At 38.8% G+C, this 72,089-nt stretch overlaps 3 protein-coding genes, 2 long non-coding RNA genes and 1 pseudogene across 32 annotated transcripts in view; 2 read left to right on the forward strand and 4 right to left on the reverse strand.

The window, feature by feature from the left end:
- Nucleotides 1–4,776: 4,776 nt before the first annotated feature.
- Nucleotides 4,777–6,207, reverse strand: LOC148847734 (receptor-like protein 44 pseudogene; annotated as a pseudogene). Its single transcript, XR_016100416.1, has one exon. The product of XR_016100416.1 is annotated as a receptor-like protein 44 pseudogene (transcript).
- A 3,973-nt stretch (nucleotides 6,208–10,180) lies between these two features.
- On the forward strand, nucleotides 10,181–11,123 carry LOC148847735 (uncharacterized). Its single transcript, XR_016101039.1, has 2 exons — nucleotides 10,181–10,409; nucleotides 10,510–11,123. It is a non-coding gene; the product is annotated as an uncharacterized LOC148847735 (long non-coding RNA).
- Nucleotides 11,124–24,937: 13,814 nt separating this feature from the next.
- LOC148847736 (transcription factor bHLH74-like) lies at nucleotides 24,938–29,774 on the reverse strand. 27 transcript variants are annotated; one of them, XM_088950106.1, is made up of 11 exons: nucleotides 29,494–29,771; nucleotides 29,301–29,362; nucleotides 27,771–28,208; nucleotides 27,413–27,643; nucleotides 27,257–27,322; nucleotides 27,089–27,157; nucleotides 26,450–26,512; nucleotides 26,122–26,193; nucleotides 25,876–26,019; nucleotides 25,703–25,790; nucleotides 24,938–25,622 (listed from the first exon to the last, which is right to left on the reverse strand). In XM_088950106.1, exons 3-11 carry the CDS (start codon nucleotides 28,176–28,178, stop codon nucleotides 25,600–25,602), a joined length of 1,164 nt encoding a protein of 387 aa, XP_088806232.1. In that variant the 5' UTR covers nucleotides 28,179–28,208; nucleotides 29,301–29,362; nucleotides 29,494–29,771; the 3' UTR covers nucleotides 24,938–25,599. The 27 variants fall into 27 exon arrangements, 21 of the variants coding, with proteins under 21 accessions (XP_088806232.1, XP_088806230.1, XP_088806227.1 ...); XM_088950104.1 differs by having other exon boundaries at nucleotides 26,450–26,515; XM_088950101.1 differs by having other exon boundaries at nucleotides 26,107–26,193; nucleotides 26,450–26,515.
- Nucleotides 29,775–37,440: 7,666 nt separating this feature from the next.
- On the reverse strand, nucleotides 37,441–39,379 carry LOC148847737 (F-box protein SKIP22-like). The gene has a single exon (XM_088951207.1). It carries the CDS (start codon nucleotides 39,307–39,309, stop codon nucleotides 37,777–37,779), a length of 1,533 nt encoding a protein of 510 aa, XP_088807333.1. The 5' UTR covers nucleotides 39,310–39,379; the 3' UTR covers nucleotides 37,441–37,776.
- A 7,925-nt stretch (nucleotides 39,380–47,304) lies between these two features.
- On the forward strand, nucleotides 47,305–49,097 carry LOC148847738 (uncharacterized). The gene is made up of 2 exons (XR_016100175.1): nucleotides 47,305–48,312; nucleotides 48,414–49,097. It is a non-coding gene; the product is annotated as an uncharacterized LOC148847738 (long non-coding RNA).
- Nucleotides 49,098–71,511: 22,414 nt separating this feature from the next.
- Nucleotides 71,512–72,089, reverse strand: part of LOC148847739 (AP2-like ethylene-responsive transcription factor ANT) — a 4,532-nt gene continuing 3,954 nt past the window's right edge. Inside the window, exon 9 of the mRNA XM_088948355.1 lies at nucleotides 71,512–72,089. This exon is cut by the window's right edge and continues 549 nt beyond it. Coding sequence (XP_088804481.1) covers nucleotides 71,974–72,089 — 116 coding nt within the window. The 3' untranslated portion in view covers nucleotides 71,512–71,973.

The raw sequence follows: 72,089 nt of genomic DNA on the forward strand, positions 1-72,089 counted from the left end.
TCTTATATAATATATAAAATATTTAAAAGTAAAATACAAAAATCTCCCTTGAAATCTTTAACAATAATAAAAACCTCCCTTAAAATTTTTGACAATAGTAAAATCTTCCCTTCTTTTTTCAAATAAATCGACAAAAACCTCCCTACACAGAAAACATTTAAAATTACAATTTTATCCTTATACAAATCATGCACTTATTTGCAAAATACAATTTTTACCTTTACTCGAGCAAGCAGACATAGTGCTCGGAATATTCTAGTGACGATTCTTCACCGGACGACGGAATATTGCAGCAGTTGTATTCGGAGTATTCTTCACCGGGCGATTCTTAACCGGCCATAGTTCATCTTGCAGCGGTTGTGTTCGGAATATTCTTCACCGGACGGCATCTTTGGCTTTCCAAATTTTTCGGCGCCTACTTTTCACCAGACGACGGAATATTGCAGTGGTTGTGTTCGTTTTCATCTTGCAGCGGTTGTATCCGGAATATTCTTCACCGGACGATTCTTCACCAGACATAGTTTGTTTTCATCTTGCAGCGGTTGTATTCGGAATATTCTTCACCGGACGGCATCTGTAACTTTCCAAAATTTTCGGCGAATATTCTTCATCGGACGACGGAATATTGAAGCGGTTGTGTTCGTTTACATCTTGCAGCGGTTGCGTTCGAAATATTCTTCACCGAACGTTTTTGGAGAAACACTACTCTAGCCTTGCCTCTTCCGAAGCTCTACTCTAGCTGTAGTTTATCTTCTACAACTATCTTTCTACCACTTGCGGTTTGATAACAACCAAGTGGCAGAATAAGAATTGAATGATTTCTTTCAGTGCATAAAGTATTTTTTCATGGGTCATAGTTACACAGTTAAATCAGAACCAGACGTGCTGCCTGAGAAATTAAAGTCCAAAACTAAAATTGAAAACGAACCCCAATAAGGTGATCGGTCACCATCTCTCTATCTACTGGTAAACATAGGTACACAATAACTTGTATAAGGGCAAAATAGGTATTTTAAAAACATTATTAACGGAAGGGAGGTTTTTATCGATTTATTTGAAAATAAAAAGGAGGATTTTGCTGAAGTTAAACTAGAGGGGAGGTTTTTATTATTGTCAGAAATTTCAAGGAAAGTTTTTGTATTTTAGCCTATATTTAAATATTTTATATAATTTGTAATTATAAAAATAATTTATATATTTTATATAAATAAAATGTTTATTAGTTACATACAATAATTAATCTATCAAATCCAAATTGAATCAAATATTCAAATATTGATTTTCAATATTAGTCACGATAAAACACAGACTGTTTTCAAGACTGAAGACATTGATGAATTGATCATTCTCAAGACATTCTCAAAGCCTATTGGGCTTGAATCATATACAAGCACAAGCCCATACATATCCTTTGCTGAAATTTAGTTAAGCAGTGAGTATCCAATATTAAACTGCTTGACCGAGCGGCTTTGATCCCACCTCGAAAAACCATTCATCCTAAAAACCTAAACGCTTAGATGAGGTCTCTAAAAGGGACTATTGCTTGTGTGATTATAATAAGCGCTTATAACCTGATTAATCCCAATGACGGCCAAAATCAACTTCAACGATTATTACACGGTTTTAGCATAGTGGATGTACGTTTGAAAGAGTTATAGTTTGATCCTATTAAACTCTAATTCTGCAAACGCTGTACATGGTACCCCATTTAATGGGAGTCAAGATCCTTATGGCATGTACTTGAGTGGGATTTGACGCTTGCACCAATTACCATATTAAAAGAGTGCTAATTAGAGATGGTACGTTTTCACTGCCCATGTGACCAACACATAAAAGCAAAAGGTCATGAACATTTCTACTCTGCTTACTTATATTTAACTTTGTGACTGCCTAGCTACTCCATATCAGGCATTGAATTTTCCTTAGACATCTTAATTTTCTTTTTTGTTAGAATGAAAAATAGGACAGTTTAAAACTCAGAGAGCACAGGTTCCTTGTGATCGTAGTCCAGATATTGTAGAGTTAATGAAGCAGGGATGGCAATTTGGCGCCAAACAAGATCACTCAAATCCCTTGAACAGCTGCAATTGGCAGGGGTCCCCCCAGGCCCCATCTACTGTAACATGTAATGCTTGCAGGCTCCATTAATGGGTCTAAGCATATCAACTGTACCTTAGACTACACCCATTTTAGTTGGTGGAGTCACCAAACCTTAGCTCCTCTAATTAAAAACACTTACCCACCATTTGGCTTAGTTTAGAAAGAAGAAGACAAATACACAAATATGTAAAGGTTACAAGCATACTATAATACATTTGTGCTTTACTCTTCTCAATCTGACCCTAAAATGTCATTTCTTTTGTCACCTTATAAATAAATTACTGTGGTTGGCCTTTTGTCTGATTGTGTTTGAGTCAGAAAGATGAACCCAGTTGGTTTATTAATCTGGACCCAAAAAGACAACCGAGACCTTCTAGATGCCACAAGGGATGATGAGCAGGTAATAAGAAATGTTGATCTGGTAAGTTTTGTAGTGGATGGGAGACGGGAGACTGGAGAACCCTAAAGCTCGATCTCACTTCATCGATTAATCACGTAGGGTGTCAGTCATGGATCTCAACAAGAGAAGTAGCAGAAATAAGGGCTGGGTTTTGTGAATCATCTCAAGAACTGCCACCCCTGATAAAGATCATGATCAATGGTGAAAAATGTTCCCTTTTTGGTTATTAAGGCTAAGTTTGTATTTGTTCCCCTTCCAAACTGAACTTAATGCTGTATTTGATTGCAGCGCAATTTTATTTGCACTAATACAAATGTATGTGAGTGCAAATGAAAAAAAAATGCATATTCTCATTTCATTTTATTTGAGGGTTTTACTTTATTCTGTTTCATGTCTCAATTTGTTTTATTTGTATTACAATCAAATAAAATAAGTTAAAATTTAAAATAAAAATAGGCCAAAATTTGCACTCAAATTATTTGCACTGCCATAATTTTGCATCAATACAAATTTATTTGTATTGCAACCAAACATAGCCTAAGGCTCAGTGTGAAAAAGAGTACAAACATAAATATATAGAGTCCAAAAATCCCTAGAAAATAATATAAAATGCAAAGTTTTACACTATATATTTATATTTGTACTCCTTCCAAACTGAGCCAAACCCTTCGCCAGTTAAATTGTTGAATAAGGCAATCTACGCTAAAATTTTCCCCCACTGAACCAGAACACTAAAACCTATAATTGTGATCCCTCCAACAGTGATCCTTTCTGGATCCCCGGTTATTATAAGCAAAAGAAAAGTGAAATTGATTTTCTAATCAAGAAAGGAATAAAGTGAAAAAAGAGGTTTATTTTTTTTTTTCTTAGTCGAAGGTGAAAAAAAAGAGAAGAAAGAAAATTCAAAAGAACCTAGAAAAACGTACCCCACAAACCGCAATCATGGAAACCACTAATGCCCATTACCTAGACAACAGAGTCCTCCAATAACAAATTGATGCAAGAAAAGGGATGGCATTATTATGTGGAATATGCAAGTTGACTGTTTTCCTTTCAAATTAAGCTTAATTTCATTATTCCAGCCTTCCATTTCATTGAGTAGATCCAAAAGTCTTCGCACTAAACTGCGAATGCGTTGCATACAACAAAACTCAGTTCCTGGCAAGCTAAGGATTATCAATATCTAACATCAATGATATCGACCAAAAGAAAGAAAGAAAAAAAAAAAAAAAAAAAAAAAAAAAGGGCTAAGGGAATTATGTGGAGGCTGTTGGCTTTAAGGCCTACAGTATGAATTGCATGGCCACCTAGAAGGATAAATATACCGCAAGGTCCGCAAAAATGCGTATTGCACTTATTTTCCTCTCCTGTTATGAAAAAGCTTTTTAATATCTCTCTCTCTCCATTTAAACATGTCAGGTGGGAGGGAAGGGTGTAACCTGTAAGTGATCAAAACCAAACCATGCGTTCAGTGTTGTGTGCCGTGGAGTCGTGGATAAGAACTCTCTCAACCCCGTACTGCATCAGCCATGTGTTCGACTTGTTGTGTGAGAGAGGGGGAAAAGGCAACTTTGAGCTATCTATCAAACTCTACACACAAAATAGAACCTTCTCCTACTCAAAACAGCCTCAGCCTCTAAAGGGCCATTGATGCTCATAATAACATTAGAACTTATAACCCATCCATCAAATTAGATGGATCCGAAGCATTCCAAATTTAACTAAAAACCCCTCCCCCTCCAATCATATCTGAACCACGGGGGCCATGTGCATGCTATGGAACCCACCGTTGAACGGGTCCCACCAAGACAATCCATGGCAATACCAATCCCTCCTATCAATTATACCCCACCCATGAGCACAATCCAACAGAAAAAAAATAAACCCACAAATAGAAAAAGAAAAAACTTGTTTGTGGATCCATAATTCATCCATTCAACCAGCTTTCCCACCTCAACTCAACAAAGAATCACAGATTACAGATCAGACCCTTTATGTTGTGCTGCAGCTCCTGACTTCGGCTACAAGTTTACGTTTGCATAACAAGCAAGTCGAAAGTCACATTAATGTGCATATCCATTAATAAATGAACAACAGTATTCTGTTCTGTTTTTCAGTAGTGTACAAGGATAACTTAAAGCGAGCTTTGTAGAAACTTCACCACACAATGACACAATCCAAGGTCCCCCACCCCCTCTTTGCCATTCAAATCAAAACTGTAGAGTACAGAGACAGTGTTCATGGCAAGGAAAAATGGAGCCCATTGAAAAGAGATATACAGTCCTCCATAAGTGAAATAAAACACTAATGAAAATCAATAAATTACACTTGTTTGAATGAGAGATTGGTGAACGTATTCGCTTTAGCAATCCATATTTGAATTAGTTTACATTTTTTGAGTAAAATAAAATCAAGAAAAATAGAAATGGTTAAAGAGAGGGAAAAAAAAAAGGCTCCAAAGATCAGTGAAATCCCAACAATAAAAAGTCAATAACCCAGAAAAAGAAGGAACTCACATCCTCTGTCTTTCTAGTTACCAAACTCAACCGACAATGGGTTCATTCAATCATACCTGAAATTTCTCTTTTGCATCTTTCAACTAATGTATTTCAATAATCAGGCATTAGCTGACTGATCTTCCCCTCTTCACCGGCCATCCCCTGCTCTGTAACCCTCAACCAAATACAGACAGCAGTAAAACTAAGCACCAAGCTCAAGAACCCACTCCCCAAACCGATTCCGACGATCGCCATCACGGACAACCCTTTTGTCTTCAACGGCGGCAATGGGTAGCCATAAACGTCCTTGTTTCCTTCAAATGAACTGCCATTGAACTTGGGGAGATTCCCAGTTCGGTTCCCCAGCGAAGGAGGGATAGGCCCCGAAAGCCGATTATTAGAAACATCAAAAGCCGATAACCTTACCAACGAACCCAATTGCTGGGGAATCGGTCCGGTGAGCTGATTGTCATGGAGATCTATAACGTTGAGGTAGGCGCACATAGCGAGCTGAGGGGGTATTTCGCCGGAGAGGCGGTTGGAGGAGAGATTGAGGACGGCGAGGTTGAGGAGCAATTGGAGATCGGGAGGGATGGGTCCGGTGAGGAAGTTGGAGGAGAGGTCGAGAGCCTGAAGGTTGGTGCAGTTGGAGAGGAAGGGGGAGATGGAGCCCCTGAGAGAGAGGTTGGTGAGGGAGAGCTTGTAGATGCGACCGTTGTTACAGGTTGCGCCTTGAAGGTATGAGTTGAAGCCGCTACAAGGGTTAGCGAAGGTGGCTTTGGTCCAGTTCTTAAGGCTGTTTGTTGGGTCTACGAGGGATTGTTTTAGGTTTGTGAGGCAGGCTTCGTCGTATGGATCTGATGAACATGGTGGGAGGTAGGTGCAGGTTAGCAAGAACAGAAAGAAGGGAACATAGAACCCCATTTGAGAATTGAGATTGAGAGAGAATCAACGAGGGGATGTCGGTTTTTCCTTCCTTTTTGCACTTGGTGTAGATTTTTCTTTCTTTCTTTCTATTTTTTACTCGGAAGTCGAAAGAAAGAAAAAAACTTGTTCCACTTCTTTCTTCTCTTCTACTTTGATTTCTTCCTTCCCCCAGTCTGCTATCAAAATTTCTGGGGATTGGCGTACGTTAGCAGTGGCAGGGGGAGGGCAAGAGTGATGAGTGCCAGAACTCTGAAACTTTTCATTTATATTTCGTATTGGGTTTTAGTTTTAGTAAGGGGAGTGACGAGAGAGAGAGAGAATGGAGGTCAATACCCACTAACTTGGGCCTGCGGAGCATGGTAATTGAATATGCATCGTCTGCGCATATGTGGCGTAGGATAGTGACAGCAGTGTCTAAAAGAAGGATGTGCATTTATTTTATTTTACTTGTTTATTTCAATTTTCAAAGGCTGGTGGATGATGAGTTTTTAGTTTTTAGTTTATACCTCTATTTCTATTTTCTAAAGATTTGATCCGTCGATTCCGTTCGAAGGAACGGATTTTTTATTTTATAAATTTTTCTTTTGTTTTTTATCATTAACGTATTAAAAAAATAACGACCATTAGATCTTGTTTGACCTGCTTTCTGACCTATTTCTTGGAACAAATGGTATCGAGCATTGGGTGCGACCATGCGACTACGATGTTGGCATTTGGCAACTTCGTGTTGCCATTTTGCCTAGGATGGTTTTTGGCAGGGGTGTTCATGATTCATGAGTTGGGCTTAACACCCGTGAGAAGGGCCATAATCCCAGTCGGGCTGGTCTGGGTTATGGGTCAATAACTTTTATTTATAATATTAGATTTATAATCATATGCCATTTATATTTATATCTATATTATATATAATGGGTGGATAAGGCGATTTGAGATGCTTTTGGTAAGCTATGTTGTTGGCTTTATAGATGAAGCTGAATTCTGTTGTGTTTAAGTAGTCCAGCTTCAGTCAGGACAAAGCCTGTTCGAACATTCATGCCTTGAGAATGTCTTCACATTTATATGATTTATTTCATGGGAGATATTTCCAATACAAGATTGCAAGGGACTGTTCCAAGGGTGGGAATAGGATTTGCCCAAATAGAAGTTGAAGTTGAAGGAGATGTTAAGGTTGTCATCCAATATCTGACCGGATGAGGCGAATAAACACTATTCTTGCCGATTGTGAATAGATGTTATTGTCTTTCTCCAACTATTCGGTGGTTTTTTGTGCATAAGTTTTGTAAGGTGGCTCATAAACTAGTCAATTTCGCTTTATCTTTAGTTAAACCTTTTATTTGGGCGGTCCTCTCTTCCTTTCTTTTGGAGGCTTGAATTTTAATGTGTCCATTAAATAATGTTTAATGATATCCTTTGCCAGTTAAGACGTAAAAAAATAAAAAAGAAAGAAGTGGAAACTTGTTTTGAATTTATTATAAGTTATAAAAGTTGAATCTAAATTCTATATATCACATATGATTATTACTTATTTGCAGATATGTATATCATGTGCTATTACACTAATATAAAACAGTGGGTTGTTTACAAAAACACATTTGTCATGGATTTACAATATCTGACCTATCCATAGTTTAGATTTTATTAAAACACCCTATAGTTTGCAAACAATTCAACCTTCTATTAAGAATTCTTAGGATTTTTGTCTAGGGGTGTAAATAGATTGAATTTGAATCGAATCAAGCAATATCTAAACTCAATCCGATTAAAAAATTCGATATCCAACAAATATTGAAAATTAGTATTTTAATTCGAATTCAATTAAATATCTGAATACTCAATTCAATTTGATTTTGACCAATTAATTATTTTAGAAAGTTAATAAATATTTTATTTATATAATTTAATTATTATATATAAATTTTATATATTATATATAAAAATTAAATAATAAGTCAAATTCGGATATTTATCGAATCGAATCAAATCATGTCATATTTGAATTCGACTAATTAGATATTTGAATTATCCGAATTCAATTTGATTATGTCGAGTATTGATTTTGAAATCGGATTTTTGAATACCACTGACACCCCTATTTCTATCTAAAAATGGTAATGTAACCATACAAATAGAGAAGCAAAATGTTTGAAAGCATAAATCCATGATTTTTTATTCCAAAAGTACCCATAAAACTTGTGTCAAGCTTCTAGAAAGAAACAAGATTTGACTTTCAAATCTATCAAAAATTTTCTGCTTTAGCAAAATGAAGAAGAGAGAAAACTTGTAGTAAAAATTAAAAGATGAATATATAAAAATAGAAAATTTATAAAATCCCATAAATTAGAGAAAACTTATAATAAAAATTGAGCATGTCTCTGATATCATTTTTTATCACACTGAACAAAATGTGTATACTTTATCAACGATGAAAAGCTTTTTAAAAATACAAAACACAGACAAAGGAGATTTAATATTTGACCCATGACTTGTTGATTGGATTTAACTCTAAGATTTCACACTCCAACCGGATGAGTTAATCAAGTCAGTAGTTATTTTTTATATAAAAGCAGTTTGGTAGTGATATGGTTGCAGAATTCTTTAATTGTAGGCGATGGATCAACCAAATGGTTTAATCTTGGGTTGAAAATGTTGAAATGTTGGTCTTATAAATGGAGGTTGTTTCCTTTGGTTCCGGTTATATGGGTTTATGGGGGAGTGTACTGGATATAGACCTAACTTTAGATATGCTTTCTTTAAAAAAAAAGAAAAGAAAAGAAAAGAAAAAGAAAAGGAAGACGGTTGACATTTATTTTACACAAAGCCGCAACTCTCGTATGCAAAAGTCAAGCACTGTTTGTAGGCACTAGAACAATTAAAAAGAAAAAAAGTCAAGCACTGTTTGTCAAAGTCAAGCACTGATTAGGCATTTATTCTTATAATTTGCCTTCACAACATATGCAAGAAAATAAAAGAATATAAATATAAATATGTAGAATGCATAACCTTGTATTTTGTATATATTAATATTATATATATTTGTATTTGTATTCCTGCCCAATTTCAAAAAAATACAAATAAAATGTACAGTACAAATACAAGATTTATAATATGATTCATAGGTCAAATATGAAATCTTTCCTGTTTTATTTTTGTTTCCATTTAAGTATATTTTTCGTCATTCTATGTTTATAATGATAAGTATCACATTAATTTATCTCTCCTTCACCTGCCTTTGCAATCACTGGATAGTAGGGCAGTGTAGTGATGATGGTGTTGTAACATCATGATGTGATTTTACTTCATTTTTATACAAAACTTCCTCCTTTGAATAATTATGATATTAGGGGTTGATCCATATAACCTAAGTGGTTGAAAGATTAAATCCTTTGATCCGGTCTATGATTTATAGGTCAAATATGAACTCTCTTAAGTGTTTTATTTCTGTTTTCATTTAGTCTTTTTCGTCATTAACAAAAATTAGTTTTTATTCATCATACTTGTTTTATGTTTAATATAATAAATTGATTTATTTGACCTAAGCAATTGAATTGCTAACATACCAGTCTCTCATTTAGATAAAAATAGTTCCATTTTGGGTTGGCCTCAAAAATATTTATAAGGAATGTGCTTGTTTTTACGTGAAACTAGTTTCCTCCTCCTTCCCCACATTTTCACACTAAAAATTGTGTGGTTTCATTTTCCAAGAATTGAGAACTTTAACCCCAGCTTTTTCACATCCCATCTCCTCAGGATTCAATTTGGGTGGTTTGGTAGGATTGAGGGTAGACCTGTTCATGGGCTGAGTAAGGTTGGGTTCGGGTTGGCTTTCTTTCTTCATTAACAAAATTTTTTCAGGTTTAAGCCCGAACCCAGTTCGACCAACGGACCTACAACTTAGGCCCAAGTTTGGCCCTTATAAAAAGTCCAAAACTCGGGTCCGAGCCCGAAACCCAACCTAACAAAATGATTGCTTTTTCTTTGCCCGTTCCTGAGAGTCTAAGCTCGCCTCTAAGAGTGAACGGTGCCTGAATTCATCACCGATTCGGTTCCTGAGAGTCTAAGAGTGAGGAGAACTGAAGGTCTGTTTGGTTCTAGGGAATAAGACACCGGAATCAGAATCAGAATGGGTCATTCCAATTCCGGATGTTTGGTCAACCGGAATGGGAATGAATAGGCGGAATGTGATTCCCGACCCCCTCCCCCGGAATGTGATTTCCATTCCGCCTACAATCGAAATCAGAAGCATTGGTGGCCTCACAAGAGAAAGGTGGGTTTCACTTTCTATGTTTCGTTATTCGTTTTTTTCTTACTGATGATCTACTGTGGGGGATTCGATTTATCACCTTCCCTCCCCTGCTGCTACTGTTGGTGTTTCACTTTGGGTTTTTCGGACTGCCCTGCGGTCGACTTAGATGATCTTCTTTTTTCGGGTTTTCTTCTTGCTTTTGGTTTGGTTTGAACGATTTCAAATTGACCCATCCTCACCAGTGAGGCCTTTATTTCTGGGTTCCTTCTGATCGATTTATTCAATGGCATTGTTTGATTACACCGGAACGCCATCTTAACTGACATGCATTTTCTTCTCAGGTCGTAGACAAATATGTAAAAGACGCTCGACTACTAATCGCAACCCAGGAGCAGTAGGAGATCGCCTCGGCCCTCAACCTCCTCAATGCCGCTCTTGCCCTCTCTCCACGTCTTGAGTCGGCTCTGGAGCTCAAAGCTCGATCCCTCCCCTACCTCTGGCGCTTCAAGGAGGTCACCGACATGCTCCAAGAGTACATTCCGAGTTATAAGATGGTCTACGAGGAATCGTACCTCTCCTCCAATAACTCTTCTCAGCAGCTCTAAAGGGAGCGAGTTAATCTCCTCTCGTCTGACAACTCATCAGACTTTGCAGATCATAAACCTTCATTCAAATGCTTCACTGTGTCCGACTTGATGAAGAAAGTCATGGCCGGCCTCCAGAAAAACTGTGAAAAGGAAGGCCAGTGGAGGTAATTTCCTCGTTTATTTCTCCATCTATTACCATTTAGCTACTTCTTTTGTTTCGATTGTATCCTGATTTTTTGCTCGGTTCATTCAAAGTTCAAACTGAGACCATTAGAAATTTTGAGTTTTTTGCAAAATTATTGTAATTTCTACAATTTTCTGATTTTCTTGTAATTTCTGCAATATACAATTTTTTGCAATTTCTACAATTTTTGCATAATTTCAGGTATTTTCATGCATTTTCTGCTTTTTTATTTTTATTAGAGATAAAATTGGAAATCAAGACTGATTCCGATTCCAGCCTTTTGATGAGTCAAACAACATCAATCGGAATACGATTCCTATTCCTGTTTGAACCAAACAGGTGGGGAGTAGACCATTCCGATTTCGATTTTAAGGGATTCCCATTCCGATTCCGATCACGAACCAAACGGACCCTGAGAACAGTGCCTGAGTTCGTTGTCTTCGCCGAGAGTTTGAGCTCGCCTCTGAGAGTGAACAGTGCCTGAGTTCGTCACCATTTCGGTTCCTGAGAGTCTGAGAGTGAACGGTGCCTGAGTTCGTCACCATTTCGGTTCCTGAGAGTCTGAGAGTGAGGAGAACTGAGAACAGTGCCTGAGTTCGTCGTCTTTTCCTGAGCTCGCCTCTGAGAGTGAACAGTGCCTGAGTTCGCCGCCGGTTCGGTTCCTGAGAGCCTGAGAGTGAGGAAAACTGAGAGTGAGAATTGAGAACGGTGCCTGAGTCCGTCGTCGCTGGTTCCTGAGAGTTTGAGCTTGCCTCTGAGAGTGAATGGTGCCTGAGTTCATTGCCGGTTCGGCGGCTCCTGAGAGTCTAAGAGTGAGGAGAGCTAAGAACGGTGCCTGAGTTCGTCGTCGTCACCGGTTCCCAAGAGTTTGAGCTCGCCTTTAAGAATGAACGGTGCTTGAGTTCATCATCGGTTCTAAGAGTCTGAGAGTGAGAGTGAGGAGAACTGAGAAGATGATGAAAAGAGGGAAGTGGGAAAGGATTAGTCAATTTTAGGAAATTAGGGTTTAGAAGAAACTTTAAAAAGTCGGGCCGGGTCAGGCTTTTTTCACAAATCCCGAGCCCGACCCATAAAATAGTCAAGCCTGGCTTTTAGGCTCGAGGTAAAACCCATCGGTTAAAATTCATGTTCAAGCCCGTCTTGGGTCAGGTCGACTTGTCGGGCTACCCGCCCGACCCATGAACAGGTATAGTTGAGGGTTGGCCTAGGACTAAACCTAAGATACATGACCCAACCCAAGGTGAAGCTTGACTTTTCAAACCTAGGCCCAAATCAATTCAGACTTGAGTTGGGTTGGGTCAGCCCAGGGAAGGTTGGTCTGGTTTGAACAAATTTATAAATATATTTTTGTACAAACACCTTGCAAGTTTTAATTGGGTTGGGTCTAGGACATTAACCCAAACCCAACTCAAGTTAGCAGTCTTGAATTTTTTGACCAGGTCTAACCCAACTAGGAATGGCAATGGGGTGACTCCGGGGCAATGATCATATTCTCCATCCCCCACCCCAATTCTAATCCCCACCAGGGATAAAATTTATCCTCCATTCCCAATCCCTAACGGGGATGGATTCCCTGCGAGGGCCCGAATCCCTAAATTTTTTTTAGATAATAATATTTGAAAAATAAAAATAAAAATTTTAAATTATAAATAATTTTTTAAATTTATTTTAATATATATATATATAATATTATATATTTAATATAGATAATATTTAATATATATAAATGGGGTCGAAGCGGAGACCTCAATCCCATCCCCAATCCTTACCCCCAATCGAGAATTCCTATTAATACCCATTCTCTTTACAACCCCATTGGATCAGAAAAATCGAATCCCGTCGGGATAGGAAAAATTACCATCCCTAAACCCTAACACTCAAAAACTCGGTCAGGTCAGTCCAAACGTATGTAAAAAAGCTAGAATCGATTTCACCCAAATTCGAGTCATATTTGACACACACACATAAAAAACAACATTAGAGAATGTTCCTTTTCTTTTCCCCTTTTTATTCCACAAAAAAATGCAACCTTAGTGACGTGGAGCGGTGGAGGTCCGCTTGGCGTTATTTGCGTAATTCGCCACACTCATTTTGTTTGCAAGTAGCGAGTGCACCACTTTACAATATATTTTATTTTATTTTGGTGTTCCATCGGAAATATTTAAAAGGAAAGAGCATGCAGATTTATACAAATCATAGTTAGTGAGAGTTGTGAGTTGTCCCTTCCCTTTTTCTAAATTGTATCTTTTTCTCTTGCTGGTAACTTGTCAAACATTTATTCATACAAGTACCAGCTTTATGGCAAGGTGCCAACTGGCTAATTGGTAAAATTTCCTGTTAATTGTAGCGTAGATTTGGTATCAAATCTCACTAAAGGTTTGGAGAATGAACTATACCTGTTGAACAATTGATCCGTGACCTACAGATGAAAATGGTTCAGCTTTTAGGTTCATTTTCAACATAATGGTGTAGCCCCATGGAGCCCAAAAACCAGCTCCATGGAAGTTCTTTAAATGAGGAACTAACCGCCCCGCCACCTATCCAACTCACGCCAGACGCTGGCATGACCACCATATCAGCAGTACATAAAATTCAAAAGATGCGAATTGGGATCTGCTCACGATAGAACACATTCCAGCACGCTTCCAACAAGATATAATACCGCATATCTCAGGTTCAGTTCACACAAGACGGTTGCCAACAACTCCGGGCTGGCTTGGGTACATGGGTGTCTACTACTGCTTACTGCTACTGGGCTGAACATATATAAATGTGACCGACCCGACCCGACCCGACTCCTGGTGGTAGGCTTGTACCCAGTAGGCAGTACCCACCATCTTTGTCTCATCAGGTGCAATCTGGAGACACTACGCCAATAACGAGGAGGACTTTAGCCTTTAGGGGGTCGGTCCTTAACTTACGTAAAAGAAAAACAAAGGCCTAACATGAATGTCCGCAAACCAACATATTATTATTGTTTGGTCGTTCGTCCCCCAAAAGGGGTAACCTGAATTCTATTGAGACAAGCCCAACATCTCTTTATTGGACTTTTAACTTTATTTGGGTTTTTTTTCCTCAATTATTACTTTTAATAACTACTATTAGGTGAGGCCCTCCACCCCACATCTCCCTCTCACGGTCACGGATTCTCCTCCTCATCCTCACACAGCAGCCCACCAGTCATGGTCGTGGGCCATGACCCACAAAGCACCTTAACCCAAAAATTATGTCACTTCACTCGCAAACAAGCCTTACCAGTTAAATCAAACAGCTAAGCGTTGTAGTAAAGGAGTTGGAGGGATTATACTCGACAAGTGATGGATGATATGATCTCTCATATCTGTGGGATTTTATGTGGACACATCAATACATAAAATAATAAAGAAATTAAAAAAGAAAGAAAGAATTTTGTTGCCTGGGGCATGAGTAGCTAGGGAACAGTAGACACAATGGATAGGGAGAGATGGGACAAGGTCACGTTTGGAGTGGGAATTGGACGTGACCCATTAATTGTATCCACTTGACCACCTTACATGGAAAGGTACTCTTTACCGTTTTATTCTTCCAAAGGGCCCCTCAACACTAGAATTGGGCTCTGCTCCTCACACAGGGCGCTTCACAAAGATTGCACATGCATATCCCACCGTGCATTGGGAACATCTCCCATAAATAATAACACACAAGTAAGGGTAGGATGTGCCTGTAAGGTCGGTGTGAGACGCCATGAGTGAGGAGCAGATCCGGTCTCGCTTAAAGATGCTATTTCTTGTCTAGCTTTGTGCTTCAGTCTCTCTTCTGGACCTATCTGTGTTGCATTTTGCCGCTTCCTTGCTTCCTAATCCAATCAAAATTACGTACATAGCTCTTCCTACAATGCAACCTACCAAATTATACAGTGCAAAGGAATGAGTCACAGCTAGCGTATAGTAAATTTGCGTTTCAAACCACAAGCATGAACAACAACACGTGATCAGAAAGTCATACAAGATAACTACTGTGACTGTGTGGAGGTTAGCCCAAACTATACAAGGGTAGCATCCCAAAATTTATGGGCTCTTTCCTGTTGCAGGGTAATGTAAAATTAAAAGATGGCCCATCAACTTGGTGTGTGATACAGGGATGGGAGGAGCAAGTTGGAACCTTTCTGTTCTTCTCCTATCTTTTGCCAATTGGGATCTATTTCTCATAGACCTTTCCTTACACTGACCTCATGGCTATATCCCACTATGTATCGAGAACTTTCGGTGTAAGGAACAGATCCCAACTTCTTTTTTGGATGCATCGTTTATAGGGTTGCTGATTCAAGCTTTCATATTCTGTTTATTCTGTTGGAGAGAAAGCCTGGAATATATGGAGAAAAGGACATTATTAATGAATTTGTGACTCAACTCAACCTACAGTCTCACACTGAAACTCAAAGTAAGCAAGTAATTAGAAATCCAAAGCGAATGTGGTATGATATTTAGGACAAATTAACTAAAGATGCGGCAGACGGAGAAGTATTTAAATATATCAGACGCATGGAGGAAACACAATCCACAGGTTTGGTTGACCATAAAGCCATCAAGCATTTAACTACTAGTTTACATATTGTGAGAGTCTCACGAGTCACGAGAGCCTAGACAGAGAAGGCTTGGGTTCCCGTCAAGCTCCACTGCACTGAGCCAATTGGGTTTTAGGCCGTAGGTTAATGGTAATAACTAATAACGAGGATATATATCATTATTATACAAATACATTCAGAATATTTAGAGAGAGAGAGAGAGAGAAACAAGTGGTGCAGATGCAGCCCGTAGACTGCTGCATACTCAGCATACTATTATTTTGGCCATCGGCATGAATCCATGACCAAATAAGCCAAGCCCCGTTCTGTGTTGAGTTGGTTGGATCATTGGGTGGGTGTCAGATGTGTCGTCAATAAATACTAGTGGTACTAGTATAGGATGCGATCGGGAGTCCCGATTGTCAGATCAATTTGGACGTTTATTATATGGAACTAGTGTTATCTTGGTTGTTATGGGACCGGGAAAATACTACGGGCTGAGTCCTTCCGTATGATCCCACATGTCTAGGATCAGGGGCCAGGACCCACGCCCACGCCACACGCCACTGCTTTCAATTTCAATTTGAATACTTAATTTGGAAGTTGGAAGGTTCACCGCATCTATATATAAAGGAATCTGCATATATGATGCATGATCGCTCGGGCCTCAGAGTCTCAGAGATAATTGTCCCTTTGGGGGGTTGGGGCTGAGTAGGATGTAGGTTTGAACTTTGAACCGTTGAAGCCAGTATGTATAATGTATCAGTAGTAGAGAGATGAGAGATGAGATGAATAGACTTACTAGGTTGGAATGGACTATGGAGGCTTTATTATATAATTAATCTAAAAACAAGGAGAAGGAGACCTTTACACTAGCTAGGGTCGCTCGTGATTCACTGGTTTTGTCAGTGAATAATGAATGGGTCGCAATAATCAGCTCAGTTTTTATCAATGGAGTGCTTTGATCGTGTCTGCTTGCAATTTGCAAAGCGCATCCTGATTCCTTTACTAGCTTGGATGTCAGCCTTTCTCGATTTCTGAAACGCAATAATTGACCAGACGATCGTCTTTCTTTCTTTCTTTCAGCAATATAGGAGATCTCAGATCCTCCACCTCCAGCCTCCATCAACACTACAGTATAGCACCATTATATTAAACAATTAATATCGGGTTTGTCTAATTAGTAAGTGAATCTAAGTTCCTTCCTTCCCTCTTTCTGGGGCTTCTCCCCAACCTCTCCATCCTCTCACTCATCACTTCACAGGTAGAAATGGGTAGAGAGTCAGTCCTAGCTATTCGTCTTCCCTGTTCCTAGATTCCTTTTTTTATGACTATACTATACAAGGGGCACAAAAATCCATATTATACTCTGAGACCACACTTAAATTATTATTAGCTCTAACTAGTTAATGAAGAAAGACACTCAGAATCACTAGATCAATTGGCCTGTACTTCGGGTATTACTGCTGCTGCCGGTGGTGGTGGTGGTGTGGGCCATATCAATCGGACGTTACAGACTTGGCATGCTTGTGCATCACGTGGACAACAGATGGATGAAATTACATGGAATTTTCCTTGGCCATTCCCCCATAAATTATTGCTTCACAAGTATCTTTTATTCTAATTTCTCTTCATTCTCTATTTTCCTCTTTCTTTTCCATTTTCCAACCTCAGTCAGTCAGGCCTCGGCTTCCGTCCTTTGTCAAAATTCTACACTTGCATAGTTGCATGCTGGTATGAAGAATGCAAGGCACAAGTATGAAATCCGTGGCGAGTTAACAAATTAAAAAAGAAAAAAAAAAAAACAAAAACAAGATTCAATTAAATGGTGTTGGTGTCCCACCAAATCAGGGATTTAGGGAGAGCAGCTACTTTGATTTGACCTGAGCGCCTGAGCGGTGAATGAGTGAAAGTAGTGAGGCATAGCAGCACAGCACCACTCCCTTCTTAAGTCGGAGCTTTCGTTCTCAGGAAGGGAAACCGCACAATGGAGTTTGGGGTCCCAATCATACACATCAATCAAAAGCGCCAGTTAATTAGTACCGCCCGCTTTGTCTCTAACTTTACTTCTCTTTCCTGCCACCCACCCTATAACAGACAATCTATACAACCCTTCCTTTTAAGTGTAGAATGTAGATTCAGACTTCATGAAGCAATTCCTCGAATTTTATAACAACAGAATCTAGCCTGAGCCCCATGTTCCCAGAAATTCAATTGCTCCAATCCAGATAATTGAGGTACATGCTCGAACACACCCAGGAGGAAGCATGAAGCAACATTGCAGTCCAGACGTGAACCCTGCGCAGCCACTGGGATTCTCCAAACATGATGGAGATGGAGCTGGGCCGTAATTAACTCTTCTTTTACCTGCTTTAATCCCTTTTTTTTTTTTTTGAGGAATCAAAATCATCATAATAGAATTGGAATCAAATCACTAGCTCAGAACGTTTTTCCACACTTGGAATCGAGGGCCTATATATCACATTCTGCCCACATACCAACAACTTCGAGGGCCATTGCGTATGAGACGACCTTAAAGCTGTTTGTTGAATTGCACCACTAATAACTTCATCCCCCACTAGGCAGTAGTGTTTTGCTTTTACCTTCCTCGAAATCATCCAACCAAAATAGAGCTACTGAGCCAACTCCAAGCCTATCTATATTTTTTGTCCTTTTCTTTTCGACTGTTGTTTCCTGATTTGCATGCAAGCCTATTGTCCTGTAAAGGGCCCTTTTCTCAAGCCCAAATGAGGTTCACACATGTTTTGGGGCTCTCAGAGGCCTCGTCTATTAAGTCATATTGTGGTCTTTTTGTTAGCTGTGGGCTGTGCTGGCCTACTACAATGCTCAAGATACTTGGTGTCAGCATCTACCAGCATCATCTTGCGAGTCCCGACCAATAAAAAGCCTCCACGCAGCAGCTCAGCCTCTCAATTGAAAAAGTAACGGGAGTCCAGACTAACGACAATCTTGGATTATGAGGAGGGGTAATTTGGTTTTTCAATCACATCATAACACGTGGCATCTTACAACACTTAATTGACACCATGGCATTATCTAAGTATACCGCTTCGTAAACTTCACAACTGCAACAGGGATCTCCGCACCACCCTATTACATCGAATTGCGAACTAGGTAGGAATTTAGGTCAGTGTAGGAGGTGACCTGCTTCTACCGAATTGCCCTAACCCCACCTGACAAGACATCAGGTCGGCATGAAAGGCAACCTGCTTCTGTCGACCTAAGTTTAAATAGTGACCTACCGATAGAGGTGTAAAATGATCTGTGTCAGGCAATCATGTTGTGCTGGCCCGCTGCCGTCCTGGAACATGCCTCCCCCCAAAGATAACTTGGGCGGTCAGCCCATTCATGGCCCAAGCCCATTTGGGCCCAAGCCGTGCCATGCCATGCCATGAGCATTGGTCGGGCTTGGGTCATGCCACAAGCCGGGCCTTGGACATGGGCTGAATCGGGCCACATTGTTTTTTTACCTTTTTTTTGTTTTTTTATTATTTTATTATTTTTTTGCTAAGTAAAAGTGTAAAACTAAAATATTTAACTTGCCTTTAGGCTTTGGGAAGTAAGAACTATTTGAAAAATAAGAAACGAGAAATCTAACAAATAAATGAAAAAATACTTTACCAAATAAGAATGGAATAACAAATTGGAATTTTATTTCATTTAAATTTGAATGATACAAATTGGAAGAAAAAAATGGAATAACAATTTTGAATTTGAATGATACATATACTTTACCAAAGCATACAATGGTTGGACACTTGGATGAATGAAATATGAAAATTGGAAATAAAATAAATTAATAAAATATAAAAAATATAATATAGTTACAAATTGAAAATACAAAATTACATTGTTGAAAAATAGCAAATAAATTAAATAAAATTAAACAAAATTTATAATAATTTGAAAAAATGCTATACAACTATTGTTCATGAATCATGACTTTCATCATCTGCTTGAGGTGAAATATTGGGCGTAGTGTCATGCCCTCCTTTGTCTTGTAATTCATCTTCGGCATCCAGCCAATCTTTAAAGCAGATGCATATCTCTATACGTTCATCATTCATACAACTTTTCTTGTCATCCAACACCCTAGTATCTGCACTAAAACAAGACTCTAATGGAACTGTAGACACCAGAGGAGTTAGTAGATCATGTGTGCCATGGCGACGAGAACTGAATAATTTTTTGAATGTTCATTCCACCATGCTAAAATATCAAAATTATTTGTTCCCTCACCTAAAGAAGAAAAGTTTGCTTGTAAATAAAAATTAAGTTCAATCAATGAACTTTTTGTTGAGGTAGTAGATTTCTGCCTTCTATTTATTAAATAAAAAAGTTTTTCTCTTCTACTACTAGGCTCAAGTTCAAATTTAGAAGTAGAAGATACAACGGCAAAAGTTGTAGAATTATTTCCCGTTACTTTAGATTCATATAAACTATACATTTCAAATAATAAATTATTAATTTCTTCTTTTTCATTTCCAAATTCCAAATTCAATATTCATACTTTCACAATATGTTTTAAGTAAAATATCTAAACCATCTTTCCTAATCCTAGGATCTAATATTGTAGCTAAGCAATAAAGGGAAGAAATGTTCTTCCAATATTTTTTAAATTTATTTTCCATTATTTCAACAATACTTTTAAATTGTGAATTACTTCTATATTTTGCAAAACAATCACTAATTGCCATTAATTGATAAGGTAAATTACAACTATTTGGATAATAAATACCCGATAATTCATTAGTTGCATCATAAAAATGTTTTTAAAATATCTCTTATACAAATTTCCATTTCCCAGTCTTCCTCAAATATAATATAATTAGGCATTTTTGCATTATAAAAATCACTAAGAATTTGTTTATGAGAAATACAACTTTCTAACATAGCATAGGTATAATTTCATCTATGTTTAACATCTAATATAAAATGTTTATATTTTAAACCATAATTATGAGATAAATATTTAAATTATTGTTTTCTTGCTCCATAAATTTTAAATATATATATATATATATGATACAACTTATAATTTTAAAAATATGAGTAGAAATAATATTAAAAGCATCATGAATACATAAATTTAAGATGTGGCATGCATATCTGATATGAAATAATTTACCATTTAAACATGATTTTAATTGAGATTTTGAAATATTTATTACGAAATCATTACTACTAGCATTATCAAAAATAATAGAAAATAATTTATTCTCAATTCCATAAGCATGTAAAATATTTAAAATGCTTGCAGCAATAGCTGGGCCAGTATGTGGCCATTCAATAAAACTTAAATTTCTTTTATTTAAAAGCCATTTTTCATCAATAAAATGACCGCTAACACTAATATAACTTATGTTAAATTTAGAAGTCCAAACATCAGAAATAATTGCAACTTTAGAATTAAGATTTGATAACATATAAATTAAATTTTGTTTATATGAACAAAAAATTTTTAAACCATATGATCTAATAGTATACTTAGAAACCTTGTCGAACAATTTCAGCCTCCCTGCAAAAATACCAATACATCTTTACTCGCCTAACAATTTCAGCCTCCCTGCAAAAATCTTCAACTTGTACATGTAAAACCTGAAGCCACTCTTCTAATGTTCTAACTTCACACTTCAATTAAATCAATCATCCTTGAATACCTTGTCGAACCACCCTTTTGGCCTTTGCATAATATGATCCGAGTCCTCAACCTCTCCACCAAATGTTATTGGGTTGCACCAAGAAATTCTTTGTATTTCTCTACAATTAACAAGATACTCAATATTCAGTCATAGTAAAGCCACCATATAAATTCCAAAGAAAAAATTGAATATATTCATACATTCTACTCCATGCTAGAATGTAAACATTTTTGTCTAAATCTTTTGGATTTTAGTAGATAGAACACTGGTTTCCAAATTTGAGCAAAATGACTTAGGGATCAAAAATATCATCATTATTTTAATACTCTCTAGAAGTAGTTAAAAAAAATAAGGAAAAGCAAAATAATTTATTTAAGAGAAAACTAAATGAAATGCCAAAACCAAGAAATAATATAATATAAAATATAAACAAGATGAAAGAACAGAGGCCACCATAAGTCGTTTATAATAAATTTACAAATTAAGAAATCGTTGACAAAATATTCCTCAACATATTCAAGATTCAAGATCTAGGTATCAAGGTAATACATACACATTCAACTCAGATTTTTAACAATAAATTTCATTCTAATCTAACAATGAATACCATCAGCAATAAAACAAACAGGCAAAAAAATCTCACAAACAAATGAGGAAACTGATTACCAAAAAAAAAAATGAGGAAACTAAGGCCATGTTTGGTTTACTGCTCTGTCCTCATTCTCTTAATTTTTGCTCATCTTATGCAAGAATGGGCAAGAATGAATAATATTAGAGTGTTTGGTTACAAAATTCTTGCCTATTACCAAAGAAAAAAAAACGAGGAAACTAAGGCCATGTTTGGTTCACTGCTCTACGCCTCATTCTCTTAATTCCTACTCATTTTAGGCAAGAATGGGCAAGAATGGGCCACATTCTTTTTAGAATGAAAAATCGGCCCCATGGCACAAAAATTGACTAATCTACAGCATGAAAAATAATCATGTCCCATCTTGCTCATTTCATTCTCTGAGGAAACTCTACCTATATAACTATTGTCATAGATGTTTACTTTTGCTAAAGTACTTTTACAAACTACTTTATAAAAGTATTTTTATATGAAAGCACTCTTACTAAAGCACTTTTACGAAGTACTTTTATGAAAGTACGAAAGCACTTTTAGGAAAGTATTTTTATAAAAACACTTTTATGAAAGTGCTTTTATAAAAGCATTTTTATGAAAGTACTTTTAGAAAAGAACTTTACGAAAGTAATTTCACAAAACATCTATGCCAATCGATAAACATTGACTATTGGAGACCTAGGTTGGTGGTTTGTGAATACCAACACAATTTTTTTTGAAGAATGGAAATATGCAACATAGGACACTTGTCAGTTTGAAAAGAATTCATTTTTACAAAAAAAATGTTTGGTTAATAGCAATATTTTCTTATTCTGCCTAATTTTACCCATTCTTTTTCATTTTAGTATTTCATGTTAAGTAAGAATAAGAAAGAATGAGAATTGAACCAAATATGGCCTAAAATTAATCTAGTTAGCTGCCCAAGCTTGCATTTGAACAAATGCACCTTAAACAGGGAGTATTTAGATGCCTACATGAAATCGAGACACGAAGAGAAAATAAGCAGCAATCTTTTCGCCCAAACAAAATTTGGGAGTAAGAAAGTAGACAAAGAAGAGAAGTTGAATATGTCGGAGAAAGCTTGTGTGTTTACTGTGAAAGAAGAATAAGAAGATGAGGAGAAGACTGGAGGGATATATACCTGGTTATGCCAGAGAAAATATCAACTCAACAACAGGTCTTAATAGAATTGAAATCTCATTTGGTTTGGAGTGCAAGACTGCCGTTAGTCTGGACTCCCGTTACCTTTTCAATTAAGAGGCTGGGCTGCTGCGTGGAGGTTTTTTATTGGTGGGGACTAGTAAGATGCTGGTCCAAGGGACAAGTGGATGGATTGGCTCTTAACAGTCATAGGCCCTGAACCTGGCCCGGCCCATGGTCACCCCTAAGTGGATGTGGTTTGTAAAGAAAGGTCTTATGATTTATGTTGGTAACCAGAAATGCAGATTCGAATGGCACCCAAAAAAATGAATGAAGAACAGTGATAAAAAGAAGCAAGAAAAGAAGACACACGGACTTACATCCCCTATGAGTGGATAGTCAATGTAGGTTTCAAGAGTTGTGAAAAAACCAATCCAATAATTGGGAGATTGAATCCTTATAATTCAGCTTAGATCTCCATTATTGATTCAGAAAACACCTTTCTAGCCAAACTTATAAGGGGGGTTTCATGGAATACAGAGACTGCCTACCTCAGAATCGTCTAGAATGGATTCCTATTCCTAAGGGATGGGGACATTTCCTCAAATGAAGGATTGATATTCCACCAAGAATAGAAACGAGCTTCAGATTCCATCCAATCAAAATTTGAACCTAATTCTAGACACCTTATTCTAACAAACCAAACGTATCTTAAGAGGCTAAGAAGCCTAAAAACACTTCCCACCGAATCAGATAAGTCCCCCCCCCCCCCTTTTTTAAGAAAGTTGGATGTCAAAATATATCTACACTTTCAGTTTCAGTTGTCAATGTTATTTGTTGAATACCTCGTAATCAGTGTAGCTCGGCAGCCCCAGTTTGGTTATGTCGCCTGAAGCTGAGCATAATTGTTTGATTCCTCTTATTAGCTTAAGACTAGTTTTCAACTCGTGATGCCTTCAGCCTTCCTAGCTCTAGGATCTTGTGTATTGTTTAACATTAACACTTCATCGAAGTATTAATTCCGATTTTCGATCTTTAGTTCTTCATAGCAGCATTACAACCTAAAGACTGTTGTTTCAAACTCAAATGTTGCCTTCTCATATGCATACATTCTCGTTTATACTTAAAAAATATTAACCTTCAAAACCTAATCCTGTTCCTTGATATCTAATTTTCTCTTTGTTCCCAACAAACTCGAACAAACATGCTGTAATGTGTGGTATGAGACTACATTTTGAATTTTCATCGTGGGCAAGATAACCGAGAGAGGAAAATTAAATTATTATTTTTTGGAATCCAAACTGTCATTAAATCTGGGTCTTCTGCAAAGTAAAAACACTGCACAAATATCATAAAGCCATACATTGGAAATATCCTTGATACATATATATCAAATTAATGGGAGATGTTGCCAATGTACAACTAAATTTACATTTTTTTCGAGTTTGTGGAGTTTTTTGCTTGTGGGGAATCCCATTAGGATGCCCCTACTTTCCGAATGCAGAGTTTTTGATTGTAGGGAATCCCGTTGTATATTCAATGTATAACAGGATGCTAGTATTACATTCAAACTGTACATTGATAATATCTTCAATACATGTTATTTAAATTCATGGGGAGATGACTTCGACTTCTTTTCCCCAATTATCCATGTCCAAATAAAATCTGGAGTCCAGCATACCAGACTATCAGATATGTTGGTTGCTTATGCTTAGAATAATAATAATAATAATAGAATCTCAAAGGAACACAGCCACAAAGCCCACAAAGCCGCACCGACGGATAATCAATACTTGAGAAAATGACAGCAGAAAAAGATCATCCGAGAGACACGGAATAAAGAACTGCAACTCTCAGCCTGTACCATGCATGTCGGATGTCGCTTATCAATGAATAATCTAAACCATCCAATGCTTAAACCATAACGTTAAGTTTTGCGCTCGTTGAAATGGATGGATCCCGATGAATCGCATGTGGGCTATGTTACGAATACAATGGGAAGAAAGCTAACAACTCGAAGCAAGCACAACTTTAATACTTGAAACCAAATCTCATTCATTAATCTTGACGTAAGCATCTTGTTTACCAGTACAAACACAACTTGCATTAGAGGTCTTTAAACACAAACAAACAAAGCTAGGCTTTCAACAGATGAAATGCACCCCAAATCAAGCTCACAATGGACCCATGAGCTTCAAACGCATTTCTTAACTTAGTGCACTCTATCAACAATCTTTTTGTTACAGATTCTGAAAACTCTAATAAAGCATATCAAATACAACCTCTATACTATAACACCCATGAAAACAATCACCTCTCACAATGGACCCATGAGCTTCAAACGCATTTTTTAACTTGGTGCACTCTATTAACAATCTTTTTGTTACAGATTCTGAAAACTCTAATAAAGCATATCAAATACAACCTCTATACTATAACATCCATGAAAACAATCACCTCTCCCGATCAAGTCATCTATGCTGTCTGACTATACACGGTTTGTGCCTATGAAGTCACCTTCTTCTGCTAAAACTCGAAGAACAAATTGTTAGGAGCAATGGACTATACAGCTCCGAAGAATTTCTTAATTTTTTTTTTTTCCTACTGATCTTGTAGTGAAAGTGTGTAATTAAATGAAGACTGGTTGAAGCTTCCTGTTAGAAGGGATGCAACTTCCCTTCAAAACTCACATTTATAGCTCCACCTTCATGCAGCCTGCAAAACGTAAAATACCTTCAGGATAAATCCAAGTTGTACTTAAAATAATCTAAAACCAACTGTTTCCCTTCTTTTACCATTCTGCTCAAGATTGTCCACAGTTGGATTAGGAACAAACCCCAATTGCATAACATTTTGAAGCTCATCTTCCCATGCACTAGGTGCCTGTAGTAAGAGGCCTTGAATCATTTTCTCTGACCAAGAAACAAGAGGAGTGGAGGAAAAAGGAAAAGGAGATCCTTCAGCTTACCTGAGACATGGTGGTTAACTGTGGATTTGAACACTGGACTAGAAAGGCTCCATCCGGCTGAGTGATGTGTTGTTGTGGAAGAGAAGAGCTCATTGCTGGAGCAAATCCAAGAATACCTGAACTGCCACCCCGCGAATGAAGAATCTACAGTGAAATGAACTTGATAAAATTCGTAACAAGCTCTAGAAAATTTATGCTTAACCTTTTATTTATAGAACATCTAGCATTTACCTCAGTCTTACTTACATCTTTTGAAAGAATCTGTTCTATATCAATGTTTATCTCGGGATTGACAGTGGCAAGTTTCATAGACAGAAACTGCATAAACAAAATATATAGTTCCCTTTAGATCACAACAATTGGGCAATAAAATTACGAAACAAACTTTCTTTTCTGGTAAACAACTTGATAAGCTAAATTATTGATTCCAGTCATTGAAAGGAAAACGTGAAGAAAATCCTAAGGATCAGCCTTTAATTTTGCATAGAATGACACGGAAAATATAACAATAGGTCCATCATAAAGAAATCATCTCCATACTTGGGCAAAGAGAGCTAAAACACTATTAACTGACCTTGCGGTGGTCCGCTTGTGTTTTAGCATCTGCTGCGACCATGGTCAGTGCATATTCTTGTGACTGCTGAACAAAACAAGGACAAACTGGTGATCTAATAAAAAAGCAGATCACCCGGTTCTTCGAATTTTAAAACAAATGGAATCATGTCTGTGTATTATTGGGCAATTGCAAGAATTTGTACAATGGTCGCAGCAGATATGAGCTCAGTCCACATCCAAATGGTCAGTAAATGCTGAGCAACAGAAGCTAAGTGATCAACTTATGGAAGATAGGATATCATTTCCCATTAAAGAAAAGCTTCATATTCTGTCAGGGAATTAACTCCCAAGGACTAGAACCAAAAGATCAAGTGGACGCCTTTCATTTTAGTGCTGAAACTTGGATGGCTCAGAAATTGGTTCAAGAGTTAGAATAAAAAAGAACGAAAATGACAGATAAAACAGCTATCAGTGGCATCTAGTGGAATTGATTTTCGGAATATGATCATTATGTGCTGAACAGTTAGTCTAGATGTCCATATTCTGTGGAGTTTTCCTTTTCTTCTTCCCTTCTTTCCTTGGTAAGGGTACAGAGGAGTTCATGGACTATACTTTTCTCATAATATATAAACCTCCTGGCTTTCAGAATGTAGCATACCTCAACCTGCCGTTGCAGTGACTGCACATAATTGATAATTTCATCGAGCATTACTGCCTTCCCGGTAATCTATAATTGTAGATGACAGCAATTTAATTAAAAAGTCAAAAGCAGCTAAATAGGAGCTTTCACAAGCACAAAAATACAGAATTTAAACCCTTAAAGTACCTTGTTGCATCCTGGAACAAGATCTTGAAGATATCTCATCCGCTCACTGATCCTTTCTCTTCGAACCTATATATTGAGACACACATGCTCAAAATCTGAAGAAAGACAAGGAAGATCCACCATGAGAAGCACGGATAACTCATAATAAAAACTCACCCTCTCTGCCAGGCTGTGACTATTGGTAGCTTGGCCTCTTCTGGCTCTTACATGGATGTAATCTTCCTTTGGACCTTCCCCATTCTGGGACTGGTCTTTAGCTTGCTTACCTGTTAACTTACAACGCGAATTAGTGCCTGCATTCTGCTCCGTTTTCTGTTTTTTGTCGTCCTGCTCCTTGGGACCAACTAGTATCTCCTGTGAAACTTCTCTTTGCGGTTCAATCTCACTCTGTTACCCATGAAAAATAAAATAAAAAATAAAAAATAAAAAACAAAAAAACTAGCATCTTAAATGACACAAGAGTAAACATCAATATCTTGAAAATAAAAGACCATAAAAATATAACATAGCTTACCTGTCTGGGATCAAGTTGAGAATGGCTCTCAGGCACTCTCTTCCTTTTCTTTCCATTAGGTGAAGGCCCCCCAGTTCCCTCGTCTAAAATATGGTGGTGGTCTTCTTGAAAGACCGTGGCATGAACACCATCCCTTGGACTTGTTGAGGTTATCTCAGTACCATTCTCCTTATTCGAGGAAGGGCAATCAGAAGGACACTCGGAATTAACAATTTGGCCACACGGAGGCAAACCAAAGGAACTAACCACATCAGAGAAGCTCCCACTGCCGAAGCATGGTAACTTGGGTACTAGGTTAACAAGGTTAGCATCAGATGGAAACTGAACAAGGTGAGGATCAGTGCTGATTCCTTGGTTTTCCAGCGAGCCAACACCATAGTGAGAAGTAACAATTTGACGAGATGCCATTGAAGAAGCTTGAAACTCCACGTTCTGTGCCTGTGAAACAAATGGATTCCAAGCAGAACCGAACGATGAGTCTACTAGATTGGAAGGTTTACACAAGGGCATCGTGCTCATTGTCATCCCAACAACCTTCTCAGGCATGTACATCCCTGAAGATGGATAATTTAAAAGACCTCCACCTCTCTGTTGGAACCCCAGATTCCCGTTATCACCAGCACCCATGTCCCCTAAACGAGACTAATAAGTTCAAAACAATCTACTTAGTTCAACCTATTCCACGAAAAAATAAAAAAAGAGACCCTAATTCAGAGTTTCTCCCAAAACCAGGAAATGCAATTGAAATAGCAAGTTAACTTAAAATAGAAGCTCTGTAAATAAAAGCCAAAGTGGGTTTGACTAAAAACAGCTGATAATAACTTGCAGGACTCAACAAGGAACAAGTAACCATGGCAGCTTTATAGAGCAAGGAAGAGATTAAAGCAAAGGATGGCCTCAGTTACAGCATCCTATATACACAAAGGAAAAGGCGAAATCCAGTGCACCAGGCATATAATCTACACAGCACCAGCAACTTACCTCTGCTTTCTGAAACCCTAAATCAGGTCTATACTAATGTTTCTTTAAAAAAAAAAAAAAAAAGCCCCACAGACAAGAAAGTGAACCTTTCAGAGCATAAAGGAGACAAACAAGAAAAGAATGGCATTAGTTAACAGCTCACCAAACTCACAAAAAAAGGGAAAGCAGATTCCCTTTTTCTTTTATTTTTGAAAGAAACGAAATATCAGCATCCCGTAATCAATTAACCATGGACTCAATCCAGATAGGCTTAAAACTCCGTTGTTCAACCCCAAGAGAGGAGCATATGAAACTTGAACCAAAGACAGATGCTGAAAGTAATATCCAACAGAAACCCTAGTAATGCTATAGGGTTGGTGAAGTTTCAGACTTCAAATTCAACAACAAATAAAAGGGCAGTATCAGAATTCAGGATGGCAGAAACCCTTTAGAGATTTTCCCAAAAAAGCTAATCTAAAAATAAATAAATAAAACCTACTCTACTTCAATTACAAAGGAAATGGAATAAGTAATTCAGTGGAGTTCCAAGCTTGCAGCGGAGATCATTACGTTACATATCCCCTAAATGGGTGTGTGATAGAACCCTCAGCGCATCAAATGCTAGTCCAAATCTAGTAATACAAAAATAAAAGACCCCAAATCACCAACCGGGTTATATGGAGAAATCAGAATCAGTAAAAGAGGAAATGTGGATCGTTGAGACTGAGAGGGGAGGGGGGGGGGGGGGGGTTTGCTTGCTTACCTGCGAAAGCTAAACAGGTGAAATGTATGATTCTAAAGACAGACTAACCACTGCCAAGTGCCAACTGCTCCTGCTGCTAAAATATCTCAAAACCTAACCTCTTTTCCTCCCCAATCCAACTTTTTGGTTATTGAAATATTTTCACTTATTTTATTGAGATCTTTGGAGAGAGAGAGAGAGAGAGAGTGTGTGTGAAGAGGTTCTGGTTCTTCTCTTCAACCCCAAGCTTGCTTGCTAGTTGCTATTTGCTACACATCTTTTGCTGACACAAATGCCAACTATCAAACAGGCCCTGCTGTTCTACACTCATATTTTTTCCTGGTTGCCAACTAACCCATTCTCTTCTTTTTGAGAGAGGCACTTGACACTTCACATCATGGAACCCCAATGCGTCTGCTCATTAATCTGAGCCACTCCTTCGGTGGACCAGATTGGGATGCGGAAAGTATGGCCCACTAGATAATGATGCAGATGGGTACACGTGTAGTGCTAAATGCATGATATCTCGTCGTTTATTTATTTTTGTTCTTTTCTTACTGCAACTCTGAATGATCTCTGGTTCGCTCACTGCCACCGAAAACAGTAAAGAATCCTATCGTTTATTTTACCTCCTTGTCCTTGGCTCAATGGCTCCAGCTGTGGTTGGAGGTTGCTAATGCTATGCTTGGTCAAACGACATTTCTTGGTCAATTCTTAATCTCGCTGGAACATGCAAAACCACCGGATTTAGCTGTCAATCTGCATGTGGAATATTTGCATCGGTGACTGTGTTGTGGTCCAATTAAATTAAGATGAATCGTATCTGAGAATGATCGATGGTGATGAAGATAGTACTCAGCTTCTTCTCCTGGGTCTTATCGCATAGTATCATTGGTTGTTTTACACCATACAACCAACTCTAATCAGACTTCGGTCCATGGACCATGGTTGTGTGAGCAGCGGGGGTTCTAGTGTTCTACTACTACTACTACAGTAGTACATTGTCAAAGTGCTGGGTGGGTTTCTGTGTTTTTTTTTTGTCCCTAGTCCCTACCCTCTGAAAGTGGTTGGTTGGTAGTCCGATTTTGGGTTGGACTGATGAACTGGGCATGGCCCGATTTGTTAATTCCTTCACATTTACGAATAACGATGGAATAAATATAATAGTGTTAGTGTTTGTTATGATATCAACATTGAGGCAGGCATTGATAGCAACTTTGGTCCAGCCCAAAATCAGATTCAGCTACAGCTGTTCTGGGACATAAAAAGACTTGGGCCCAGTTTGGCCCAGTGGAGAATGGGAAATTTGTGTCCCTAAAAGCGCATCAAGGGTTTTTTCGCAGTGACATATATAGTCTAGTGAGGATTGTCACATCACAGCCCTGAAATTTGGAATCTATTTGAAACAACAAGCAGAGACAAAACAATTTTCTGTAAGTGTAGGGGATGGATGAGGGATTTATTTAATTATTAGAAACAATAGCTTGACTTATAGCGTTGCTGTTACACTCCAAATGAATTATGATGCGAAACATTGAAATGTGAAAAGTAAAAAAGCAAAAAGTTTCTACGAGCAAAAGCTAAACCAGTTGCTTACTTGCTTTGCAAATGGCTCCAAGGTAACGAACGATATGGCAAACACCACCTACCTTAATTCTCTTTTGGGATCCCGAATTTTGAGAAAATTGAGACCCATCTTTGGAAAGCTCAGTTCAATAATGACAGGGACCATCTTTCATCTTTGGGTTTCTTTCTTTTTGAGATTCATGAATGGAACTAATGGCTGGCACCTTGGGACTTGGGTTGGATTATGGGGGACATGAATGACTTGAACAACTAGGGAGACACAGATTCTATACCAAATACGTGGTGGGCATCCTGGCCAATGGAATGGACCGTGGGTCCATTTGTGAGATCTGCCGAACCAGAAAAACCAGCCAACCAGATTCTTGGTCACCCACCAGAATTAGTTGCATTTGGAACTTGGAAGGACCAGTCGGTTTAACTTTAGCACTTCAGCCCGAGTCTGGGAACGTTAGGAAGAATGCCGGTGTTAAGGAAAGTGGAATCACTTGTGAAGAAGTACCGGGTTGTGCTGACTCCGGTCGGGTTGAAAGACCCGGTTGAGAATTGGCATCGGAATTCGGAACAAAGCATTTGGGAGATAAAAAAGTTCAGAGGGGCACCTTTCCCATTTGTTTTGTTGAATGGGCATCTTTCCCATTGATTCCAATTAGAATTAGAATGTTTAGACCCCACTTTTATGCTGAATGGATAAGGAAGGCTATCAAAAAAAGGAAAATTAAAAATTAAAAAAAAAACAGAGGAAAATCCAAACACTGTAAATTTTAGGTATGAACCACTGCATAACAATTAAATTTCTACAGCTGAAAAGCAAATATACCAAATGTTGGTGGGTCAATTGATAAGTTCTCTCGCTAAGTATGGAGATTTGTGATCAAATCCCCCTTAGGGTTGGTGAGGTTACAGGTGTGGGAGATAGGCAACCCCTATTAAGGGTGCTTACGTTTCAGTTAACTGAATCATGAGTTAATTTTTGAAACTAAATTGGTATCGTCGGTTTTTGAGAAAATGGGGAATTGAAATTAAACGAAAACCAATTGGTTGATTAGGAGGGTGTTTGCTTTCGTGGGCAAATATTCAATAAGCACTATTATATAGGCATCACTTCAGTATTACTTTTCTTGCTTTTCTGTAGGCATTAAAAATGATAAAAGTGAATTTCGGTTTTTGTGTACATCTATTGTTGGGGAAGTTATTTTTTAAAACTTCCGCAAATGGTTGGGCGTTTTTTAGGGCCTACTTGTTATAAACAGTTGTAATTATTACTTTTCTTGATTTTACAAGCAAATAAAGTACAAATATTGAATGAAATAATGTAAATGGAATCAAACACATACTAGTTGATTAGTTCCGTTTGCAATTTTTTTGGGGTTTTTATATTTTCAATATATATTATAAAAATATATAAACATATAATATAACACTATAAATATATTATATATAATACAATATATTATAAATGATGTAAATATATAATATACAATTTATTTAATATATTATAAATAGACAATTAAAAATATTATATATAATACATATCAATCAATTTGGTTAACCACCGATTTCTTTTAGGTAAACCAAAAACTGAACCGGTACCACCATTTTTTTGCAAAACACTAATCAATTGGTTGGGTAAAGTTAGATTTTCTAGTTCGGTTTTCTTTTTTCAGTTTTTGTTGAACATCCATAAACCCTACCCCCAGTTGTGTAGCCCTATGAATAGGGGTGTCAACGGGTCGGATCTGGTTTAGGATAAGGTGTATCATTCTTTAACTAATTATACGAACATTTGTAATAATTATCCATGTTAATAACAACTTAAAACTTTATTTTTATAATATAATTATAACTTTAATAAAATTGTCAGTAAAATAGTAATTATTCAATATATATATATATATAAATCAGGTGTTTTAAAAAAAAATATCTTATATATTATACATCAAATTTATACTTTGGGACAAAATATAATAAAAATTTAAAATTACAAAAAAAAACTAGAAAACCTTTATATATAAGTAACTCAATAATCAATTTGTAACAATCACAAACCAAAACCAACCATTATTAATGAAAGATAAAATCACAAAATTAGAATGATATAATTTGTCCATTGACACACCTACCATGAAGCAAAACAAGGAAAAAGAAAATGAAAGCATACATAATAGAAAATGTAAATTACATGTATACATTATTCCTAAAATACGTAAATACATGTCTAATAAACCTAAAATACTTGAATTTTGCAAGTAAGAAGCTCATCAGGATCTATCTGGGTGTTGGGCATCAATGCCATTTTCAGAAAACAGTGTCACGTAGGCACTACATTAGTTTAAAAAACAGCATCTTATTTGATACTGTTTTTCCATAAAAAACATTGCTTTAGACCATGTCATAAAAATCAGGAAAGTGTAGTCTGAAGCAAAGTCAAATTTGGCATTTTCTCAGAAAACATCTCATTATTGCCAGCAATGCAATGATGTAGCATCATCTTAAATGTTTGATAATATAATCAATGCTGAAATCAGTTCTAATCCAGTGTTGTTTTCCCAAAAAAGCAGTATATATGAGAACAATGCTTCCAACCAACCAAAAAATAAGCAAATGGTGCAGACAATTCACACATAGCCAATAGGTTTTGCAATTCAGATTTCTGAGGGGCATTGCAGTCCAAAAATCCTTATATATATATATATATATATATATATATATATATATATATATATATATATATATATATATATATATATATATATTATTGTTTTGCTTTAGGAGGGAATTTTAGGCGAAGCTACTCAAAAACCCCGGAGATGTAGCTTTTCAACGTCCCCTTCCCCCCTCCAAATTAAAGTTTCCGACTTTATGGCAGGACCGACGTATAACAGGTCGGAGCTTCAGCAGACCCACCTGGATCCAGGTCCAAATCCGCTTTGGTCTTTGGATCATGTCATTGAGATGTACGTCTAACGTCCCTTGAGAGTTCTACAATCCAGATTTTTGCAGTGCAACCGTGGCCGGACCAGACAAATATGGGATCGGATAGGTGCCTTCCGATGAAGATGATGCAGCTGGTCTAATAATCCCGCTGCGCCGGTTCGTTGACCCCACTTAAACTTATTTATTGGGTTAATATATATGGTACCGCACATGCGCAGTTAGAGATGAAACTGTTGCAGCTAGCTGCACCCGAACTTGAACTTTGATGCATACAAACAAATCTGTGCCTGTGTGGATTGCAAAAGCAAGACTGATACCAGGCCAGCAAGTCAAAAAAACACCTGGGTGGTTGTGACTTCTTGACTTTGTGAGTCTTGCGACTTGTGAATAGTGACTGGTTGTTGCGAGTTGCCAAGGAAAACGGTTATGATGCAAACCCGAATTCATTCGGTTACGGATCATGGCATGTGACATTTATTCCTTTCCTTAGCGTTCTGCACTTTAGCAGGTATTTGATACCGTGGCAGTTCCGAGTGAGGTATTTTCTGGAGAAAACTGCAGTGCAATACCTCAGCAGAAACAGCCACAAAATGGCTTTGTCCACAATACCTCAATGGAGGAAGCATATTGCCTCATCATTGTGAGAAATACTCGTCTCTGTATTTTGAGCGGTTGTGAGTTATGCAGATTTTAAGGTGTTTCTGTTTCTATTCGTTTATCACCTAAAACGGTCTAAGTATATGTTTTGAATGTTGAAGTATAAACTCATACATGGTACCTACATAGACTCGAAACGGACGTGCAATTACCACAATACCAAGCACCGTCTCAGAGTTTAAAATTTAGTGTGTTTAGACCACCCAGGTGTGGTCACTGATGATCAGGTCATCAGTTGGTCCTTCCTCTACTAACTAGTAACCTACCTGAGCATTTCCCTACTTTTCTTTCTTTCATTCTTTTTCCACGCACGTATCGACTATCGATACCACCCACAATAATGTTTACTTTAATAGTCGCACCCAACTTGGTCTTCACTCTTCAGGGTTCAGCCATGCCATTCTCCACGGATCCTTCTCGGTGTCTTAAACAAAGCTTTTCTTTCCCTTTTTTTTTTCTCTTTATCCAACAGTGCCTCCGTTTCCCTTTTCTTCGAGCCATTCGAGGTTTTTATACACTACACTAGGCCTTGAGTGCATATCACGTAGATGGATGGCAATCAAAACTCTCGCCTTCTCCATTACAATCATCCAACCTATATAAATATATAAATTGTATGCTATAAGCTCTGTGCACTGGATCACGTTTATATATATAGAATTAGAGCTTGACTACTGCGTTACTCATCAGCCATGAATAAACAACGAGCAACATTAATAAAACTCAACACTTAAATCGAGATCCAATGATATTCATAGTAAAAAAAAGGAAAACCGAAACCCCATAACCTGACCTAAATGCCCAAAACCCAATTGAAGCATAAGCCCCATGAGCCAAGACAAAGTTGTGAAAAAGAAAATCTTGTAGCCATGTCCCCACATTCCAAGAATTTCAATAACAATCCAGCATCTAATAATATGGGGTTAAATGCATTGCATCATAACAACCATCGTAGCCAAAGTAGTCTAAATAGCGCTACAAATCAGAATTAGCAACTGCCTCGACCCCCTCAGGAGGGGTACAGGTCAGGCTCAGGTCGGACCGGGTTAGATCAGGTTTGGGTGAATAATGATCCAACCCAACTTGTTTAACTCCCGACCCTTTCCTTCATATTAGGTTGGATTGTGATCGGACTAGTTCTTCAATCAAGATAAATTCGCTTGGTACCTATAGCTCAGTTTGGAAGGAGTACAGATATAAATGTATAAAGTGCAAATACATTCAAAATAATACAAAATATGTATTTGTACTCCTTCCAAACTGAGCCATGAACAAAGTGATGGTAATTCACGAGTACTGTAGTTATATTACATTAAAAAAATCTTAGCGTTTAAGCTTAAAATTGTCCATAACCCAACGTGACTTCAGGCTACCCCAGTTCCCAGTCCAAATTTGCAGCCCTAACCCATGACCACGGGCTTGTCCTAGCATAGTAGTAGGATTGTATTCAATCTGGTATGGAATAAGGAATCAGCTTCTCAAACCAGAACCCAGGATAAAGTGAATCAGGAAAACAAGGAACACATATAGTTACTATTGAGCTTAGTGACTTGGAATAATACAAGACCGGCCTTTTGCATACCCAAATGCAGCGGGAATGATCAAAATTGATGGTTTAGAAATCCACCAGGTCTCCCACTCAAAATTATATATCTATTGAAGTTATTCAAATTATAAACTCCTGCTACAGCTCTGAACTGTCATTTGTCACTCCAAAGCCTTAATTAACATGCCTCTATGAAGATGTAAATTTCTACCTCCGAAAAGTCATTACTCATTACATGATTACTGCCGTAACAGGCAGTTGTTAAAATATCGACTCATTTCTGCATATTCCAGAATTAGATCCCACCAGATGTAGTATCAATAGAGAGATAAAGGGCATTTTTTATCAGTCAAGGCTGTGCTTGTTTCTCTGTAAATTGGATGTAAGGGTTTTTTTTTTTTTTTCTTGTGTGTGTGTGTGTGAAATATTTCGGCCATCATTTAGATCCTTTTAATACAGAGATAAAGAGCATTGTTTTCACGTCCCTTCACAATTTTTTTTTTTTGGACGTAAATAGCAAAGGAAACAAAATTAAAAAATTTGATGGCCAAAGTAAATAGTCCATTGTGATTCCTTTCAGAGTTTAAACAGAACTATTATTTATTTCTTTATTTTTTGAGCATCTCTATCATAGCTAAGAGCCTAAGACCAAAGAACACAGGGAAAGAGAAATCACCAGTCAACTGAGAGCTTGGCACTTGGACATGCAGACTGAAATACTGCTGGTAGTAGGCCCTATTTTGGGTCACTATGATCACAACCTAGCTACAGAAAGGGAGAAGTGGCGACAGAACCTGCTGGTATGGTGATAAAGTGGCCAAGTGTATCGCCAATGTGGGGTTGTTAGGATTTAGCAAGGTATCATCAGTCATCACAGGACAGCCGATAATGCTAATCATAGCTTAGTCTTCTGTTGATACTTGATATTAGAAAAAGGGTTGACGTAGAGATCACTCTGTGAATGAAATGAAGTTTAATGCATTCAGACAGTAAGGTGAAAACCTTGGTCTGGATTTCCAAGGCAACTCCATATCTTGTTCACAAAAATTGACATCTCTATTGCTAGATTGACGAAATAACAGTTACATGTGTAAATGGCCATCTATTTCCATATTTGAAATTTGAACCCAGGAAAAAAAGATTGTGCATACAAACTTGTATCTGTTGGCAAGAAAATGATTTAGAGCTAAGAATCAAAACATATATGCACAATACAATGTAACATCTTAAAGAATCCTACTTAATTACCAAGAAAGGTGACTTATTTATGTATTATAAACAACAATGCTTCAAAAATATTTACATTACCACCAGTACTAGCAGACAGATCCTGCCATTTAAGTTGGGGTTCAATGACTCATCCATATATATATCTAATGCAAGGGAAAATTGCAGATCGAAATGTAGGATCCATTCTGTTTTCTTGTAGAAAATCCAGTAGATAAGAGCATAATTATCAATACCTATATCTGACACTGGTATAGAGTACCTGGGCAGCAACTCTCACCCTCACCTTACAACAAGCTCAACAGGATGAATAGATTACACAGTTAGAGCATAAGAGACCATAAGATGCTAGATTAAGCATTAAATCCACGGAAGTTACAATGAGGTGAGAAGTTTCTCTGTGCAGGAAACCGAGGAAAATCTCGAGCGGATCCAAAAGGAACAGGAGCACCGAAACCTGGGAGCATGTCATAATCACCTCCTACAATACGAGGAACCCCAAAGGGAACAGGGTCTCTCCTCACAGGGAAGTATGGGAACCCAAATGGACGTGGTCTCTCTGGCACGATGCGCTGTTCTCTTATGGTTTTAATCCCTTTTCTCTTCCTCCTCCCTTCCCAACATATAGAAAACCTCTCTTTCCAATTTCCCCCTCCTTGTATTCCCTCAATATCACAGAGTCCAATCTCTTTTTCGAACTTCTGCTTCCATAGATTATTATTCGATGAAAGATATTTCATCTCTGAACAAACACAACCAAACTTGGCAACATCAACACCAGGTAGTAACTCCAATACCCGTATCTTAAGCTCAGTCGGAAGGCGCATGAAGCATGGTGGAGGATTCAATCCAGTCTTATCACATAGATCTATGAGGAGTGGCAATGCAAGCCCATCTTTCACTATCTTCCAGAATTCAAAGACTTCCTTTTCATGAGATGATTTAGAAGAACCATCTTTGTCGATGACACCACTCTGGGAGTTGTAAATTGTCCACACAAAATTTATTGACGGAACAAAACGCGATTCATCCAAAGATAGCCCATAAACACCTGAACCATTTGTGGTTAAAGACCCATAAACATTAACAAATTTCCCCAAAGTCTGAAACTTCAAAATAACGGTTTCCAGAACGCCACATCCAGAAACCAAGAGATCGGGAAGTGTGTAATGTACACGCACAGCAGTAGACATGGATGCCCATCCTTCCGGAAGATGAACTCCATCAATCTTCTTTGCAGATGCAGAATCGAAGCAAACAAACCCAGACTCCAACAAAACCGCATGAACGGCCATAATTAGGAGCTTACGACCGCTCTCCGCGTTGGAAACATCCTCTTTAAGGATCTTTCTCAAAAAGCAAGGAACAGAAGAATTCCCCACTAAGACAGATTCGTCGACATCAACATCTTCCATATCGAATGGTTTTTCATTGAAATTTTCACAAATATCCATGGCTTCTCCTTGCTGTGGATGATCCTCAGGTAGTGTAAGAGTTTCTTTGGAATTGATATCATGAATTTGGGTTTGCAAAACTTCTGGATGCTTCAGGGTTTTCTCTTCGAGATGGACATCAGAAGGTGTACTTGCCTGAATTTGCGGGCTTCCACGCGTAGTTGGTGTGTGAACTAGGGTTTCAGACGAGAAATCATTGGGGTTGATAGTGTAGAAGATCAGATCTCCAGAGTTGATGCCGAGAGACTGGAGAGATGCTTGAGGAGAAGAATCATCGATCTTGTCCTTCCTGTTTAAGGATAGGTGTAACGTCTCAGGGAGAGACGATACCTTCTCGCTAATTGCACTTTTGAGGTCTTGCAGAGAGCAAGGAGACGGTGTTTCGATCTTAAATGTCTCCTTGGATTCTAGACATCTTACCCTGAGCTTCATGGCGATTGAGCCAAGAAAAGATTAGAGAGAGAGAGAGAGAGAGAGAGGCAGAGAGCGGAACGATCGTTCGCCTCCTCTAATTTCTAAATGGGAGAGAATTTATGCTGCCGGAAATACATGATACCGGAAGTGCTTTGACCAATCAAAATCCCGCACTTGAATTTTGATAAAATATCACCTGATTGTTATCATTTTATGATACCTATTCATTGGTTACAAGTTCACCGGTATCATACTATATATGCTGCCTCACCATACTTATATCACAGCACCGACTAACGAATAGCGCCGTAATCGGATCAGATTCAGCGTAATCCGAATCCGATCCGATTGTTGAAAGTTTTCATCCAAAATTAAAATCCGATCGAATTAGAATTACTCGGATTCGAATTGGAATCCTATTTACTCGGATGAGATTCGAATTTAATTCGATTCTACTTTGATTTTTTTAAATAACAAAAATAAAAAATCAATTACTGTTATTATATACAAATTCATATATAGTATATAAAAATATTTTTTATAATTTTAAATATAAATATATTAAATTTATATATTAAAATCAATAAATATTATAGGAAAATTTCTACTTTAGTATCCTAAACTTTGGGGTAGTGTCAAATTAGTACCCGAACTTTCAAATGTATCACTACAGTACCTAAACTTTCAAAAAGTGTCAAGTTAGTCCCTCCCATTAATCGAGTGTTAGTTATTTGTTGAAAATGTCAAAAGTATCGGTTCAAAATGAGACATTGTTCATTATCTTCTACCTTGAGATTGAATCGATTGAGGTATTTGAGATTCTAGACGAATGAAGTTATTGTCTTTTACCTTTAGATCTGAAACACATTCCTGTTTAGTTATTTCTTTACTTTCAGTTATTGTTTTCCTTTATCATATTTCATGTTTTTGTTATTCTTTTTCTTTGATGTTTTTTTTTTGAAAGATGAAATTGAAATTATATTAAGAAACCGAGAAAGATACAAAGTTTGAGATGTTATCTACATCGGGAGTATAAGTATCTAACAAAAAGAACTCCTGAATGAGATTTTTACTTTTATAGGCAATTTGATGTGCAATACCATTAAATCTTCTATTAATATAATTACACTTCACAAATTGAAAGGTTTATAGGAGGCTGATTGTTTGACTTAATAGATGCAAAAGAAGCGATTCAATAGTTCCTTTCCCTTGAAGAGCTTGTATTACTAGTTGTGAATCTGAGAAGAGCAAAATATGTTGCTTTCCAAATCTTTGAGCCTGAAGTAAACCTTGGTATATTGCAAAAAGTTTTGTAGCTTCTACTAAATGTAAGCTTTCCCTTCCTCCTTAGATTTGAAGAAATTCCAGATTTGGATTGAGGAGAATGGTTCCAAAGCAAAATTCATGAGTAGATATCTTCCCTGCATCTGTGAAAATAATTCCATCTATATGTGGCTGCAAAGATATTGTCAAATGATTGCTTGAAATTGGGGTTACATTTTGAGAATCATTGTTAAGAGAAAAGATTGTTAAAAATGGTATTGATTTTCTGTAAAATCCAATGGTTTGAAACAACTATATCTTTAAAAGATTTTTCATTTTGAGCAAACCAAATATAGTAAAGAGCTATTGCAAACCAACTTAGAGATTTTAATAAATTGCTTATTTCTGGGAAAAGGTTATGGAGATGAAGGATGCAATCCTACCAAGTTGAACAATGGGATAAATTGATATGATATTCCAAGGAGATGCAAATAAGATAGATTGAGTGAAGGCACAATCTAGGAAGAGATGATAAAGAGTCTCATAATGATTTTGACAAAAAACACAAGATTCGTCCTGGATATTAAAGATCTGAGTTTTAACAAGAATGAAGTTTTGAGTAACTCACCACATAAATAATTGATATCTAGGTGGGCAGGGAAGTTTCCAAATCCATTTTAAAGCACTTCTTGAGATTATCTGAGATACTTGGGAGATCATCTTGAATTAAATCTCTATAAGCTACTGCTATGGAGAATTTACCTAAAGAGTGTTTCGCCCAAACCCAAGAAAGAGGGATATGAGATGAGTAAATAGGGGTTTGGCAAATGAGATGAATTTGATCCGAATTAAAATATTGATAAAGAATGGAAGTATCCCAACTATCCTGATGAATAATATCGTTAAATTGGAGTCGGGATATATGATGAGGGGTAGGCTGAGGTAACATGTAGAAATTGTCATTACATTGAATCTAAGGCAAATTAGCAATATATTCTGAAGAATAAGGTTTAACTAGGAATCCTACTTGGAAAAGGAGTTGTAATTTAGGCCCATTTGATTTCCAAAAAGGAGAGCTGTGAGTAGGGATAGTAAAAGGAAAGAGAGAATTAGTGGGCAGATACTTTGATTTCCAAATTTGGGCCCAAAGTTTATGTTGTTCATTTAGATACCTCCAAACAAGCTTTTTGAGAAGAATTAGATTAACTAGTTTCAAATTTCTAAATCCTAAGCCTCCAAAAGATCTAGGAATAGCTAGTGATTTCCAAGGACTCCAATGGAAAGGATGGGGATTAGAATCAGATTTGACCCACCATAAGTTTTTTTATGATTTGTTCTATACAATTAATGGTTTTCTGAGGGAGTTGGATTACTAACATAATATAGGTTGGCATGTCTTGAAGAACATATTGGATCAAAACCCTTTTGCCAACTTGACTTATTGTCGTAGATTTCCAGTGATTAAGTTTGGCTTTGAGATTGTCTAAAGTATAAGAAAGATGAGAATGCTTATTTCAACCCCAGAGTAAAGGTAGGCCTAGACATTTGGAATTTGGAGAAATGTTTTGGATATGGAGTTGACGACGAATCATTCTCTGATGTCTTTGATGAAAATTCTTACTAAAATAAATCCTAGATTTTTCAAGATTAATTAGTTGACTTGAAGCTTCTTGAAAAGTTTACAAAATTGTATTCAGGTTGTCTAGTTCATCTCTATGTCCCCTCATGAACAGAAGGATATCATCTACAAAGAAAAGATGTGTGATGGAAGGAGCTCTAGTAGACAATTTAATACCTTGAATCTGTTGATTATTTTTGCTTTGATGATTAATCAGGTAAGGGCTTCCATGGCTAGGATAAACAAGTAGGGGGATAAAGGATCCACTTGTCTAAGACCCTTTGAATGCTGAATTTTGCCTTTTGAAGTACCATTGATGAGGACGGAGTAGGAGACAGTAGAAAGACATTCATGGATGATTTGACAGAAGTCTTCAGAAAAACATAAGGCTTTTAGGACTTTAAGAAGAAAAGACCACTCAAGTTTGTCGTAGGCTTTGGACATATCTAATTTGATTGCCATGTAGCTTGTACCCCGTTTATACAACTTTAAGAAATGGAACATTTCATGAACTACTATGGTATTATCCATTATTTGACGTTTAGGTACAAAAGCAACTTGGTTTGGGGATATGCATTTATCCAGTATTGTATGGATTCTAGTAGCTAAGATTTTTGAGATGATTTTGTAGAGGACATTGCAAAGACTGATGGGACGATAGTCCTAGACTTTGGTACAGTTTCTTTCTTTCTTTTTCTTTTTTGAATTAGGCATAGAAAAGTATGATTGAGACTTTTTAGAAGTTTCTTATTCCTAAAGAATTCTTGAGCAAAGTCTATAATTTCTAAGCACATCAGATCCCAGTACTTTTTATAGACTAAGGCTAGCATTCCATCTGGTCCAGGAGATTTTAAGCTACCAATATTGAATAAAGCTATTTTAACTTCATATTCAGAAGGGATAGCTGAAAGGAAGTTATTCTCCTCCTCTAAGATAAGGGGGGTAAAAAGATCTGACACAAAGGATAAATAAGGTTGAGGTTGGTGGGAGAATAAGTCTTAAAAATAATTAATAAAAACCTCCGATATATCCTTATGATCTGTCACTCAAGCATTATTATGGTCTTTTACTCCTTGAATTGCATTCTTCTTCTATTTGCAAATAGTACTTTTGTGGAAAAAAATTGGTATTTTTGTCGCCCAAGGATAACTAGAATTGTCTGGATCTTTGTCTCCAAAAACTCTCTATCTGTGATTGGGTATCATCATAGAATTTATATAACTGTGAGAGTTTGTCCTGATCCCAAGGAGCTGATTGTTCTACATGAATAATTTGTTGTTCTATTTCTCTCAATTTCTTTTGAAGATCTACAAATTTCTCTTTCCACCATTGGACAAGACCAGATTTCATATGATTCATTTTCTTTGCTAATATATAAGCAGCATAACCTTGGAATTGTGAGTTCCAACTATTTTGAATCACAACATCACAAGAATTAATCATAAATGTCTTTTATTTGACTAGTTAACATTTCCTCCTTGAATACTTATTTCCATCATATTATTATTTAAAATCATATTCCGATATTAGCCGGAAGTAAGTTTATTAGTAGAGTCAAAAGGGGTAGGGTCAGGAGGCATGACAGTACTAGCTTCATTGAAATCACCTATGAGTAGCACTAGAAGATTAAAAGAAAGTAGATTTTGATTCATTTGTGACAAGAATTTGTTTCTTTGTGCTTTAACTAACAGTCCATAAATAAAGCCTAGAATCCAATTATCTAAAAAAGGCGGCAAAGATATTTTGAGAAACACATACCTCGAATCAGACAAAAAGTGAGAGACCAAAAAACCAAACTTCTAACAGATTGCTAGTCCACCAACACATCCTTTCAGGGGAATTAAATAATTGTTAGAATAATGCAAGCTACTCCTCATCAGTTCCAACTCAAGATTAACATTAGGTGCCTTGTGGCTGTTTTGGGCCAGCCACCACCGCCCTATAACAGGTAGAGATAAGGATAAGAGAACTAACCCTTTCTGACATGTGATCTAGATCTTCGTCATGTGCAGTTGAAGAAAGTGCATGGTTGCTCAGAGAATCTTGATTGGTTTGTGTAGAAGGTACTATGGACAGGATATGAACAGTTTGGTTACTTTGGTTGAAAGTTTCCGGTCTATCGTAGATGGGTAATGAGGGAGTATCATCTACTTCCAGATTTTCAAGAAGATCAAAACGAGGTCATTTGCCTCAGGATGAAGAAGCTCCAGGAGTATCAGAGAAGATTTGAGAGAGATGAGATTGATCCTTAGAAGCTAGATGAAAAGTATCTGTAGAAATTCGAACAAAAGTGTGACTAGAAGCATTGGGGTTCAGAGTGGAATCAAAATAAGTGATATGAGCAAGAGTTAAATCAGACTAGTGTTGATTGGCTTGAGAAAAAGAAGTGGTGGGGTTAACCACAGGACGAGGGGTTGGAGCTAGAGGATGGGGTAACTGAATGAAATTTCGAAAGGAAGGACGGACCCAATTACAACAAATAGGGATTTCAACTCTAAGCCAAGGTCTTGGAAAATTCATAATACGTAGGTTAAAGAATTGATCATAAGTTTTCCCAGAGATATAAGGAAGAGGTTGGGAACATCTACGATATAGATGACCTACTCATCCACGCAGAAAACAAGTAACAGGAAGTTCTTCATATCTAAAGGTGACCCAGTTAGTAATACTAAAGAAACAACTTGTTTTCAAAGGTTGGTCCACAGTAATAGTTACTTTTGCTCGAAGATAGTTTTGTAGAACTTTAATTTGATGGGTAGGTCCAATTTGTTCAAAAATGGGACAACCAATATCTTCATAAATGATTTCATAAGGGAGATCATGCAATTGAACCCATATTTCTATTTGATTTAGCTGCCACTCATGTTGGGGACGACTAGGAATCCAAGGTTTAAAAATTATCCATTGGCCATTAAGAGACCAGGGACCATCATTTTGAATAGTGAGGTAATCTTGTTCATATCAGAATCTTAATCTAAAGTGTCCCCTTTGGAAAGGTGCTATCATAAGGTGGTCGGGGTTCATGTGCCAAAGTTCATACAAGCCTTGTTCGAGTTTAGAGAACTGGTTAGTAAGTTTGGGAAAGAGACGACAGATATAGGAGAATTGCCATTGCTCGTGAAGATTTGAAAGGATATGGGGTTGGATATAAACTAGGTCGATACTTTGCATGTTTGGTTCATGAAGCATGCGTTGGAATGCTTCATCGAGAGCATCGATATCATCCATGATTTGAGAAGGTAGAAAGGAGGGAGTTGAAAAGGAGAGGGTGAGGCCAAAGGAATGATGAAGTTACAGAATAAGGAGGAAGGAAAGAGAGAGGGAAAGTTGAGAACTAGGGGAAGAGGAAGAAGATGAGAAGACTAATGAGGCGGGATGAAAGACAGGAGGTAGAAGAAGTCAGGATAATGATTACCAAATGGTAGAGAGTTTAATCGAAGGGATGTACTCATTAATGGAAAACACAGGCCAAAAAGACACGTAAAGCCTACTTGAAAAACTCAAAAAGACTAGCAGATATTTAGTTATAGTAACGAAACAAAAAAAACACAGAAGTAATTAGAAAAGGACTTGGTTAAGGAAAAGAAAAAGAAAGACTAGTTACTTAAAACAAGTAATAAAAGAAACAAAGAATAAACTATCAAGCAAACTTTCGCGTAAAAAATTAACACTCAATTGATAAGCAAGACAATAAAACTAAAGATAGAACCCAAATAAATTAAGTATAGAGTAAGAAAAACAAACTGTTGAAGATCTCTGCTCTTAAGAGAAAAAGGTGATAATCTTCTACGTGATTTTTCTTTGAACCTCTTGTCTCCTAGTATTCATCCAAATATTAAGTTGAGAAGTTGAGATATGCACCAACTGGTTACTTGGTAAGGTCTTTGGCCCTGCTAGTGTGCGAATCCCTTCGCCTCTTCTGTCCATGAGTTTTTCAAAGGTTCTAGAGTTATTGGGTCTTGGCCCTTCAATTAATTTGCCCAACCACCATCAACCACAATCGTAAGAATATTGTCTATTTGATTATACCTTAGAGTCTTTGATAATTAGAATTCTTTTTCTTTGAAGATAACCAATTCAATATCAAGGTATAAGACAATGAACAATGTCTTCTTTTGAAGGGTAATTTTGACATTTTAAATAGATAACTTACGGTCCATTAATGGCAAAGACCAACATGACATTTTTTGAAAATTTGGGTATTAACTTGACACTACCCCCAAAATTCAGGGTACTAACGTAGAATTTTCCCAATATTATAATATAATCAGATTGAATAGAGTCAAATCAGAATTCTATCCGATTACACAAATATATCATCTAAATTCAAGACAATCCAATCAGATGTTGAATGAGGCTACAATTTTTCATGTATCATTGACAAGAATTCTAACAAGGAAAACCAAACCATATTGGTCAAATGATTTGGACTATTTAATTTCTTGATTAAATTTCAAAATAGGTCATGTTCATAGCACACGGTTACAAATATATTTGGCCTGGGTCATGAAGGAAAAGGTAGGGTTGCAATAGGGCTGGGTTAGTTCAAAATAAGATGAAACTAATGTTACGGTTAGAGTTGATTAGTATGAATCCAACTCTTTTGGCTAGATTAAAATAGACCCCATGTATTATGGGATTAGTGACAATTATCACCTTAACTTCCACTTTGCGACAAATAACTCATTCATCCAGGTAATTAACTTCAAAATAGATTCTCATTCAGTTATTTAAAATTTTTAAAATTTCCAAACCACCATTTTCTTATTTATTTGAATGGTTTTTTATTTGATTAGCTTTCTAAATATGATATTAAAGTCCTCTTAATCATGCTAATAGATCCTTACAGATTTCTTCTAAATAGATATAAATTTAAGGTTTTGTTTGTTTTTGGGATAAATCTCTTAAATTATCTCTACTGTTTAGCATAATGACACACAGTACCCTATTTAATCATGCTAATAGATCCTTAAGTTTTCTGACAATTGTCATAATACTTAAATGAGGACGGAAAAGTTAATTTTACATTTTTATCCTTTATTTTTGTCTCTCACTCAAGTGTTTGTTTGGTGGGTTCCCCTTTCTCAACTGGAGTACTGATTGCGTAACTGCAGATTGCCCATCCGGTCAATATGCTCAAAACAAATCCGCATCTAGGTTTTCTTTTTCTTAATAGCGCTTCTGTGCTGCTTTTTTTTCTTTGGGGGTATCATTTCAATATGGTTTCCCTGTTTTCCTTTAGCAGTGTCGAGGCAGCAACTATTGGGGGTTTGGGGAAAAGGCCAGTGTCGAGGCAGCAACGGTTCCACTCCCTGTCTTTGGCCCCATCTTCGTCCCTTTCGACGGCCAACCTATCTCAAATATCTTGAGCTCAGAAAGAGCTGAAAACGAAGAAACCAAAAGAAAAAAAAAAAAAAAAACAGACTTGTTTTGGTTCTACATTGTTCTCAGGAAAATTGAACCTTTTCTGAAAAACAGATGTCAACTCCCTAATTCTTCTCCCCTTCTTGCCAAGAATGTTCTGTGTTCTAGTAGCTCAATGATGATCTCATTGTGCATTGGAGTTACACGAACCTCAATGCCCGAGTACCCATCCTCAGCGAGCTCTCTCATAAGAACCTCATTAGAGTTCTGCAAAGAAAACTAGTTACCGCCGGATCTTGCAGTAGTAGAGAAGCAGATCCAGTGTGGTAATGAAACTGAAGTTTGGAAGTCTACGACCAGACCCCCTGAGGTGTGCCCAGATACGCCTTACCATCTTTGGCCTCAGCACCGACGCCGGAACTCCATTAACGCCTTCAGATAAGCTAATGGAGTTTCCTTGGCGGAGGTACACTGTAGTAAGGCGAAGGTACACTGCAAGCTAATGTAGTTTTGATCAACGGAAACTCCATTAATGCCTTCAGTCGGAGGTACACTGTAGTTTGGTTCTCTGTCTATATTCTCGGGTTTGATTCTCTGTGCGATCGGTTTCGGCACCAGCTGGCATCTTCGTCCGCTTCCATCCCATCTTCATTCTACAATACAGGGATGGTGGATTTAGTCTCAACATATATGGGACCGATGTGTAGTGCTGGAGGTGGTGGTGGCGGCGACGCGTGGATAGCGGTGCTCGTCCGCTAGCGTCTGTGGCATACCAGGTATGGCATCTGCAACTCCTAGATCTGCAACTCCCAGATCTCTCCCAGATCTGGGCAATACACAGTCAAACACCAATGTGCTCTTGATCTGCAACTCCCAGATCTGCTTCAAGCAGAGGAAAGGGATTCATCTGCAAAGGGAAGATGAAGGACGACTACCTAAAGCTCGAGTTCTGAGAGACACACGAAAGAGAGAGAGAGACTTACAGCGGCAGAGCAACGGGACAGAGCACCGGGACGCATGGACAGGAGCTTGTGACTTGTCGAAAGAGGGAGATTTGCAACGGCAGATCGAAAGAGAGATAGAGAGAGACTGCCGTCGACTAGCACCGGCAACCGTGTGGCCGCCGTTGCATGTGACGACAGAGCCAGCGAGCCCGAACTAAAACGAAAAAGGGTATTTTTGACTATCAAAGGGTAGATCGAAAATTGTGGACAAAATTATCAACGTCTCACATGAAAATGGGACCGACGGTTGGTAGGAGAGAATTTGGACAATTGTCAAAAAAAAACTTAAAGTGCAAGACAATAGATAAATAATAAGGGTACGTGTGTCATTAGGTTAAACAGTAAGGGCAGTTTAAGAGATTTACCATTATTATTTTTTTTTTCGTTTTATTAGAGGAAGGGGTGGATAATTTTTATATTTTAAGATGAGGAAAGACATTAATGTTAGTAAAATGAAATAAGACTTTGAAGAAATTTGTTTTTCCATGTCAATGAAATAATTCTTGTTATATCTTAGTTGTTGTTGTTTGGAGAAAATAAAAGTATTTTTGGATCTATTATGGTCTAAGAGAAAAGGTGAAGAAAAGAAAATAGGGAATATTTAGGTGAATATTTTGGTAATTTAATGCATTTCATAATTTGACTTAATGGCAAGGAGTATTTGTTGCAAAACAAAAGTTTAAAGGGATTTTTGTTGTAAATGAAGGCTCAAGTGTATAATTGTCATTGACTCTTCTTAATTTGCCTTTTTAAGCCTGACAAGGCAAATTCATTAATCAAATACTCTTCATACAATCACAGATGAAAAATATGTAAGGCTTCGTTTTGAAGAAGTACAAATACAAATATGTATAGTATAAATGCATACAAAATATTAGATTTTGCATTCTATATATTTGTATTTACACTCCTTCCAAATATGTATTCGAAAGAAATACAAATATAAATATATAGAATGTAAAATATTATATTTTGTATAAATTTATATTATATATATTTGTATTTATATTTCTTCCCAACTAAGCCTAATGAACAATCGAGTGTGCCACCTTTTTCAATAAAGATCGTGTAAATTTGCCGAGCAGAATTGTAATCTTCCTCGACAAGGCTCTATTCTCTACGTGACAGCGTCTCCCCCAATAATAGAATTATCAATGTCCAATTCATGGGCAAACTTCAGCCTTTCAAAGAGAGAAAGGGCCTCGTCTTCAATCCCGTTTGGCATTATTCCTCCCTATTTCTATTCTTGAGGAATTCTATTTCTGGACCAGAAACGTTCCCGTGGAACGTTTAGGCTAGCACATCCCCCGTCCCTCACACCCTAACCCTGGTGGCAACGGGATATCATCCTAGGGTCTCCCTATAGTTAAGTCGCGATCCTACCAATTCGCTACAATTTTCAAGTGTGAAGGCAAAATCTTTCCAAATCATGAAAACTCAATCCTTGTAGTTCATCTATTCAGCCCATTTGCAACCTTAGTCAAGACCCTTCAGTTCATTCTTTCAACTTGTCCATAACTATTAATTTAGATTAGCTGAACGCTTTAGTTGTTTAACAAGCTGTAGAATCAATGATAACATTTTATAATACATGGGGTCTACAAAGGAATGTTAAATGGCTATGGACCCACCTACAAAAGACTGATGTGGAGAAAATTTTGGATTAGCTGAATGCTTTTAGCTCTGTAGTAGGGTGTGGAACCAATGATAATGCCCACGCCAGATAAAAAAACATACATCTGACCCACACTGAGAAGTTGAATGGTTATGACCCCAATATATTTTATGACTGGTGTGGAATGTTATTATTGGTTTCACAGCTGCTATTTCGTTCAGCTAATCCTACCTCTGCAGGGAGTTATGGTGATAACAGTGTGTTGTTGGATCAAAAGATATTAAAGGTCCTTTGAACCCAGGCCCAGTGACCTAGTTTAATCACCACATGTGTGATGTGTTACATTTGACACCCGAGCCCGGATTTACTTGACACTCACGCCCAGCCCAGCCCACTGATGTTCGGAAAAGCCGGGTAGTTAATTGAGAAACTTAACCAAAACAAGGAAACAAAGATCCAGAACAGTCTGCTGTCTGCAACAATATTATCTTAAACACGCCAAAAGGGAAAAGAATTATAGATTCTCTTCTCTCAAAGTACTAAGCTTTTACTGCAAACGGCCTCTCTCTGGGCTTTTTTACATCAAATTTACTCTTGCTGGGTGAATGGCCTATTGATAGGTGCATGGCATTATATGTACCCATGGCAGGTCCAAATTTACAATATTTGCTAGGTGCAATGAATCAGGTTTGCATGTTTTTGTATCCAAACGATACAATGAATGGCCTATTGAATTTCCCTCGGGTGAACTTTGCAGTAACTACGGCCAAGGAAAAACAATGAATGTCAAAAGTAAGTTATGAGAGGATTTTGTATTCGAATTCTAAAATTGTAATTGGAACAGACAGAGATTCAATTTCTCTTAGTCCATTTGTTAAAACAAGCACAAGCTAGGGAAAATGTTAGACTTGGGTTTAGCATTCTGTTTTCAGGCTTAGCAACCCTTTCATTGTTTTGGGCCCTTGTGGAGGCTTTCCTGCCTGTGAGGCCCGGTCTGGTCCGTCGAAGCCCATACGTTAAGCCTGTTGCACAAACAAGATCAACAACTCACATAAGGGGTGTTCTCGTCTCCTATGGGAAGACATTTTGTTTTTTTAAAACAACTTGGACATCAGCAAAAAGAATGATTATACTGATGTGGCAGTTTTTTTGTTTTGAAAACAAATAATGAGTCTCAATTTGGGAAGAATTTAAATGCAAATATGTTCAGTGCAAAACCTCGTATGTGTATTCTTCCCATACGGATCATCAGTTATTTGGTTTACTCCAGGATCACCATTGAAACTTTGCAATTAGGCTTGTATAGTTTTCTCTACCTTACCCTATCTTTTCTTTCAAACCAAACATAACCCTTCTTTTTATTGATTCATCTGAGAGAGTCTAAGAAAACCAAAAAACAAAGAGCACAGAAACAGAAAAAAACTCAAATCAAAATTAACCGAGGGGTGATTACCCCCACAACATCAGCAAACAGAAGAAACTCAAGCTCACTAGGAGGTATAAGGAATTCCCTATACCGAATCTTAGTGCAACCAAACATGGCCTTAGGTCACATCTTTTTCTTTGATTTTTCTTTTGTACCAGGCCATGCCCAAATGTCCGCTGTTGTATTTGACGGCCCATACAAAATATATCATCCCTTCAAACCAGGCCCACCAAAGTTGAGCTCGTACCCCTGTGCAAACAATTCGATTCATTCCCTCGAAAAGAACTTTCACGGCATCCGAATGGATTCACCAGGAGCCTTTCAAGGCCTCTTGTTTCTATGTACAAAGAAATTGGGCGTACATTTTTGTTGGATTCACTAGATTTCACCAAGCATCTGCATGATTAGATTTGGATTTTGGATTGGATGAGGTCCAAAGGGAAGGAAGTTGGTCTAAAACTGTGAAATGCCAATCAGATGGTTCAGTATCATCATCTAATCCGGACAACGATATGTTAGGGAGGGGTAATTTGGATTGCATACAGACGGACAGCGAATAAACAGAAATCAGAACCGGGCCCAGTCTAAATAATAAAAAGCCCATACCGGGCCTTGTTTATACAAATGAAGATTCCCGATGAGTCCACCACCTAAACCTATTCATTCTATAAAGCAAGCAACCAACCAACCAACTGGGGACAAAGCTTCTTTTAATTTCAATGATAACTCACCTAGTGGGCCGGGCTGGAATTATGAGAGTCCAATAGCATAAAAAGCAGGGGTCACGTATGCGTCCATGTCATGTCATTGGAGACAGAATGCAGGACCATGTGGGGCGTTGATAAGGTTGCTAAGCCTGTTGGATTGGACGGTGATGAGATTGTATTGTAGGCCTATGGTTGGGAACAGAGTGAAGTCTTGTATCTGACCCACATTATTCCTCCACGTCGCCATACTAGGTCGTTTATTGCTATTGTAGTGGTGGTGTTTTTAGTAGAGGGAGCACGCATCGTATCAATCCGTCGAGAACATCAGAACCAGAAGGCCCCATGGGCCCATTCACAGCTTTAAGCCTACCTATGTGTCTTGCTGTAGTGTAGCTCTTAATTTGTTACAGTCAAACTTGGACAGTTGGACGTTTCACATAAGCAACTCTCTAGGCACTGTGCTGCTACTTTGCATCGATCTTACTTTAAAAAGAGAATCTACGTTTTTCTAAAATAACTAATGGGTTTGAACTTTGAACAAAAGCAAAGTGACAAAATTCTTTTTGCAGTCCCTTCCAAACAACTATTCTGATCAATTCTTTTTTTCCTTTCCCTTTTACGGGTCAATTTGCCACATCACCCTGGTGAGGATGGCCATTGTGTTACGGTACTATCTCCTTCTGTTTCTGGTATATATATATATATATATATATATCATCCATTAAACTTCTATCGTGCCTTTTGTGATCAAAGAAATTAATCAGTATTCAGCCAATGCCCATTTGGCCATCTTCAATTGGAGAAAACCACCCAAGTAATTCAATGTCCTCGACGGATTTTTTAGTGTCCAACCCCTCCAACCCCCGCCGTTCAATACAATGTAACAGTGAGGGTGCGGGACAAATAGTTTGCCACCTGGCATATAGTTTACAAGGTACACGTAAAAATGGCGCCAGTTCTGACTTTCAATCTGGTTAACAGGTGTCAGGTAATTTGGAATCCCAACTCTATGAATAATTGAATTCAGCCAATTCAGCCGGTACCAAACGAACGACGAGGCTCCACCAAGCTCCATCGTGGAATTGAAAATTTATAAGCTTGTTGGAGGGTAATATCGTCACTTGAAAAGGAAAAGGATAAAGGATTATGTCAGACAAAAGGACGTAGAGCAATAACCGTGAAATTGATTAGGCGGATCTACTGAGAGATTCGGAGATAGCTGTTAAACGGTCAAACTTTTATGGTCAAACATAACAGGCACCTGATAAGGTTGGCCACGTGGCATATAGTCCGGATGAAAATCACGAGGGCTATGTCCAAGATTCTTGAGATAGATATGTTGACAGTGACATCTCCCTCCCTTTATTGCGGCACAGCCCGTACATTACTAGTCTTGTCGGGTTCGAGGTCGACACGTCCTTCCCCCGATCAGTCTTCTCTTTCCACTACTCTCCTACCCCCCTCCTTACAACCACGCGTTTCACCTTTCATGCAAACGCTTTATTTAGTTGTTTTTTTTTATTCATTGAATGTCCATGTCCTCTACTCTTTCAACTCTCCCTTTTCTCGTCAATCTTTGTTTCCTGGTCAAACTTGAGGTTAATTCCAAGTTTGATAAACTAACATAATTCAGATTCGGCTCGAGTTCAGCCAAGTTCGATTAGTCGGTCTTAAATCGGTTGGTTGGTTAAAGAATTTATGTATATATTTTTATATTTTTATTTTTATTAGATTTTATAATTTAATTTAAAAATATAATTGATTTAAAATATATACAAATTTTATTTAGGGAGAATGACAGTTCAGCCCAGAGTCAGAATTCATAGGCATAAAGTATAGTTGGGATAGGTGCTAACTCACAATTGATGTCAATTTGAAATATTGTAGATCTGCAATGGAAATCAAAAATGGATTTATCTGTATTTCTCCATTTTATTTATAAATATATATAGTTAGAAAAAAAGAAATCTTATATATATATATATATATATATTTCAGGTGGGCTCGGATTGGATTATACTCAGGCCATCAGAGGCTTCAACCTAAACCTAATGTAAGTTTAATCCAGGTCAAGATTTTCTAATCCAAACCCAACCCGTAGTTCAAAAACTTAAGTCCAATTCATACAAAAATTTGAATTAGGTCAGGTTGAACCCGCTCTAGTTGCAACCATATATAACATCTGAGCATCAGATCAGAGTACTCTCGAAGCTGTCCATTTAGAATATAGTAGAATGTGTCATGAGAAGATAATTTTTTGGGTCCATTTGATTCGGAATTGTTTATTTCTATAGTCTGTTTCGCTTAGATGGGAATTGAAATTGGAAATAGAACCAATTGAAATGAAATTTCATAATGACCATTTTCCACTTAAATAGGAGAACATCACTTTAAAAAGAATGAAGAAAAAATTTTAATTTCATCCAACCAAACGATTGAAATCAGAATGAACAATTTCAATTCCAATTATAAACTCTATCTCCACAAACCAAACGGACTCTTAGTAGCAGGGAAGGAATCCAGTTGTGGGGGAGGATTATTAATATTTGATACATAAGAGCAATGATAATAAACGAGGAGTTAAGGTTGTGCAACTCTTGGTATGGTATATGGTTGGCCCAACAACAAAAGGACAAATTGGATATTCTCTGGCTTTATCCTTATCTGGCTTGCCGCGTTACAAGGACCGAAGGATAAGACGAAAGGGCATCAATGCCTGCCATGAAGTGGCGACGACGAAGACACAACACTTTTAATGATGCCAAAATAACATGTATGAAATTCTTCTCCTTTGTTGCGTATGCTTTTTTATGGAGAGAGAGACAGAGACAGAGAGGACGAAAGATGCATCGATGATGATGGGGATGATGATGGAAAAATCGAGATGTGGAAGTGATGATGATAATGACCACCAATGTTTTTGGTCCCGAGAACCAAATTGCTTAAATGGGCCCCTTGATGTAAGCCCTTCCTGATTTGATCCGTCCGGTATCTGCATCTCACGAATCAGCGATCATCTTCTTCTTGAAATGCTCGCCGTGTTGTTTCTGGAATTTGGATAAGGTAAGGCTTTATCAGCCTACTCGAATTCGGTCGAGCCGTTTCGAAGAGTGTATATCCGAATCCGATCCTCAGTTTAAATGGTAGATCCGATTGGAATTCAACCGCGTTAATAATGTCAAAATTTCGAATATTATTTGATTCGATTTATTTTTTTGAAATTTAAAATTTATAAATAAGGATTTATATAAAGAAAAACAAAATGTAAGTATTTTCTTTAATTATTTTCATTATATATAAACATGTATTTTAAAAAAACAAGTAACATAAAAATTACAAAAATGCAATATAAACATATTGATTGATGAATAACTAAATAATACAAACAAACACACGTGACACGTAGACCATATTAGATAAGGGTAATTTGAATTCGATAATATTAAATCCTATTATTCGATCAGATCTGAAAATCCAACAGAGTTGTATCCGAATCCAATAAAATATGATCGGATTTTTTATTGGATCAGACTGGATCATGATCCAATATATTTTGCACCGTTAGAAACCATCCCTGAAAAGGTTATTGTTGTTGTTGTTATTATTATTATAAAAATTGGAGGACAATTTTAATTTTATGAAAGTAAAAATTCCTTACTTCAATTTAAAAATTAGTTCAAATCCTACTACAAATTAAATCTTACTTTCCTAACTATAATAATAATAAAAAAAAAAACAAGCTTAGAATCTTCTTTTCTTCACTAACTGGCTTGGAAGTTAAAACTTAGATTTCAATTCAGATGAAAAACCCAATCTTGCGACCAGCCAAATTTAGATGCTGCTTGGCAAATTATTTTAGATATAACTTGCAGTAGTCTAGATGGTCAAAAGAAGTATTAAGATTTTGAGGTGTTGTCATCAAATACAGATGCTGGTTCACAAGTGATTTGGTCTATCAAGCTTATAAAAATGTGTTTAAAGACATTTTATCACGTAGAATGATTAGAAAGCTTCATTTAAAAATTCTTAAAATTTGACATTTTCTATATTCTTGTGTCTTTTAATAAACATGTCGTCTTTTAGCCTTAGCAGTTTTTAGTTACCACATGGAAAAAAGAAAATTGATTTTTGATCTTCCAAACTTGCTGAAGCTCAAAAGGCTGCATTGTCAAACACCGCCTTAGCCTCTCAATATAATTGAAAAAATCAACCCCATGACTGAGAAAAAGTTTTGCACGTGAATGATCAGAAGACAAGGGCCGAACAAGATTTGTTAAGGTTGGAATTTATGAAATCAGTTTCATTTTGGGCGTTCATGTCGCAGCCCCAGATTATAAATTTATAATAATTATTGGAAATGAAATGAAAATCTGATATATATATATATATATGCATTGGCTTTCCTAGGCAGGGGTGCTCTGGCTTATGCTATATTGCTATAGCCTATACGATAGGGCAGGTGAGATGAGGGAAGCACGAGGGGGGCCCACATCAATCACAATTCACAACACAAATCAGAAAGTAAAATTACCAAGAAGGAAAGTACTTAAGTACCCACTATCCAGCCGTGGGCCCCTAGACACACGAATGCCAAGTGATCAACTGAAATTCATTGGCAATCGGGAAGCACCCAGAAGTTGAGCTTTAAAGTGCTTTGGTTGGAGGGCAAAATATGGGCATTGGGCAATGGTATTGGTGCGCCCAATTGGCATCCCTCCCACTCTCACTGTAGTCCCTGTACTCTGTAGGGGCACCAGCACCACGTTATGTAAGGCCAGGGGACCCGTCTCGTCTGCATCCTTACATGCTACACCACAAACCTGCTGATTATTAGGTCAGGGCCAGGCAGTAATTAATATAGCCCTGTGCCTGTGTGCCAAAAAGAAACAAGAATGGCAAATGGCAATGCAGTACATGAACGGGGGCATGTGTGTGTGATGGAATCATCTCATCTGAGCATTCCTCGTTTGTTAATTAGTAAAGTAGGTGGTGTTACTTTTGTTTTGGTCACCTCTCTCTTCACTCTTCACTCTTCGGGGAATAACCTATAACCACAAAGGGACTGCAGGCATGCATGCATGGTAGGGGAGTAACCATTAAAATGGACCAAGCATTGAAAAACCAAACTCAAGAAAAAACAGACATAGGCAGTCACATCTTGCAACTTGCAAACCCATTTTCCCTTCAGCTTGATTCGTGACTTGATGCATAAAACACATGGAGGGGGAGTAGCCGAGTAGCCATTAATGTGAAGCTGTCAACCATTTGGGTTTAGAGAGACAGAGAGATGGAAGCTGTATTGGGTTGAAAGAGTTTTTTTTTTTTTCATAATAAAGGAGAGAAAAGTCAGTCCAAGCTTAAAATTTCAGGGGAAAGCTCCCTCTTGATCTTGACCTTTGTTGTCTCGCCAGTTATCTGCGTAGATTCTTTCTCTCTCGATGTGCCTATACGAGTCCGGATTCGCTCCTCAGAGAGGGCACCTCATATGACTTCACAGTCGGATCCTACCGTACTTTCCTATACGGGGTTGTGAGGTGTACAACGTGAGGATCAAATACTGATTTTGACTATCATCGTTTTATAAAACGATCCAGAAACGGAATCGGTTTTTGGGTCAATGGTTCGATCACCCAATAGTCTGTTATAATAAAAAGAATTAAAAAAATAAAAAACAATTAAAAATAAAAAAGCGGATAAAAAGCAATTAACGGATCAACGGTTCAACTGTTCGGGTTAAAGGGCCATTCACTGATTTAATGGCTTTTGTCAGGAACAAGTTTTGGGGTAAAATGGAACCTGATGTAACCATTCCTGGTCATGTACCAATTTCTTGTGATGTATCGATTTTTTTTGGCCAAGTGCCTCGCCATTTTACCTGCTCCCAGGAGAGGATGGTGGAGCGCCCTGGTGGTGAGCTACTTGGTGACGAGTCCACCCAGGTAGCTCACCACCAGGGAGCTCGTCACCGGGTAGGTTGTCCTTTTAGGTCGCATGGTTTTTGTCACAACATTTGTGTTCACATGCATATATTATTCATTTTTACCGAACTAACACTGGTTTCTTCTTGGCAGCCATCATGTCTGGTATCGACTGGCGTCATCTTCTCTCAGCCATCCAGAGGCGCCAAGTGAAGAGATCGCACCGTGACCGGACTCCCCCTTCGGGGGGCACTAAGTTCGGTTCCGTCGAGCCGGTTTTAACCTTCCCCCATCTGAGATCCCGGCCCCTCCACACGAGGGAACTAGTGGGGCTGGTGTCGGGGGGGATGGGCTCCCTCCGTAGGGGGAAGCTCCCAGTAACCCCCTCCAGCCACACCCTTACCCTCCGTTCCCGGTGGGGAACTGGAAGGGGGTGAATGACTACCAAGTGGCCCGCCAGAGGAGCCGGAAGGCGATCAACAACGATGAGGATGCTCACTGGGGGAATATGGAGCCCGGGGACATCGCCGCGTTCAATTCCTCCCACTGCATGGTGATAAGTGATTCTTGCCTTTCTTCCTTTCCCATTTTGTTTCCTTTTACTGTTCTCTGATCTTCCTTTCTGTTGGTAGGTGAATACCGCCATCCATGCCATGGCTCTCCAGACACGCGTCCACCGCGTCGACGCCCTTGACCAACGGGCTACTAATAAGAAGCTCCAGGGCGAGCTCGACAGGATCTGGGGCGAGCTCCATTACACTCACAAGGGGAGTGAGTCTCAGGAGCTGCTCGTCCGTGACCAAGAGGCTCAAATTGCCTGGCTTTCTGAAGAGAGCACGCGTTACCGGGAGGAGTCATCGAGGGTGGTGGCGGAGAGGGAGCTTCTCCAACTGCAGGTACGGGACTTGGAGTCCACTCTTCTAGATCGGACTCGAAACTTTGACCAGATGGTGGAGGCTAAACGAGAGAAGGCGGTCTGGGACTTCAAAGACTCCAAGGAATACCACGACCTCCAAGTGGAGTATGGCTCGAGTTCATACCGCTTCGAGTTTAAGTTTTGCCGGTGATTGGTGCAGAAGAAGTTCTCCGGGCTCAACCTCGACGACATCACTATGAAGGGCATGTCTCCTGAGAAGGTGGATCAAGCGGAGGAAGAGGAGCCTAACTCCCCGAAGGATGAGGATGAGGAGGCAGATCCCTGAGGTGGTGTTCTTCCTGGACTTCTGATGGCTTCCGGGTGCCATAAACCTGGTCTTTCAAAGGTCTTTGTTGGACGGTTGTGCCCTGTGTTTGTCGAACCTATCCGAGTTGTTTTAGCTTGGTTTTTTTTTTTTTGAACTGGTAATGAAAGTTCTTCTTTTTCTCCTAAGTGTGGTGTGCACTCTTTATCTTTGCTAAGGCGATCTCAACACTCGAGCTATCAGAGCTACGTACTCGAAGTAGGATTTCTTGGTTGTCGCGATCCCGTACTGCATTCCGATACTCAGTAGGGGTAGCCTTATGTACACCGAGGCGAGTGACATAGTAGGGTACATGCCTGACCTGTCTGCACTCGGGTTATGTTGACATCAGTTATCCTTAACGGGTTCAACTCGTTGCATGCCAGGGCGGGCTATTCGTTGTAGGGTTCGTGCCCGAACCGTCTGCACCTTGGGCGTTGCAAGTACTTATTTCATTCTGATGAGGCGACTAAGTCTTGTATGCTGCTGAGGTCTTGTCATTAGCTCGACGTTTTAGCCCTTAGGCTGGAGGATGGCCCGTGGCCCACTCTCGGAGTCAGCCCATGCCATAGATGCAACTGGGTCCTGTTATGTCGAGGTCATGTTAGCTCGATATTCTGACCCTTAGGTTTGAGTAGTGGCTCGTGGCCCACTCAGTTCATACAAATAGTATTGTCTTACATTGACAATATTCCATGCTCGAGGTACTTGTTTCCCTTTGAGGGTATTGAGCTCATACGTTCCTTCCCCGAGCACTCGTTTCACTCGGTAAGGACCTTCTTAGTTGGACCCGAACTTTCCAACGCCGGGCTCAGGCACCATAACTTTACGAAGGATTAGGTCGCCGATGCAGAGGTTCCTCTTCTTGACCCTGGCGTTATAGTACCAAGCTACTCTCTCCTGGTAGGCTACGGTCCTGATGTACGCGAGGTCCCTTACTTCGTTGAGTAGATCGAGGTTGATATGTAGCTCATCTTCGTTTGTCTGATCACTATATGCTTCTAGTCGCAGCGTAGGTACTTCGATCTCCGTGGGAATCACTGCTTCGGTGCCGTAGGTGAGATAGAAGGGTGTTTCTCCCATGGCGGTATTCACCGTGGTCCTGTAGACCCATAGAACACTGGGTAGCTCATTTGCCCACAATCCTTTAGCTCGGTCCAGTCATGCCTTTAGTCTGCGGAGGATGGCTCTGTTTGTGACTTCTGCCTGATGCTTAAGGGTGTGTGACTGAAGTAAAATTCTGTCGGATTCCCATGTCTTGGCACCAGTCTTGGAATTTGATGTCCTCGAACTGCTTGCCATTGTCAGAAATCAATACCCGTGGTAATCCGAAACGACACACGATGTTCTTCCAAAAGAAGTTTTGGACATTCTGGGCTATGATCGTTACAAGGGGTTCCGCTTCCACCCACTTGGTGAAGTGGTCCACTACTACTACTAAGAACTTCCGTTGCTGGTGGGAATGGCCCGAGTAGATCGATGTCCCACTGTGCAAAGGGCCACAGGTTGGTGAGATACTTGAGGTCGGCAGCGGGTTGGTGGTGAATATTGGCATGTCTCTGGCATTTGTCCCATTTTCTAACAAGCTCAATAGCATCTGCCTTCGTTGTTGGCCAATAATACCCCTGTCGAAATGCTTTCTGGGCGAGGGCCCTGCCCCCCAAGTGCCCGCCGCACAACTCCTCATGAATGTCGTAGAGTACGAGCTCGGCTTCAGTAAGTCACAAGCAACGCAGGTAGGGGAGCGTGTAGGATCTCCCGTACAACCGTTCATCTATCATTACATATTTGGCTACCTGGCGTTGCACCCTTCTGGCTGCATTGCGATTTGCAGGAGGGTCCCATGTAGCAAGAAACTCGCGAGTGGGTCAATCCAGCTCAGCTCTGCTTGAACGACTGGAGCGACCTCCTCTGCCCCCCCCCCCCCCCCCCGAGAATGCTAGGCTAAGGCAAGTCCTCTATGTACATGGTTCTCATGGTGATGTCGTTGGCGCTGGCTAATCTAGACAGGGCGTCGGCCTCAGCGTTCTCCAACCTTGGGATTTGCCTGAAAAAGTGTGACTGGAAGTTGAGCAGGGCCTCTATGACTTTGGCTAAGTAGGCGATCATGGTTGGCTCACAAGCTTCGTACTCGCCAGTGACCTGGTTGACCACGAGCTAGGAGTCGCTGCAGATAACAATGTGCTTGGAATTTACTTCTCTAGCTAGAGCTAGTCCAGCTATCAACGCCTCGTACTCCGCTTCATTGTTAGATGCCACGAACTCGAACCGTAGCGCGTACTCCAGTTTCATGCCACCTGGGTCGTGCAAAACTATTCCGGCTCCGCTGCCTTGTTGGTTCGAGGAGCCATCTACGTGAAGGATCCGGGGCTCCTCATCCCAGCTCGCACTTGACCGAACTAGGAGAGATGCCACGCTGGCTGCTACCTCACGAGGCTCGAACTCGACTGGCCTGGGAGCTTTGGGCTCACCCGAGCTGGGAGTCTCGTGCTCAACCGGCCTAGGGACTTCGGAGCTGAATGCGCACTCAGCGATGAAATCTACTAAGGCTTGGGCCTGGATGGCAGTTCGCGGCTTGTATTGGAGGTCGTACTCGCTGAGCTCAACGGCCCACTTCATCAACCGACCAGAGACCTCGGGCTTAAGTAAGACTTGCCTTAGAGGTTTTTCAGTGAGAACGATAACGGTGTGAGCTTGGAAGTACGGGCGGAGCTTCCGAGCTGCAATTACCAGTGCGTATGCTAGCTTTTCTATCTCTGGGTATCTCGTCTCTGGTCCCTACAACACTTTACTAACATAATAGATGGGTCATTGAACCCGATCCACCTCTTTTATTAGTACCGAACTGACCACTTCGTCGCTTGCCGAGAGGTACAGTTCTAAAACATCGTCCTCCTCAGGCCAGGTTAAGATCGGCACACAAGCAAGGTATTTCTTGAGCTCGTCAAATGCAAGCTAACAGTCTTGGGTCCATTCGAACCCTTTGCTCTTGATTGCCTTAAAGAACGGCAGACAGCGGTCCGCCGATTTGGACATGAAGCGGCTCAGGGCGGCTATGCGGCCATTCAACCTCTAAACCTCCTTCAACTTCCGGGGTGGTCCCATATTTGAGATGGCCTTAACCTTATCCGGGTTGGCTTCAATGCCACGCCGGTTAACAATGTATCCTAGGAACTTGCCCGAGGTCACACCGAATACACACTTGTTTGTTTTCAATCTCATACTAAACTTACACCAAATTTCAAAAACAGACTTCAAGTCTTGTATTAATTCATGTGAAAATTGAGTTTTGACGACCATGTCGTCTACATAGTGAAGGAGGACGGTTTGACCCAACCTATGAAAAAGTGACATGTGGACACTGACTCAACACGAGCAATAGCTCAATAGTATAGCCAAGTGCGAGGCCCATAAGACAGCTCACTATATCATAGTCCACAACAGGAGAAGCTCGCCACGACGCGAGCTCCGAGTTCCCCGAGCCCCCTCTGAAGGAATACCCCAAGGATGCCTTAGCTCGCGAATGAGTCCCCCGGCCAGCATCCCCTTCCTAGGGCTAAGGCACCCCGGGCTGCTTCCGAGCTCGGGGTCCCCTGACATTTCCTAATACTCGAGCTCCTCCCAATGGACCTCGCGTCACCCCCAGACAGGAACACACCAATCCACCTATAAACACCCAAGGTGAAAACACCCCGGGCTAGACAACCCGACTCAGCTTGTCACAGGCAGCTCGCCGCTTACAAGATAGCCCAGCACAGGGTAACTCACAAAAGGATTGTCCGGCATATCGCAGGAAGACCTCCTGCCCGACCGCCATACCTGACAAATCTAGTGACAGCAGCCATGTCCCCCGTCAGGCAGCGTCATGCCTGCCACCTTTAGAGGGTGTCATACACCTGACAGGCACGTACCCTGCGGTGATGGCCCCGTGGGTGCCACCTCAACCCTACCAGTAATGGCTGCAGTAGGCTGACAGTGGCAGTTATACCCGCCCTGTCAGAGGCCAAGGGGCCTGGGGCAACCAATTTCTGCTATAAGGAGTTTAGTATCAAGGAGAACAGGTATGATCTTGATTATCTTCATCCTCAATACTTTCGCTATCTGCACTCTTAACCTTCATCTTCTCCTTGCTTCTCCTACCGAGTACTAACTTAATCATCGGAGTGTTCCCGCCGGGTAACTCCCCTCGGGATTCTTCTTCTTCTTCTTCTTAGGTATCTTCCAGGAGCCACGTGAGTGCCAGTTAGGAGTGACCCGATTGCGCTACATCAATTGGCATCGTCTGTGGGAACACGCTACAAAAAACTAACTTCTCATCCTACAAAAGCTAAGTTCTCTTCTCCTAGAAAGCTAAGTCCTCACTTTTTAGAAATTGAAGCTTTCACTTTATAGCTTACATTTTTTATGAACTCAAAGACTACGCAAGGAGCTAACAGACTAAGTTTACTTTCAATTCAGTTAAAGCCTCATCAGTCCTCTTCGCAAAGTCCCCCCTACAAAGATGATCTCTTCGTGGCTTCCACGGGAGTTGGCAGCCAACAAACTACATAGCCGCCCTTACTGGTTGAGCCTTCCAAGGCTCCCGTGTGAGCTGGCGACCTAAAGTTAGTAGTGTTGCCCCCGAAGGTCGAGCTCCTAGTAGCATCTTGTAGGAGTGTGTGACTGGCATTACGAAGCTGATGCAGCGCAATCATAGATCTAAGGCACCCACCTGATCGGCTCGGCATCTTACAGGTAGCTCGACACCTGGTCAACTTTTACAGGTCGAGCCTTCCAAGGCTCCCGTGTTAGCTGGCGACCTAAAGTTAGTAGTGTTGCCCCCGAAGGTCGAGCTCCTAGTAGCTTCTTGTAGGAGTGGGTGACCGGCATTACGAAGCTGATGCAGCACAACCATAGCTCTAAGACACCCACTTGATCGGCTCGGCACCTTACAGGTAGCTCGACACCTGGTCAGCTTGGCACCTCACTAGTAGTTCGACACCTGGTCAGCTCGGCAACTTGCAGGTAGCTCGGCACCTGGTCATCTCGGCACCTCACTGGTAGCTCGACACCTAGTCAGCTCGACACCTTGCAGGCAGCTCAGCACCTAGTCAGTTCGGCACCTCACAGGTAGCTCGACACCTGGTCAGCCTGACACCTCACAAGTAGCTCGACACCTGCTCAGTTCGGCACCTCACAAGTAAAGCCTATAGGCCACATTACTGCTTAAGGCCCGGTCGCCTCTTCGACACGGGCAAAGTCAAAAAAGAGTGGACTACGAGTCACTCCCAAAAGCCTATGGGCCACATTACTACTTAAGACTCAGTCGCCTCTTCGGCACGGGCAAAGTCAAAGAAGAGTGGACTACGAGTCACTCCCAAAGCCTACGGGTGACATTCCTACTTAAGACCCTGTCACTTCTTCGGCATGGGGAAAGTCAAGAAGAGTGGACTACGAGTCGCTCCCAAAACCTACGGGCCACACTATTGCTAAATACCCAGTCGCTTCCTCAACATGAGCAAAATCAGCAAAAGTGAACTATAAATTGCCCCCAGAGCCTATGGGCTACACTACTGAACTAGCAGAGACCTCATCACCTTAGAGGCAGCTTGCCACATATAGGCAACTCCTAAAGCCTAATGAATTGGATCAGCATTTACTAGCTCGTCGACTTATGAGCCAAAAGAAGAAATCTACTCCCTTCATTGAGTTACTCTCAGCTCGGGAGTCGGGGGCAAATGATAAGGGCGGATTTGGCCCTCTAATGAAATTGTTACACCGACACCTCATGCAAACCAAGTGCAGCCTCTTGACAACTGGGCAGCTCAGGAAGTTCGGGCAGCTCGGTAGAGCTTTCCACAGCTTGCCACTTACAGACAGCTCGGCATGGATCGCCACAGGCAGCTCGGCAAAGCTCACCACAAGCATCTCGGCATAGCTCGGGGAGCTTAGTATAGTTAGGGGCAGCTCGACATAGGCAGCTGGCCATCCGCTGGCAGCCTGGCATCTTACGAAGAGCTCGCCACTTAGGGGCAGCTCGGCATATCACAGGAAGATCTCCTGCCTAACAACTGTACCTGACAGATCCGGAGACCTGCGCCCACGTCTCTCACTAGGCGGCGCCGTGCCTACCAGTCCTGAGAGTTGTCCCTTGACTGGCAGAGCCATACTTTGTAGTAGCCGCCTGCACCTGCCACCTCAGCTCTAGTAGTAATGGCTGCGGCAGAGAGACAGAGGCGGTTACGCCTGACTTGACAGAGGCTGTTACGCCTGATTTGACAGGACACCACTATATAAGGACTCTGACCCCCAAAGACAAGGGAGAGAGAATGAAAAATGGAGGTAATCTCTCCTCTCTAGCTCTCTCATTTCTCTCCAAGCCCCCTACGATAAGAATGCTAACTTAGGCATCAAAGAGTCCCTGCGGGGAAAATACCCCGGGTCCTCTGATTCAGTTCTCGCAGGTCCCTCAGCTCCCACCGCCTACAAAGGAGAGGAGATCACCTGATGCAGAGGGCTATTGGGTTGCGCTACACCAGGGAGCTCCACCATCCCCTAGGTTACAGGCCGCCTAGGAGTAGGTCAAATGACGAGTCCACCCAGGTAGCTCACCACCAAGGAGCTCGTCACCAGGTAGTTCACCGCCAGGGAGCTTATCCCCAAGTAGCTCACCACCAGGGAGCTCCTCCACCCTCTCTTGGGAGCAGGTCAAATAGCGAGGCACTTGGTCAAAAAAAAATTGATACATCACAAGAAATTGGTACGTGACCAGAAATGGTAACATCAGAACCGGTTGCCTGGATGATTCCCAGGCCGAATGGTTTGACCATCCAAGTCAACAGCAGTTCAAGTGATCCTTTGAGATAGTTGATTAGGTTTCAAGTGACCATCTTCTTTCAGCGACTTGCAATTTTTATGAACCTGTGCCAAACCAAACCAAATCATAAAATGTAACCAATGGTAATAATGTGTGCAAATTTTTTAGTATTATTTATGTATATTAAAAATAATTATTTATTTATTATACTTATTTTTTGTTTAATATGATTAATATATAATATTAAATATGTGTCTAATTTTGACACATTTGACCTGAATGGTTGAATTGCTTACCTATCACTTGATGAAATAATAAATTTGTTTTTATGCCAATTTTGAAAAATCATAGTTGTATATGGTGTTGGCTACATGAATCCTATTTGCCATCCCATTTTGTCTAGTGTCATATCCATTGTTAAAATATGGGTGACTACGTCATCTGTTATTATTTCCACTCAAGTCTTAGCCTTTCCCTAGCTCTTTGGTCCCTTCAACATTTAAAAAATCACTTTTTTTAGTATATATTAGGTTTAGTTGGAGTTTCTGAGGGGGCGTTTATCAGATCAACGTTTTCTCTTTTCGTTATTTGGTTGGGCTAAATTGAAGGCATTTCAAGAAATGGCGTTTAAAGGCACTTGCCAATTCAGCGATGAAAAACAAACATTTCCAACCTTGTGCTGTTTGGAAGGGTGTTCTCAAGAAGTGGGCCATATAGGTAGGGGTGTTCACATTAAATGTCAAACTGACTAAACTGGCCCGGCCCAATCTGAGTTGGTCGGTTTTTCAAAACTTCTGGTTGGTTTTGGATTATATGAGAAAATAAACCAACAATTCGATTCGATTTCGGTTTTCATACATGAAAACCAAGCCAAACCAAACCGATCCTATATGTTTAAGTAATTATTAATTAGTCCCTACCCTATATGTTAAATGTTGATATATTTTATGTGTTTTGTTTGAACTTTGATAAAAAAAAATGGTTATTTATGATAAAAACTAAAAACGTAAACCCAATACAAATATAATACAATGGTACAATATTTAATTCAGTTTTTTATAAATTTAAATACATATTGAAAAAAAATCAGTTTTGCATAAAAACTAATTGATTTAAATATATATTTTGATTTTGCATAAAAATTAAAAAAATAAAATTAAATATAAATAGATATTTTAGTTTAAAAAATATATAAAAAACGACTAAATCGATAAACTGACCATTCATGTTTGACTCAGTTTTGATTTAATCAACAAATAAACTGAATAGGTCTAGTCAATTGAAGAAAATGACTCAAACTGAACCAACCCATCCCGTGAACACCCCTGCATATAGGTGATTCGGTGTTGATTTTTGTGTGCCATATTTTGAATATATGGAATATCCTAATAATAAATATAACACCCCCACCCCCAATCTTCAAGTTAATCCTTGGACATGGAATCATTAGTTAATCGTTCAGAAGTACTTTTTTTGCTTGAATATTGTTTTATCTTTCTATCATATTACTAGAATTAGAACAAACATCCAAATGCAAAGGACAGGAGTGTTGGGAGAAAACATGGATTGAAATAACAAACATTAGTAGATCAATAATTTGTTGAAACATAAAGGCACACGACATGAGGGAACGACAGGGTTAACATCGTATTGAAGCAAAGGAAAGTTCACCGGATGATCGACTTTCGGAGGAAGGGGTATGTATGATATACCGTACAGATCGGGAAATAAACAAGAACAAAGCACCTTTTCGGTGTATGCAACAAAGACACCTCGCCGGATTAGGGTTGCCAAAGAAAAAAAAAGCACAGTGGTCAGTGTGAAACATGCGGCCAGCGTCGAGGAGAGGGATTTTGTGGCGGAAGACGGCAAACTTACCGGCAACACACCCTCTCGCACAGTGGTAAGGGTTTGCGGCATGGGGTTTTCTTCGCAATTTCAGTGATCTGCGAAGCACTCGATATCTCTCCCTCAATCGCCATATTACCGTCCACATACTTGCCACGTCAAATGTGCGAGAATTTTTCACTTCCCCCAACAGTTCATTGCACGAAAATCCACTCATTTCCGTTTTTGGTGTTTTTTTGATAAAGGGTCGCACCAAACATCCGGTTAACCTCTAATCACGTTTATCGTGCAAAACGCCTATGTGGCAGCGTTTATTGAGAAAATGCCCATTGTTCTAAACACAATCTTAATTATCATTATAGAGAGTATGAAACTATGGTGGTGTTTGACATTGTGGTCATATATGTGCTATTTCAGCCTTTCCCTCATAATGCGGATCTGCATGCATAGAGACTTGCAAAAGCAAGTATTGATTTATGTGCATGCTTATTGTGAGGAGAATCTTCATTTTAGCAATTTTCCCAACAGGGTAGTATTTTATTCATTATTTTGATGATGTGGTGCCTAATGATGCTTAGTGGTGACTGAGTGTCAATAAACATGTTCATTACTGATTTTCTCGATTTTATAAAAAAATCAAGTACAAACATTTTGTAAATAAACACCCAGGGTTGTAAACACATACTATCTCGATCTAATTTTTCTCATTTTATCATCTATTCGAATTATTGAGACAGACTTCTAAGTATGACATCATTTCTAACCCTGACCTACTTAATTATACCATTCATTCATCTACGCATTCACAACTTTACCACAATTATTTTTTGGACATATTTTTTTACCTCTCAACACTCAACACTCAACACCCTACTCCATACAATATCGATAGCCTTACTATTATTTATAGAAATTTACTTCTAGCAAGCCAATAAAATCTTCCCACCAACTAATGAAGAGGAAAAAGCAAGTGAATAAAGAATCTATTCTATTTTTGCTTTTGTAAAAACTTAATAAAAAACAATTGTTTCCTAAAATTTACTAATTTTTGTATATGTTGGAAAGAAATTAGCATTCTTTAACAAATGAGTGGTAATTGTAGGCAAATGGATTCGCCATAGATAAGAGATGAGCTTGTCTCGGGGTTTCAAGGAATCTATGGTTGACCTACATTTAATTAAGAATTCTACATGTAACATATGCATTATTTTAGATTAATTTATATTTTTAATTCATTTTTTAATTGTAAAAAATACTAGAAGTTCAATTTGAGGCTCAAAAACGATTTTTTGGTGAAACTAGTGGGTCAAAGTGCCTTTGGATGCATAGATCTCAAAAAATAATCCAAAATAAAAAGCAAAAAAAAAAAAATCACTCCAATTGAAAATCAGAGCACAAAGTTATGGTCTTCGGAAATTTGTATAGCATTTAATGTGCTACTTATGACGTGGTTATTGGGTCAAATACACCAACTATCCAACCACCAGGGTTGAATGGGTTTTGACAAGATCAATGGTTTTTGACCAATTCCTGGATTCTAATAGAACCAGACCCGGAATCATGGTTGAATGATAGTTCAAATGGCTCAATTGGCTAGGTCAATGACGGGTTTAAAAACATTGCTTCCAACTCCAACAACTAAAAAATTTCTTTCTAAACTTTGAAATTTATTCCTAGTGGAGTGGTAGCCACCATTTATTTTACTAATGAGTCCGTAAAAAACTATGAGGGGGTAGGGACATAGAAAGCTTACCCCTCTAAATAATCTATACATGTGGCTTTGATATCACCGGCTCAAAAAATAACATTAAAACATCTTGTATGACTCTAAGGCCCCTTTTTAATAACGCACTTACCTGGGAAAGTATGTTCTTTTATTTCTTATGTAAATATACAATTTTAGTCATAAAATCTATTATTAAAAGAGGCATTTTTGTCTTATTCAAGTGTGAACAACTTTCACATAGGAGATGGTCAAGAAAATAATTTTTCTCTAGTCCCCACGTAAATCTGGAAAAAGAACATGGGCTTCTTGGTCAATGGGAACCAAAATCCCATTGACCAACTTTCCCCCTTTCAAAATCCAAAAAAAAAGAAAACCCCCTAAAATCAATGAACTGAGAGAAAATGAAGCACGCAACCATATACTTTGATAAGGGCTTGAATGCAACTAAAAGAATTTTGGTCATCTTCTTTCAAAAAACAAAACGTTAATTATGATTTAATTTTATTTTGGGTTTTACTTTATTCTGTTTTATGTCTTAATTCACTTCATTTGTACTATAATCAATCAGATAAACTAAAATTTGAAACAAAAATAGGTCAAAATTGACAGATGAATTATTTGCACTGTCATAATTTTGAATCAGTATAATTTTATTTGCACTGCAACCAAACAGCCTAATTATCATAAGCAGGCTTGATAAATGAGAATCTATGAGAATCGACTAGTGGACGGCATTCCCTCATCATGAGTGTGAACCATTCTGTCACCATTGTTATTTTAATTGTAGGACCTCTGTTCTACAGCCAAATCATTTGCACTTTTCGATCTTTTCCACTAGAATTGCAACCCCGTTTTTATTTTCATCTTATAGCTAGCAGCTACTCTTCCTCTTTAATTTCTGTATCTTAGACAGTTCATTTGCAGGTAGGGTTAGTCGATCAAGCAGTAAATTGACCATAATACCCTTATTCATTTAGCGCTAAAATAGATGAGAGTACCAGTGACCTGAACCCTGAGGTGAATAGGTGATAAACAATGTACCCGCCCACTTGTTGAAGTCAATAAGCACTCTCCCTTTCAAGTCCCATCTCTGTCTTTACTTGAATAGGTGGTAGCGTATGAAAACACAAAAAACTTGCTTGATTAAACAGGTTTTACATACTTGCCCAAGTAAGTAAAGACGAATGGGACCTAATTACATCCTTGTCTAGTCAAAGTTAAATTTCCTCCTTCGACCTTAATTTCTTTACTCCTATTGGAAAAGGGTTTTACCATCAACTGTGTTTGGTTTGATAGAAAATTTGAGAAACAGAAAAGTTATCATTTGTTAAGGAATTTCGTGAAAGTTGTCGAGAATTTGCTTAGCCCTCTACTTTCTGTTTCTCTTATTTTCTATCAAATCAAATCAAACATAACTTACGTGCTTGTGGGAATGGCTAGCAGGGTGGAACCGTAGCGAAGTCGAATTTGTTGTGTCCATAAAATGTTCAACAAAGCCTTCAAAAGAAGTCCTGTGGCCCGTGGGAATCTATCTTAAAGCGACCTTTTTTAAATAATGGAATGGAATGTCTGCTACCTTTGACGAAAGCTTAGATATAGAATTTAAAAAAAAAAGAGAAACGGTAATGATGTCGGTATATCGAGAGAGTGAGGATTGCATGGTGATGATTTGAGGACACTGAGACAGTCTGGTCAGAGCCAATACCCAATTCGCATTATGGGAAAACATTGAGCTGGTTTTGTACTTAGAAATATTAGAAGGACCAAAAGATCGTAAAGCTGAAAATGTTAGATTGGTCACACCACTCACTCCAATATCATTCCGTAGGAATTTTAATCATTGCTATTTGCTAGCTTCAATCATCTCTCCTTCCCACCCATTTTACCAATCTTTCGCTCGATGTTATAACCCAAAAAGCCAGTTTGAAACATTTTAAGCTTTGGTTACAGAATTCAAAACTGGTCCAACCTTCCCCGCTTTCATCCTTCTCGCTTCAGCCTTTCACAGAGCAATTTCTCCTTTCTCCACCCAATCAACACCAATAAATTTCTTTTCTTTTTGACTTTCTCCTTTCTTTCTTTTTTTTTTTTCTCTTTCTCTCTCTCTCTCTCTCTCTCTCTCTCTAACCCCCCCCCCTGCAACGACTTTTACGAGTTAACCAAACAAACGGAGGCCCTCAGGTATCAGTCCAAGCAGCAAATACTGGCATATGAGACATGCCGATGGCGGGCCTCAGCTGAGCTGATGGGATCCATGAGTTCACAGGAGTTGCATTGATGAACTTGGAAGAGG

This window comes from Nelumbo lutea, chromosome 6, assembly GCF_056320005.1.
Source record: "Nelumbo lutea isolate HS-2025 chromosome 6, American lotus-T2T, whole genome shotgun sequence".
Classification (NCBI taxonomy): Eukaryota; Viridiplantae; Streptophyta; class Magnoliopsida; order Proteales; family Nelumbonaceae; genus Nelumbo; species Nelumbo lutea.

Bases quoted from the DNA above. Each gene is read 5' to 3' on its own strand.
- LOC148847736 (XM_088950094.1), bottom strand. From the start codon at position 28,397: ATGGGTGCTGGTGATAACGGGAATCTGGGGTTCCAACAGAGAGGTGGA. The intron at 27,644-27,770 runs GTAAGCTATGTT...CATGGGTAACAG, and splicing joins CTCAACTTGATCCCAGACAG to AGTGAGATTGAACCGCAAAG. The intron at 26,516-27,088 runs GTATGCTACATT...TGTTTTGTTCAG, and splicing joins CACTGCAACGGCAGGTTGAG to CAGTCACAAGAATATGCACT.
- LOC148847737 (XM_088951207.1), bottom strand. From the start codon at position 39,309: ATGAAGCTCAGGGTAAGATGTCTAGAATCCAAGGAGACATTTAAGATC.